Source organism: Nuphar pumila, chromosome 16 (genome assembly GCF_984573655.1).
Source record: "Nuphar pumila chromosome 16, dmNupPumi1.hap1.1, whole genome shotgun sequence".
In the NCBI taxonomy this organism is placed as follows: Eukaryota; Viridiplantae; Streptophyta; class Magnoliopsida; order Nymphaeales; family Nymphaeaceae; genus Nuphar; species Nuphar pumila.
This window is the reverse complement of record NC_143264.1, coordinates 72088691-72160779: the sequence shown is the minus strand read 5'-3', so window position 1 is coordinate 72160779 and position 72089 is coordinate 72088691. Positions and strand designations below refer to the sequence as shown.

Sequence of the window (72089 nt, the reverse complement as noted above, 5' to 3'; positions counted from 1 at the left end):
GTCAAGGCCGAAGCTAATGGGAAACTGTTCTTGGTGGGCAGAGGGGAATGCTTATAGAGTTTTACACCATAGACACTGAAACAAGGTTATGATCAACATGGCACCTCCTCGGCCATATGGATGTCCAAACCACAGCAGTGGTTTCTCTCTGTTTAAAAAAATAAAATAAGTTCATAAGCACAGCTTCTATATAGGCCTTGAGACTTACAGGTCTTGAGTTGAGTCTGGCTGCACATAGCTCATCTAATCTTAAAAAGGATCCCATCTTCTTAACATATGATACACAGAAGATGTTGATTTTAGTCATCCAACTGATGCATCTGAGCGGCTAGGATCAGTCAGAATCCAGATGAGAATGTGGACTAATCTGGGCTGTTGGTTGGAATGGCTAGGATTGAATGTAGGATGGATCCCATCATGTGATACGTACTCGCCTAATCTACGTAACCATGCATGGTGGCACAGGGTAACCACTATGAAGTTGCACATCATTTCAGTGGAGGAGAGATCAGGTCATATTGTATATAACCGACCCATGGTTACATTCAATCTCCACCACACATCTCACTTGGAAACTGCGAGAGCAGGGCTAGTGCACATCTCTATCAAATGAGATGTGCGATGAAGGTTGAATGCAATGGAAAAATTGGTTCTGATCTGCTCACGTACTCTTTCTTGAAAAGAGCTAGGTTCAAACTATGGATGGTATATATCGCATGCCTTCACAAAAGCGGCAATTCAAGCTAAGCATAGGCCCAGCATAGTCCCTGGGTCCTAGCCTCAGAGTTTCAGGCCACCGGGATGATGACTGTCCCTGCACCTGGGTGCGGTTTCTCCCCGTTATAAAAAAATGAAAAGCTAAGCATTGTACAAGTGCTTTTTCATCAAAGAACAGGTTTGCAAAAGTGTAGACTTACGTCCATGTCTAATTAGGTCCACTTCTAATTTGGTCTGCTCAAATTTTACACACATTCTCTCTCACATATGTGCAGGACCTATTTCCTGTTATGACTCTGATAAGTCCTTACAAAAGTCATAGTTGCATGTGTTTTTAGCTTAATCTGAATACATAGATGTGTTTATCATTGTTTACTCGGTAGAAAACATGTATTAGATTTGTGCATAGATGTAATGCTTTTTTTAAACTCTGTTAAAAAATTGGATAAAGATTTACGAAAGCAGCACCACAAGAAAAAAAAATTACTGACGCATCCTCATCGCTCGCAAGGAAAAGTGCATTTTCACTGGCGCTAGTTTAACTTAGCGGCAGTGTAAAGTATGAGAGAGAGAGAGAGAGAGAGAGAGACAATAAAAAATCAGTTCTTACAGGCGCATATAAAACGTGAGCCAGAAAAAAAATCTTGCGCAATACATAATTGGGATAGTGAAAAATAAGTTTTACTGGCGCACAAAAAAAGTGTGCCAGTAAAAACATACGGATTTAAAAAAAATAAACTTTTGAATTTTACGGGCTCCCTCTCTTTCTCTTTGTCTTTCTGTGTTTCCTCTCTATGTTCACCGGTCACCACCGCCAATGTCCACTCCCTCTTTGTTGTTCATTATGGACTGAAGGAGGGTGGAAGCTGAATTGTGCGATGCTCTGGACCGCTCTGAGGAAGAGCGGAAGTGGTAGGTCCTTCTCCTCCTTTTCTTCTTCTGCTTAGGAGAACTCCCCCGATTGGAAGGTGGACATACTGGGGGCGACAAGAGGCATTGGCCAGCCCCTCGCCCTGCTCATGAAGCTTAACCCCCTCGTCTCTAGCCTCACCCTCTACAATATCATTGGAACCCTTGATGTCGCCGTCGATGTCAGCCACATCAATTCTAGAGCTCAGGTGTCTTCCCCTACACTGCAAACCCTTTTCTTTTATTTGGGGTTTTCGTTTTTCCTGGTTTCTTACTTTTTTTTGTCCCAAAAAAAAATGGGTTTCAAGTTGCCGGGTACATGGGTGATTATCAACTAGGGGAGGCCTTGGAGGGATCTGATGTGGTTGTCATCCCCGTCGGCGTTCTTCACAAACCCAACATGACATACAACGACATTTTCAACATCAACACCAGCATCATCAAATCCTTTTGTGTAGCGATCGCTAAGTATTGCCCTAATGTAAGTTTCTCTATCTCTCAATGTTTCTAATCAATCTAATTTTTGTTTTTTTTTCTCTGCAAATTTTAATCCCCCAATTTCTGAATAACCGGTAATTCCAAGCACCAATCTTACCGTGATTGTGAATTTCTGGATAATCGATATTTTCATGCATGAATTTTGCTGTGATTGTGAGTTTGTTTGTGCATTTTACGATCTCTGTGTGAGTATGTTAATTTGGTAGATGTTGATATGAGTTCTTCCGAAATTCTCATAGGCGACTGTTAATATTATAAGCAACCCGGTGAATTCCACCGTGCCAATCTCTTCTGAGGTGTTCAAGAAGGCTAGAACTTATGAGAAGTATACTTTTTTTTTCTATCATCCACTTTTACTGGCGCTAAACTAACATTTACTGGTGCTAAAATAGAAAAGGTCTTTTTCTAGCTCTATAATAGCACAAAAAAGTTTTTCCTGATGCTATTTTAGCGTCAATTAAAAATCTATTCACTGGCGCTATGCATTAACGCTGGTAAATGTATTACGGGTAGCAGTTTTCCTGACGAAACTATTAGCACTAGGCAGTTAGCACCGGTAAAAGTCTGATTTCTTGTAGTGAAGGCAGCCTTAACCATGTGTGGTAAAAGGAATCCTGGATAAGTTGGATTCTAGGCATTAAGCATTTTTTAATATATAAGCAATGACAAACACATTTACGGGTTCATATTATGTGAAAAACAGCTGCAACTATGATAATTTGTAGAGTCCTAATAAAGGTCATCCTAACGAATACATTGCCCTCAATTTTCATGCTGCTGTAATCATGTTGGGTCTGACTAGGCTCTGACCTAGAAAGAGTGTAACCTGTCTTGCACATGATAAGTGGTGCACATTTGGGATGCCTATGATTTTGCTGATAACATGCACCACAGATGATGATGATTTTGCGGACACCAAGTAGTTGGGATAAGGCTTGATGGTGATATATTCATGATTGAGCAGTGTTGTTAAAAGCGTCCCTTGAGGTGAGGCTCTCTATTTCTCACGGCACCTGCCTAAGGCGTGCTTCATCAATAAAGTATTTTTTAATATTTATTTTAGATTTTCTATTTCTTATTGCTTGTTGCTTCATCAATAAAGCATTTTATTTATTTATTTATATTTTTGGATATTTTCTATAGTTTAATCCTTAGTTTTTTTTCTAAGTTATATAATCAGTTTCATGTTAATCTCTCATATTTTTTAGTATTTATTTTAGACTTTTTAGTATTTTATTTTAGATTTTCTATTTTTTATTGCTTGTTGTTTCATCAATAAAGTATTTTTTATTTATTTGTATTTTTAGATATTTTTTATAGTTTTTTTTTAGTTTTCAAATTTTTTTTTGAGGCTTACGCTTTACCATAAGTTTCTCAGTTACTTTTACATGTTAATCTCATATTGTTTTTTATTTATTTTAGATTTTTTATTTCTTGTTGCTTGTTGCTTCATCAATAAAGCATTTTTTTATTTGTAATTTTACATATTTTTTAATAGTTTTTTTAAGTTTTCAAAAAAAAATTGAGGCTTAGACTTTATGCTTCGCCACAGTTTTTTGTGTAGTGCCTCGCTACGCTTCAATGCTTTTCACAATATTGTGATTGAGGGAATGCTCAATTTGGTTTGGGTCTTGGTTGAGGTGTGGTTCAGTGATCTGACCGAGTACTTTAAAGCATGGGACCCCCCTTTTGAAGGCCTGGTGGGCATCGGGTGGAAGACAACACTCGATGTTTGGGACCGATGTGTACACATAGTTTTGGTGCAGACAGACACTGTCATGCATAGTAGTTGTTGTGAAGCAACATCGTGAGCACAACCAGCCATGCATGTGATATACACTCAATGTTTAGGTAGGCGACATGCACATTAATTAGATAGGAGATGTTGTGATGGTCAGAATATGGCAATGACAATGTTCAGGTAGGCGACATGCACCATTGAGTGTACTGGTTGAAGAAATCCATGTACGAGCTTAAGCAATTATTCAAACAATGGTACATGACTTTTTATAAGGCAATTACCAAATTGGGTTATATTGCAAATAAGCTAGACCATTGTGTATATGTCAGGAAAAGTGAAAGTAATTTTACCATTATGTCCTTATATATTGGTGATATACTCATAGCAGGGAATGATTATCGAAACCAAGACTTGGCTATCATCTCAAATTGAGATGAAAGACTTGGGTGAAGCATCATACGTGCTTGAGATCAAACTCACAAGAGACAGACGATCTAGATTGTTGCACTTAAGAACAATATCTTGACTATATTTTGAAGAAATTTAAAATGAACAATAGTAAAGACAAGTTAACCCATGTTGTGAAAAAAATAAAATTAAGCAAAAATAATTATCCAAATGATGAACAAGTGAAACTTAAAGTCCCTTACGCTAGGCAGTTGGCAGCCTAATGTATGTTATGTTGTGCACTAGATCAGACATTAGCTTTGTTGTGAGTTTAGTGAGTAAATACCAAAGTAATCCTAACATTTCTTATTAGGAAACAATGAAAAAAACCTTTAGGTATCTTAAGGAAACTAAGGGACTTAAGTTATGTCACCAAGCAGACAAGTTATTCAAGTGCTAACTTTGCAGGAAGCATTGATGATGGGAAATCCACTTTAGGATATGTCTTTACATTGGGAGGTGGAGTTGTTTCTTGGTCCTGCAAGAAACATGATTCTTTAACATTGCACACTCAAGAAGCTGAATATATAGCTTGTAATATGGTTGTGACCTTCAGGGTCTGGATTGGTTGCTTCTTGAGTGAGATGAGGCAGGATATCCTAAATGAATCAGTCCAAATATACTATGGCAATAAAGCTGCAATAAGCCTGATGAACCATGGAGCTTATAGCTATAAGAGTAAATATATTGAGGTAAAATATTAGTATGTTCATGACATGATAAAAAAATGAAATCCCAGTTAGTTATTTACCTTCGACAGATATGGTAGTCGATCCATTGACAAAGACAATTATTGAGGATGTCTTTTCAAGGCATGTGAGTCAAATGAGACTCATGTATGTATAAATTATCATGAGTGAATAGTTTACTTAGTGTGAAAGAAATCTTCATGATGCACATATTAAAATCTGCAACATGCATGAATAGAATATGAGATGGTGAGTGTACAAATGCAAAAACCATTAGAGTGAGAGTGGGCATTATGACACTAAAAACTTCTATATATCTTATGGCCAAGTGGGAGATGTTAGGATTTATGGCCATAAATGACCTGATCTTCTAATTAAGAAATATTAAATATTTTATAATAAGAGAATCCAAGACCGATGAGAAAGGGCCACCTTAACGACCTTGGTATCCTATGTGTGCATGAGAGGTCGACCCACCTCTTATGCACGTATTTAAAAAGTATTAATTGCTCTAGAATCATAACTATCACATACATGACAATTATGATTCTCGAGGATCAGGGAGAGCATTTTCACCAAGGATTAGAAACGAGTTCAGTCCCAAGGTTTACATAAGGAAGTCTCTCGTTCTATAGAAAGACATTAAAAAAAGAAAATCTAGAGAAGAAATCAGAGAGAAGAGTGAATACCTTACAGAGGATGTGAATACTCTAATTCTCGAAGATCGAAAGCGTAACATCGTACTCTTTCCAATCTGATCTTTTTTCTTTCGACAACTTCGAGTGAGCCATCAATAAAATGTGTATATTACTACTTAATGACCTCATACGAGTTGAGCCTATCTGATTTTATTGTTCATGTTTGGGTTTTTGAGTCTATTATAGGAGTTCATGGTTTCTTCACAACCCGAGCCACAAGCAACTTGGCTTGTTTCCCAACTTTACTAAAAGCAATTGACACAATATACAGTTCAATATGGAAGCGGATCAGGTCATGCAGAACATGAGCATTTTTGCTCATGCTGACATCGTGGCCATTCGATTTGCATTTTAAAAAGCTCAAAAGTCAACAAAACCACGTGGCATTCATCCAAAATGCAAACAGACGGCCATGATGTTCGCATGAGCAAAAACGCTCATGTTCAGCATGACCTGATCTGCGCCCTAGGATACACCCTACAAAGCATTCTTATATTAAGAAATTAATTGGAAACTTAAAGTTTAAGGTCACATTTGGAAGAATAAAAAAATCATAAGAAAAACTAATTTTGCCTATGAGAAGTTTTGATGTAAGAACTTTTTGAAATAAAAAATTTCCTTTTGTTTGTGTATAATAAGAAAATTAGGTTTGAAAACTCTCATTTTATTGAAAGAAGACAGGCGAAGGGGATAGATTAAACCCCCTTTAACACACAAAGACAAAGAGAGAGATGTTAAGATGGAGGTGAAGGAGGCAGCAGAGTGACAACTGATAAAATGAAATAAATTGAAGGTGAGAGTTGTTCTAATGCAAAAAAACTTTTGATATAGAAAATTCTTTTTTTTTGGATAATCCAAGAAAAACCCAATCACCGACCACACCTTGGTTGGCCTTCGGTTGGTAGAACCCTTAAGGCACCCCCTGCCCACAGGGGATTTCACTCAACTTTGACTTTGCGGCAAGGGACACCCTGCATCATTCCTCTTCCCTGTTGGGGACGGAGGGCCAGTGCCCTTCACCTCCTACCCTGCTCCTGCCCTCTCTCATCTCTCACTACTACTGGCAGGGAGGATGGCACCGCTCCACCGGCCCACCGTTGTGGCCACCCGCCGGACTACCCGATCACACCCCTCCCTTTTCGCACTCCCCCCTCAGCCGGAGGCAGTCCCAACAGGGCCACCTCCCTCCACTTTGTTTCCCCTCTTGCCCAGAAATCAAGCTTGGCTCGACTGTAGCCTGCCCAACTGTGGGCTGGCCATTGCCTACGATAGTGGCCCAGCCATACTGGGTATGACATACCGAGTTGGGCTCAGTCATTATCGAGCCCAGCTCGGTCCCCGCCTTCAGCTTGGTCACTTTGTGGGCTTATTCAGGCTTGATTTGGTCTCGCCCATTGGTCGAGCCTTGTTGGGTTACTATTTGGTTGGGTCAGGCTCGACTGTGTTGAGCCCATCTACTCTTTTTGGTCGCCAGCTTGGGTACGCTGGGTCAGGCTCGACTTAGTTGAGCCTGCTAGAGCCCGGGCACACCTAGGGTCTCAAGTTGGGCCTAGGCTCGGTCCGGTAAGTTCGAACTGGGTTCACGTTCGACCTCTGCAACACAATTGTTGCTTACTTTATTAAATAAAAATGGTTGCATCGTTTCTTTTATAGCATGATAAAATACCTTTTAGCGCACCACATCGGTGCAATGAACATGACACACGCACCAAGGCACAAGCCCTTAAAAACCTATACTCAAAATCATCAGCAAGTTCGACCATCTTCGAGGTAAGAAAAAGTTACATACGAGGATAAATGATAGAATACTTCTAACTTATACACACACACATTATATATATATATATATGTGCTTTTAAACTCAATAACGTAGTTCTTGTCCATTTAAAATTTATGTCATTTACTTTGCCACCACATTGTTACATGCACAAGATATTGCTTATACAATATATTTAGTTAAGGTACGGTTTCATACATCGTGCATCGCTTACGCAATTTATTTAATTCGATGTATAGGATACTACATATGCAATTTACTTAGCTGATGTACTATTTCGTACATCGTGCACTGCTTATACAATTTATTTAGCCGATGTACGGTATCGTATATCGTGCTTGGCTTATTCAGTTTATTTAGCTCGATGTGTAATTTTGCACACCGAGTTTGGCTTTATGTCATTTACATTGTCGCCACGGCAAAATATGCACAAACTTATGCTTTAAGATATATATGTATCATATATACATATATATGCCCTTATAAGGTATGCAGTTTTGTATACTTCTACCTACTTGACATTACGTTTGCATTTAAAGATATAAATGTGTGCATACTCAATAAATTTTTAAAGAAAAAGAAGATTTTATATGCAAAATTCCAAAGCTCATAATATTTATTATTTTGAAAAGCAAAAAATGAATATTTGGCGTTTGCATATTTGCAACCAAGTCTTTCCCTCAACCCTACGCAATGAAAAGGCTTCGACTGCGTAGCCCTAAGTAGCACGTACGGTCCTTTCTTTTGATATCCAAAATGACTCAAATATCTCCGGCCTAAAGCACATGGCTTTGAAATTTTTAAGGAAATATTGGGGTTTCTTTCTGAGAAACTGATACCCCTCTCATCGTAACGGTACTATCCAACATGCATGACATGTTAGTAATATGATGATTGGATGAGAGGTTTATAGTAACCTCATAGCAGGTAAATGCGCAATGATGAAAAGAATATCACATAAATGGTGATGATCGCCTTCATAGCCAAGATGCTCAAGTTGGTTTGAAAGACGAGAGCATGCAAAATGGGTATTCAGTTAAAATATAACCTAACATGCTCATTCGTCTCTTTGGTTCCGTCAAGAGAGATGATAAGATGGTATAAAAACTCTGATGGACAGGTTGTTAACAACTATGCTTCTCGAGTAGCAATTGAACTCAACATCTACGATGATCGGAGTTAGGGGACTAAGTTACCAAAAATTATCCTAGGTGGTAGGTTCCAATGACTTCTGCAGAAGTATGGATGCATCCCTTTGAACAAGTGGCTTCCGGAGAATTCTCTCTCGGTCATTGGCCGTCTTCTTAGGAGCAAACTCACCTAGTTGTCCGGGATATCAAAATACATAAAATAACAAACCGCTGAGCAATATGAGTTGTTTCTACATTTCTTTTGTGCATACCCTCGGGATAGTTAATATTAAAACAAGATTATCATGCTCATTTTGCTTATTCTGAACTGCGTATCACGAAAGGAACAACACATATGTTAGTTTTGTTTTGAATTTTTGATATCTATGCACCTACCAGATTTTTATAAGTCTGACCCGTTTCATGGGTACAGGTGATGATTAGATCGGTATGGCAAGCGATGACACAATGATGTGATGATATCATGATCCCACTCTTTCCCTGACGTTTCACTCATGAGAACATTTTTTTATTTTGGTATAAGGGTTTCTTTTTTGAAATTTCACTTTTCGTATAAACTTCAATTTATTTAAAACCTCATTTTGAATATATATGGTTTCAATGAATGAATGGAGATACAAAATCATTGTGTAAAGAAAAGTTTGCCTGTAGTGTGCCCAAGGTCCGTTGACTTGTTATTTCAAACACCATTTTTTGCTGAATTGCTAATTTAAACTCTAAAAAAGTATTGATTACAAAGCTTTCAAAATTTTCTTCAAAAGTTACAAGTCTGAGATTTGAGGGCGTTACAACTTGGTATCAGAGCGATAGGAAAAATAATGATTCTTGGTCATCCGACATTTGCATCGCACTGTAAGTATTATTGATTAAATTATTTTTGTATCTATTATGATTAAAAAAATATATTTCGGTTTAGATATCATACAATGAGATGATCAAGTCGATAGATGCATTGACCAGAGTAGTTGAACATCTCCAATCAATGGTCTAGAACCTGAATTATAGGGTGGGTAGGTTGGCTTATGAAAGTACTAACCTAGGACAACGCAATAACAAGATGAAATACCTTCAAGCTTACCTGAGTCAGATGTGCCCCTAAGATCCTAATGATTATGCCTTTTATGGTGAGGTGGGTCATTCTCTGAAAGAATGCCATCTTAAACAAGGTCACGATAAGAGACAACTGGTCGCGCAAGGCTTAGAGGATGAATCTTCCTCTTTAAGGGGTTCTCTTAATATACCTGGCACTTCGACCTTACCCCCTCTCCTCCATGCATGGTTAGGCACACAAGTATTGCGAGAAACAATGCTAAGTAGTACTCGGACCGTTCGTAGCGGGGAAAGTAGAGAATGCTAGGATCTTGATGCTTTTTGAAGAGTCGGCGAACTCTTATCCGCTAGGTTTTAACCTTCTTTAAAATCAACCAACAATGTTGAGTTTTTATAAAATGCTTTGTAGTATATATAAATGTTGTTTCACTTGTTTGCCATGATTATTTTAAAATCTCGTCTTGCACGTCCTTTGGTGAGAATAAAGGATGATACAAAGTACAAATGGTGAATCACCTGTCTACTTGGCATTACGCTTGCATTTAAAGACACAAATTTATGCATACTCGCCAATTCTTTAAAGAAAAAAGGGGATTTTATATGCGAAATTCCAAAGCTCATAATATTCATTGTTTCAAAAAGCAAAAATGAATATTTGGCGTTTGCATATTCGCAACCAAATCTTTCCCTCAACCCTGCGTAACGAAAGGGCTTCGAATGCATAGCCCTAAGTCATACATATTGTCCTTTGTTTTGATATCCAAAATTATTCGAATATCCCCGGCCTAAAGCACAAGACTTTGAGATTTTTAAAAAAATATTAAGGTTTCTTTCTGAGAAACCAATACCTCTCTCATCATAACGGTACTATCCAACATGCATGACACATTAGTACTATGATGATTGGATGAGAAGTTTATAGTAACCTCGTAGCGTGTAAATGCACAATGATGAAAAGAAAATCACATAAATGGTGATGATTGCCTTCATAGGCAAGATAATCGAGTTGGTTTGAAAGACTAGAGCATGCAGAATTGGTCATTAGTTAAAATAGAACCTGACATAACCATTCGTCTCTTTGGTTCCGTCAAGGGAGAGGATGTGATGGTACAAAAACTTTGATGGATAGGTTGTTAACAACTATGCTCCTCAAGTAGCAATTGAACTCAGTGTTCCCGGTCATCAGAGTTAGGAGACTGGACTACCAAAAATTATTCTAGGTGGTAGGTCCCAATGACTTCTGCAGAAGTATGGATGCATCCTCTTAAACAAGTGACCTATGGGGAATTCTCTCTCGATCATTGGTCATACCCTTAGGAGCAGACTCAGCTAGTTGTTCGAGGTATATAAATATATAGAATAACAAACTCCTGGGCAATCTTAGTTATTTTTACGTTTTTTTTGTGCGTACCTCATGACAGTTAATATCAAAACAAGATTATCATGCTCATTTTGCTTATTCTGAACTGCGCATCACAAAAGGAATAACGTATATGTTAGTTTTATTCTGAATTTTTGATATCTATGTACCTACCAGATTTTTATAAGTCTGACCCGTTTCATGGGTACAAGTGATGATTAGGTCGGTACAGGAAGGGATGACCCGATGACGTGATGATATCAAGATCTCACTCTTTCTCTAACGTTTTGCTCTTGAGGATATTTTTGTTTTTTGGTATAAGAATTTAATTTTTTTGAAATTTCATTTTTTGTGTAAACTTCAATTTATTTAAAACCTCATTTTGAATCTATATGGTTTCAATGGATGAATGAAGATACAAATCCGTTGTGTAAATGAAAGTTTGCCTGTAATACGCTCAAGGTTCGTTGACTTGTTATTTCAAACACCATTTTTTTGTTGAACTGTTAATTTAAAATCTAAAAAAAATTTAATTACAAAGCTTTCAAAATTTTCTTAAAAAATTACAAGTTCTGAATTTGAAGAGGACGCTACCTGTGGGTTTCAAACATCAACTTGGTAACATTCACAAGTCACTCCTACCATATGAAAAGAGCCCTTATGGTCATGATATAAAAATTTCTTCTACCACTATAAGTGACAAATTTTTTTATTAAAAATCTAAGTTCAATACAAAAAAAAAAATCTTTAATAAATTCTCTTGTTTGGGATGAATGAAAAAGTTGTCACTTCTCGACCGATGATGGCTCATCCTGTGCGTCTTACGGGACGAAAACGTTCAGAACATCTTTTTTAACAAACATTGGATGCGGCGGACGACATTCCGAAAGTCCGCCGCGTTCAATATACATTGTAATTTTTGATCCACCTCCCCCAGTTACGAAATGAACATGAACGGAGGGGATGAAAAAAAATTATACATCGAGAGGCGCGCCAAGAACAATACTCTCTCTCCTCCGATGCCCTGAAACTCGATGGGCTCCCTATTCACCCTCTGTGAGCCCCATTCTTCTCCTATGGAGTCCCACAGGAGGTCTCAGATCGGCTTTTGGTTCGGTGTTTGACGCCGATCGGAGGGTGCAGATCTCTTGGATCGACGGTTCGCTCTTTCCAAAAATCCTTCCTAGGTGCTGCATTTTTATGGATTTGCCTTTAGATGCCTGATTTTGTCAGGATTTTGACGAATTTTGGGTGAATCGTGGGCGGATTCTCGAGGTTTTGCATCTTTCGTTGCGTTTCATTTTCTGATTTTTGCATTTTTTTAGACCGGTCATTGTTTTCTTGCCTTAACTATATATATTTTTTGTGGATTTTTGTGTGATTTTGGCGAATTAAGTATCTGAGGAATTCTCAGAAGTGTCTTGGTTGAGGTTTTGAGAGACTCATGTAGATCTATTGTTTGTTTCACATTTCTGCTGACGAATGCGTTTTTTGTTTCTTTGCATTATTGGGCGATTCTTGGTGAATATTTAGGTTTTTCTGCTGGTGAAAGATGGGAGGATTTTTCTAAAGTGAGGAGGGTGATGAGGGAAGGCAGAGTAAAGAAACCATTAGGGCGTAGCCTGATTGCCAAAATCTTTTATGATCTTGTTATGTTATTTTGAAGCTTGTATTATGTTACAGAGTTTTAAGTTTTTCTCGTGGAGAGCTTCACATGATGCTTTAATTTACAGAAGCTTCAGATTAAGCCTTTATTACTTTGTGGAGTTAAATTATGATGATTGATTATTGCTTTCGGAGCAGACTCATGCATACGCAACACACACATTATTTTTACAGATGACTAGATGTGATGAAGAGCAAGAGAACAGGCAACAGAAGATGAAAACTTTATGAAACACTCATTGAAGTACTATTTTTTTATTTTTATTTTTTCCTGTTTTCCAACTTCCAAAAGGGAAAAAGTCCATCTGGTTTTCAGTAGATGTCCAAAAGCTAGCCTTCTACTCATAATATTAAAATTGTAGGATTAAAATGAATGCATATTTTCAAGGAACAAAAGAAATCCGATTTCAATGTTCAAAATGACAACAGGAGTCTCTTTTGACAGTGCAAGTGCAAATTTCTTTGGTTGTTGAATTACGGTTACCATGAATGTGGTGTAATTTTTTGACAAAATCTTGCACTTTTGGGCATGTTGTCTACAAGAAAAGATTGTGAACCTGTCCTCTTTTAGGCTCTTTTTGAGTCTTGCATTTTCAATAGAGACATTGTTTTCCCGTGTTCTCAAAATATGGTGTTGCCAAAATGTGGTGTTTGAAACTGTCAAAAACATGCTTTTGTTAATGGTGTTGGGATTGCCAACTCCAACCTAATGCAATGTTTTTTCGGGATCATTGCTCCCAAACAGCATAGGGTGCTAAGAAAACTGCAATGTACTATCTCCAGGTGTTGGGAAAACTGCAATGCATCTCTGATTCAAGGTAACCATACAGAGCCTTGATATCTTTTCCCACATGGATTTTATCTTTCACTACTTTTCATCGATGCCATAATTGGAAAAATCACCCAATATTGATTACTCCAATTTGTGTGCCACTGGTACTGTACTTCACAGATGCATTAGTTTTAAGTATCAGCAATCTATTGGCTCTTAGAATGTTCAAGTTGGGAAAATTGCAGGTATTGAAGAGCTGTTAGGTGCAGAGATTGTAGGCTTCAGCAACTTGGCTGGACAAACTAGAAGAATATATATATATATATATATATATATAATGCATACTATGTTTGTTCATGAGTGTGAATCTTGCAAAAGCCAGGTCAAATGCATTTACTTATGGATGTTCTATTTTCCCTGGTCTACGTGATTAATTTAATCGTTATATTAAAAATTTTCATTTGCTGCTTAAAAAGAAAAAACGTGCACTTTCAAGAGATTCAGTGACATTGCAAGTTGTAATTTTTATTGCATTTCGTGATTGATTGAAGGTTGCCACTTGCACAACACTTTTCATCTTGCTCAGTTTGAAAGCGATGGCAGGTTAGGTGATATTGTATATAACCAATCATCAGTTATAATTCAATCTCACTGCACAACTCATTTGGCAACTGTGAGGTTGGTGTCCCCACGCACCTCTATCTTCAAGTGAGATGTGCGGTTGGGATTGAATGTAATTGACAAATGGGTTATATACAATATCATCTGATCTGCTCTCCTTGGAAGCAAGTCACAACCATAGTATGTGCTTGTTGTGCGTTATTTAGTTTTTCAACATGATTTAATTGGCATCATATGGATGTATGGTGGATTATGGTACAATTGCATTGATTTCACTGACATTATCTCAAAGTACAAACTTTGTCAATCAATGCTTGTAACTCGCATTTGCTGAGTCTTATTTGCATTTTAATGATGAGTCCACAAATTATCAGAATGTCCATGAACTTGCTTCTTTGCTTCTGTTGCATTGTCGAACTTACTGCATGCACAGGCTGATTTATGCTGGCAAACAATTGGCTGATGACAAGACGGCTCGTGAATACAACATTGATGGTGGTTATGTTCTTCATCTTGTGCTTGCTCTTAGTGGTGGTCATCATGAGTAAAGATCATCACTGCTCTATTCATACATGACAGTTAAATATTGCAAACCCATATACTATCTATCTTTGCATGATTTTGGTGATTTGCGTTCTACATAGACGAGCATATGACTTATGTATAATCTTTGTGAGGGCCTAAAACTTTTTATAGGCAAATGGATCCGAGAGTGCTACCTGATGAAGGTTTCATACTGTTGTTACACAAAAACAGGCATTCATTATTTATTTTTATTTCTGTTCTCAAATTGAAGATGCCTTTGTAATTCTAATTTTTTGTATCTGATTTTGTTGTTGACATCTATTTTTGCTATAAAACATTTTTTAGTAAAACAAGTTATTATGATTATTCAAATGTGGCTTGGGTAAAAATATACATACTTAGATTCATATTCGGGGCAAAAATCCAATTTGAGATCCATATTCGAGGCAAAAATACATATTTAGGGCAAATATTCAATTCAAGATCCATATTCGAGGCAAAAATCTATATTGGGGCCAAAAATTCAATTCAAGATCCATATTTTGGGGCAAATATCCATATTTATGGTAAAAATCCCATTCTAAATCCATATTCATGGCAAAAATGCCATTCAAGGTTCATATTCGGGGTAAAAATCTAATTCAAAATCTATATTCATGATAAAAAAATCATGATTTTAGATATAATTTCATAATTGTATCCATATTCGGGCAAAAAATTATAATAAATCAGTTAAAACATGTAAAATGGTGAACGGATTGGGGATTGGGTCATACGATTCAAAACAAAGTAATTTGACCCATTATACAAAGGGCATTTGGAGCATAGCATTTGAGTACGATCCAAACAAATATTGGACTTGGACTTGGAAAAGTTATTACTGAACGAATAAAACCAATGTTATGTTTAGTTCTTTTTGTTCATTTTCTCACGCCCTCAGACAAGGGTTCAAACATACCCTAGAGAAAATCTATAGAAAAGTAAAAAAAAGAATTTGGACTCGTGAACCACACTGAATAGATCTCATACTCAAACCCGGATCACAAAGGAATGGCTGACCGACTAGATCCAACTATACTCAGACCCGGATCCTAGCCATACAATGAGGGACTCGGGAGTTTTGATTGAGAGAGAGAGAGAGAGAGAGATGAAGGAGGAGGAGCAGAGGAAGCGGCGAAGCAGCGGAGCGCATGTGCGATCGGATGTCCCTTCGCGAGGACCTCTACTTCCCCAACGCCATCCATCTCCAGGGCGACCACTTCGACCCGCCACTGCGGAAGGCCCTCCTCCTCGACCTCCTCTCCACCGACGCCGCCGTCTTCCTGGGTATGTAGTAGAGACGCTTCTATTCCCCAAATTGACACCACCAACATTGTCTTCTGGCCTTCTCTCTTCGACATCTCCATCACCCACTTGTTGTTTCATCCTCTTTTGCAATCGAAATCTTAGTTTGGTCGTTATGAGCTTCGGAATTATCCGATTAGGTGCGATATATTGACGAAATTCTCTTCTTTTATGGTCTTTGTGATAGAGTCATGAAGTATCTAAATAAAAAAAATGGTTTTGTTGAATGGTGGATTTCTTCTTTTTTTTGGCTGGAGGTGGGGTGAAGGTTGTTGGGAGGCACAATTTGAACTTGGTTTCAAATTCGAAAGAGTTAGTGACCTGAGCTTATCGATTATCTGGTGCGAGTTGCTAGATATGGTCATGAATTATAGGTTTTTGGTTATTGAATTCTATTTCTTGGAATAGGATAGGAAGTAATATTAAGGGCTATTTCTTGGTGCAATGAGAAAGCACTCACGTTCTCTGCCTGGAAATGCGGGTTTGAGTCATAAGAGTGGCCACTTCATGCAAAATGTAGAAGGCTAAGACCGTTTTTGGTTTGCCCCTCTTTATTTACCCCCGTATATGGGACCATACTGGTTATGGCCCTTTAGGATAGGAAGTATGATTATGGTATTGTGTTACCCACATGAATTCTACACAGTAATTTTGGTTTTGTTCTGTTTTTCGATTGTCGTGGGTTAATCTTTAGGTATATTAGTGAAGGGTACACAAAATTACTCTACTAAATGAAACCTTGCTATTTCTAAATATGTCAAGTTTTAGGGCAATTCGGTGTGCTTGCAAACACTCCAAATGCAGGATGAACTAACTGGATGATATCTTTCTTCTTATTTTTTTCCCAAACTATCTTGCATATGGTTTGTTAAGTATGTTGCCATGTACATGATTGCTTGTAGCGAGTGTTGTGAAAAGCGTTGAAGTGTAGCGAGACACTCCACCAAAAACCGGGGCGAGGCGTAAAGCGTAAGCCTCAAATATTTTTTTTTAAAACTTTAAAAAAATTATAAAAAAAATATCTAAAAATATAAATAAATAAAGAAATGCTTTATTGATGAAATAACAACCAATAAGAAATAGAAAATCTCAAATAAGTACTAAAAAATATGAGATTAACATATAAAAGTAACTAAAAACCTATGTCACACGGACTCGGCTAAGGAGGTGCCGCACCCGAGTCGACACGCCCCGACACGGGTGCGGACTCGGGTGCGGCTTCGGACTCGGTCAACGCCGAGTCGGACTCGGTCAACGAGTCCAGGCCGAGTCCGTCCACATTTTGGACTCGGTCAACTTTGACCGAGTCCAAAAATGTCCCTAAAAAACTAATTTTTTATATTTTTTATTTAAAAAAAATATATAAAAAAGGCACTGTGACTGTGCAGTCTTTGCAGTGTGCACAGTCTTTGCAGTGTGCACTGTGCACAGTCTGTGATAGTGCACAGTGCTGTGCCTGTGCACAGTCACAGTCTGTGACTGCACAGACACCTGTGGCATTTTAAAAATAAAATAAAATTATATATATATATATATATATATATATATATATATATATATATATATATATATATATATATATATATATATATATATATATATATATATATATTTGCCGAGTCCCCGTGTCCAAAAATTTTAAAATTGTGCCGCACCCGTGTCGCACCCGCACCCGCACCCGCACCCGCACCCATGTGACATAGCTAAAAACTGATTACATAACTGGAAAATATATGAGAATAACAAAAAAAGTTAAAATATACTAAGAAACTGATTACATAACTGAAATAACTGGAAAATATATGAGATTAACCTACAAAAGTTAAAATATATCAGATTATTCTAAAAATATGAGATTAACATATAAAAGTAACTAAAAAACTGATTACATAACTGGAAAATATATGAGATTAACCAACAAAAGATAAAATATACTAAGAAACTTATTACATAACTGAAATAACTGGAAAATATATGAGATTAACCTACAAAAGTTAAAATATATGAGATTATTCTAAAAAATATAAGATTAACATATAAAAGTAACTAAAAAACTGATTACATAACTGGAAAATATATGAGATTAACCAACAAAAGTTAAAATATATTAAGAAACTAATTACATAACTGAAATAACTGAAAAATATACGAGATTAACCAACAAAAGTTAAAATATAGTAATATACTAAGAAACTAATTACATAACTGAAATAACTGGAAAATATATGAGATTAACCTACAAAAATCTTGTTGATCATGTCTCAAAAATGTTGTAAAAAAAAAAATTTTTTTTGCGCCTTAGGCTTGCGCCTTGAGGCACAGAGGGCCATGCCTCAAGGCGAGGCACGCCTTTTGCGCCTCAAGGCGCATTTTTTATAACACTGCTTGTAGCCCATGTGCATCAGATTTATATTGTAGTAGTTGTTTCCTTTGCTCCTTATGTTTTGCTTGGTTGTCAGTAAGAAAAATGGAAAGTTGAAATGTATATATTTATTGAGGCTTCTTGTCATGAGCACAGAGAGATATGGATTACAGCTGACCAGTGAAGAACTCGGAGAGTTTGAATGCTTGAGAGATGATTATGAAATCAATTGGCATTTGAAGCAACTTAGAATTGAGATGAATCCTACCATAGAAGAAAAGCACTTGCGCTCTGTGATAGTAAAGAATCGAAGGAGAGCTTTCTTGAACAAGCTTATTCATGATGGTCAGTATTTTTCCGAGGATTCCATGAGAGAAAGGGAACTGTATCTTCACCACATGTATGTGGGGAAATTTCAGGATCCTATAGCCCTATAGGTAAGAATATCTCTCGGCCAGGGGAGCGTTGGTCAGAGACTTTGATGCGTCGATTTCAAGAAAACATGATTACTGCTCAGATAAGGAAAGAACAAGAAAGACTCGGTGTTCCTAAGAAGGATTGGGTTGGTCATAAGGAAGAAGAAGAAGAAGTTGATGAAGAAAAAGAAGAAGAAGAAGAAGAAGAAGAAGAAGAAGAAGAAGAAGAAGAAGAAGAAGAAGAAGAAGATAATGAAATGGATGAAGATGGAAGAAGGGATGTTTCTACTGGTGTAAAGGTAATTAAAGCATCTTCCTAGTTTTGTTAATAGCTTTTGCTTCATCTTTCATTTTCCCTTGGTAGTGTACAACAATGTTTTTTTCTGTTTTTCAAGATGAAAACCATTAGTGTCCTTTCATATGTCAGCTACTGGAAACAAAGTTAACCATGAAGAACACAAACTTCCTCATAACCAGAATTACAACCAAAATATCTCTTTTTCTCCAATATTATCACTTTCCAGGTTGACACATGCATGAATCTGAACCTGCATGATGCAATGCATATGCACAGACATACACATGTTTTATATAGCAATCAGCTTGAACATGAACTGAGGAACTTATTTGATGTTAGAAATTTTAGTGGAAATGTCAGCAATTTGATCACCACTACTGAATAAATGAACTGCAATCTCATTTCAAGCCGCTCATTTTTTGAACAAAAGTGATGGTCGACTTCTATGTGTTTGTCATTTTTTAATCTGTTGTAATATCATCAGTATTCTATTTTTACTCCTAAGTGGTCCTATTATACCATTTATCATTTATGCAATGGACATCTAGATGGGTAGAGAATTTTTTATGGTCCTTTTGTTGCAGCTGTAGACCACTATCATTGATTCTCCTTCCATACAATAATTTCACAAGCACCAGAGTGAGTATGGGTGTCAAACAATATCCATTGGTTAAATGGATAGGAAAGGTAGCAGATAAAGTTTCCGGTCATTGCTGTGAAAATGTAACATATATATATAATAATAATATAACAATATTAATAATATTATTATATATATATATTTCATATTTTTTAATGTAATTTATATTATCTAGTTCATATTGAACTAGATAATATAGTTTGGTTAAGCTCCAACCGGAACTTAACCAAACAATCTAGTCGTTGGAACTAGTCCAACGACTAGATTTCTAGCTGTTGGACTAGTCCAACGACTAGAAGGGAGAGCTCCTTATGAGCTCTCCCCTTTGCTCTTGTTTATATAGGGGTGCAGCCCCCTCTTGTAAACTTACTCCTTTGTAATGCTTTTTAAGCATTTTTCTACAAATTAAAATATTTATTTATGTGTGTTGTTCCTCTTTTACCCTTTTAAGGGCTTTGCTTAAAGTGTCTTTTAGACACTTCCCTTTGAGTGTTCCAAGGGCATTCGTGGAAGTCCACCATTTAATTTCATTTCATGGTATCAGAGCTACGAGATTATTAGAACTTGGAAAAAGGTTGCCTCGATTTCCGTACCTCTTGTGCAGAAGTGTTTCGTCACTTGGAGAGAAGTGTTTTATCACTTCATTGAAAGGGCTTTTACATCTTTGTATTGTATCTCTTTCTCTTTTCATATTCTTTTTCGTTTCTTTTCTTCTATCCTTTTTTTTCTTTTTTCTTTTCTTCCCTTGGAATCGATGGATGACAATGATAAAGTTACCATCATCCCTATGAAATTGAGCGACACAAATTATGTAACATGGGCTTCAATCATGAAGCACCATATATGGGGGAAAGGCTTATGAGGGATTGTGGATGGTTCCGATTCGGAACCTAAACTATCTCTTACTAAAAAAGAGGGAGATAAAGAGGTTTCATTATTAGAAGAGGAGAAAATCAATGCTCTAGTCTCTTATGAAAAAAGATGAAAAAACTAGAGAATGGGACATGCAAATATAATGTCATAGCTTATCAATAACGTTGACATTAAAAAATGTTTCAGTTTTGCCAAATTCGAACATGCCGATAAGGCATGGGAATACCTTAAAAATATGTATTCCCTAAAAGACATTGCACATGTGTGCAATCTTCAAGAGAATGTTTGAATAATGACCCAAGGAGATAAGTCAATTCGCGAATATTACAATGAGTTGTCTGAACTCTAGGAAGAGCTCTCCCTCTTGGAACCTAAATGGCACTGTGTCGAAGACATCGAGCTTCGCCAAAAGCAACTCGATGTTGAACACTTCTACCAGTTTATAACTGAGTTAAGGCCGGAATTTGAGTCCATCAAATCAGCCCTTCTTCATCGGGGAAAAATTCCTTCTATTGTTGAAACTATTGAAGAATTAACACCGGAGGAAAACCGTCTTCGAAAGAGTTCCTCTAAAGTTGATTATGATTCCGTCCTAGCAGTATCTAGGCTTGGGAATCACACTCGCACCTACAGGACACCTCATTTTGGGAGGCAGAATGGCGAGTTTGACAAAAGAAAAGTTATTTGTCATCACTGTCATGAACCGGGGCACTACAGGCCTCAATGTTCAAAATTAAAGAGAAGAGATGAAAAGAAGGTTGCATCAGTTGAAGCTGAGCCAAAAGATCAAGATGCACCAGTTTCTATGTCTCAACTTATGGAGATTCTTCAGCCTCTTCTTCAAGGGGTCTCCTTATCCGTTGAAGCCTCAACTGGAGCAGCAGTTGCATCTGTATCCGGTCCAGGTAACTTTCCTTGGCTTTTAGATTCTGGTGCCTCATTTTATATGACCCCAAATTATAAATGTTTATCTGAATGTCTTAAAAATAACTCAAATATTTCAATTTTTTTTACAGCAGATGAAACATCTCTTGAAATAAAAGGAATTGGGTGTTTTGAAAAATCCAAAACTTTTTGTATTCCAGAAATTAGATATATCCCAAAATTAAATTTAAAACTCTTGTTCGTTTATCAAATTTCTGATTATGGATGTAATATATCCTTCCCTTCTGATAGTTGCTGGATACAGGATCGCCAGTCAGAGAAGCTGATTGGGGAAGGCCATAGAGAAGGAGGGTTATATTACATGGACTTTTTGGAACTACCAAATAATGTATTTTGCTTAAATGTTCAGAAATTGGAAACAGACTTGTGGCACAAAAGACTTGGCCATCCTGATATGTCTAAAATCCATTTTTTTTCAAGTTTGGGAAAATTTTGTAAATCTGAAAATTTTGCTTGTAAAGACTGCATTCTTGGTAAAATGAAAAGATTACCGTTTTCTAGTAAAACTTTTGTCTCTACGAAACCTCTTGAGTTAATATATTCAGATGTTTGGGGACCCGCACCAGTTATTTCTAAAGGTGGTTTTGCATATTATGTCATCTTTGTTGATGATTTTTCTAGACATGCTTGGATCTATTTTCTTAAACATAAATCCGAAGTTTTTGCTCACTTTCAAATATTTCATAAAATGGTCACAAACAAATTTCAAAACAATATCTCCATTTTTCACACTGATTCAAGGGGAGAATTTGTCTGGAGACTTTAAAAATTATTTTAACTCATATGACATTATTCATCAACGATCTTGTCTAAATACCCTTCAACAGAATGGTCTTGCTGAACGCAAACATCGCCACGTTATGGAGACCACTCAAACTTTGCTAATAGCAAGTCAAGTGCCAAAAGGGTTTTGGGCTAAAGCAGCTTTAACTACCACTTATCTCATAAATAGAATGTCATCTTCTTCTTTAGAAAACATCTCTCCGATTGAAAAACTTTATGATTTAACTCCAGACTAAGAGTGTTTGGATGCAAATGTTTTGTATTTACAGACAAGAACGATAAATTCTCTCCTCGTGCAATCCCATGTGCCTTTTTAGGATATACTAAAAATAAAAAAGGGTACAGATGCTACGAGCTTCAAAATAGCAAATTGTATGTGTCAAGAAATGTGACCTTTTTTGAAAAAGAATTTTTTTTAAAGTAAAAAATCCAAGGATATTACTGAATATTCTTTTTTAATTGATTTAACTTCAAAATCTAATGAAGAGGATTTTGAATGTAACTTTGACAATGATCAAAACCCTACTATCTATGGAAATGATAGTGAAGACCAAACCAATAGGGATGTTAGCTTACAATATTCAAGACGAAGAATTGGAGAGCAACGACCCCCATGTGCGCTAGAACGATTTTCTGAAGTTCCTCCTCGTAGGACTTCTAGAATCTCTAGACTGAAATGAAATAGGGATATTCGAAACACGAGCTTAGATTCACAAGGGAAAGTGTCATGAATGACACTAAAACATAACCCTTAAAAAGGGTATAATTGGAAACAAAATAAAAATAAAAAGGTATTCTTTATTGATATGAAAAACCAATTGCTTAAGAAGCATTGAAATAGAATACAAGAGGGGCTGCACCCCTTTATATACACAGCTGAAAGAGGAGGACTCCAACGGCTCTAAATAGAGCTGTTGGACTGTGTCCAACAGCTCTATTGCTAGTCAGTCTAAACAGGACTTGACTAGCAACAGTCATTCTAGTTCAAACTGAACTAGATGACATAAAGACAAAAAAATAAAAATAAAGGGAAAAAGTTATAGAAAAGAAATGAAAAATATATTTATATATATAGATAATAATATAATAATATTATTATATATATATGTACAATTTTACATTTTAACACTCTCCCTCAAACTTACGGTCTATGTCACGCAGACTCGGCTAGGGAGGCGCCGCACCCGAGTCGACACTCCCCGACACGGGTGCGGACACAGGCATCGACACGGACATGGCTCAGACTCGGTCAACGAGGAGTCAGACTCGGTCAAGGAATCGAGGCCGAGTCCGTCCTCGTTTTGGACTCGGTCAATGTTGACCGAGTCTATATTCATCTATTTTAGAGTGAAAAAACTAAAAGAAACATTTTTTTTATATATATATATATAGACTGTTGTGCTGTGCACAATCATAGTGACTGTGCTGTGCACAGACTGTGCTGTATGCACAGTCATAATTTTTTTTAAATAAATAAATAAATGAATATATATATATATATATAGCCGAGTGCCCGTGTCCAAAATTTTTAAAATTGTGCCGCACCCACACCCATGTAACATAGCTTACGGTACAATGAGCGAAACTTTGTCTAAGAGAAAGTGAAATCGGGGAGCAGCGAGGTTTTGTAAAGAAGTCTGCTAACTGATATTCTGAAGTGACATATGGGAGATCAATTATCCCGTGTAGATATTCCTCTCTGGCGTAGTGACAATCCATTTCGATGTGTTTGGTGTGTTCGTGGAATGTTCTGTTACTGGCAATGTAGATCACACTTTTGTTGTCACAACACATTTGTGAAGCTTTTGTTGCTTCAGCTCCCATGTCAGCAAACAGTCGTCGGAGCCAAACTATTTTCATGATCATGGTTGCCATGGCTCTGTATTCAGCTTCGGTGGATGAGAGAGATACCTTATGTTGCTTTTTACACCTCCACGAGATCAATGATTCTCCTAAAAAAACACAAAAAGCAGTGGTTGAGTGTTTGTTATTGGGATCACCTCCCCAATCAACATCAGTATATGCAATTAAATCAAGAGAAGAGGAGGAAGATAAGAAAAGTCCTCTTGAAAGAGAGGACTGAATGTATCTGATAATACGCATGACTGCTCTCATATGAATAGAAGTAGGAGCATATTGAAATTGACTTGCTGTGTGAACAACATGTGCTATATCTGGTCTGGTAATGGATAGATAGGAAAGTGCCCCGACAAGCTGTCTATAAGGAGTAGGGTCTACAAGAAGTTCTCCATCATCAATCTTCATTTTAACATTAACAACTTCTGGAGTGCCGAATTTCTTATCATCAGTAATATCACATGATTGATTTGGATTATGTTTTTTATTGATGAAAAAACATTTTTTTTAGTTGATAAAAATCTATGCATTTGCCACCATCCATTTTTGCATCTCTGCAAGTACCTGTGTACATGTCAGATTGTGGCAATCCAAAAGTAAATTCTTACTAAAAAAACATGTGGATCACATTCATAAGGTTGTATATGTTTAACAAATTGATAAAATGGTTTTGCTAAGTCGGTTGAAAATACAATTTGTAAAACCCATGAATTTTTAGAAATATTATGAGGAATAAAGATGAATTTTATTTGAAATACTAGTTTAAATTTAGTTTATATTTAATCTCAATAATTGTTAAATTATTATTTAAAATTTAGTTAGAATGTAATTTAGTTTAGTGTTTCATTTTAACTTAAATTTTTATTCAAGTTGAATTTCAGTTTGGGTTTAATTTAAGATTTAATTTAGAGTGGATTTGGATGGTTATGATTTTAATACTTGAGCCTAATAAATGGATTCCAGATAATCTAATAAGTAAACTTTAATTTGAATTTGAATTTATTTTGAATTTGTATTTATTTTAAATTTAAATTGGTATATTGGACACATAGGATATGATGCCCCAAACAATGCCATTACTATTTCAACAAAAAATTTGGCCAATCGACAGTTCACCGATTAAATTGGAGTCAACCTTGATATTCTTCATCTTAAGGGCATCAAAACCAACCATCTATATGCCTGAATTGATGGTGATTTGAGAGTTCTAACATTGCCCAAAGTTCATGCCTAATTGTATAATCAAAATCAGTGTTATTTATGCATGTACGATTAAATTGAAGATTACCACAATGATCTACGTTTTAAGGGTTATTGAATCAACTATTTACTTTGCATGCATAAAAAAAAATAAATCCAAACCTTGCATCCAGCTAATTTCAAATAAGGGAGAAATATCGTCTGCAAGTTGGATCTAAGATTCTATTTGGAACAATAAACCTGTTTTAATAGACCTGTATTATAAGAATCATATCCCCATGATAGTGTGTTATTTTGATCTAATCTTTTTATGGATGATAGTTGACATGACTTAGACCCTGAGATAAAAACCTTGTATTTTAGTTCATTGTATTTTGTGAATTAAAAATCAGTTAAGTTAGCTCAGTGGATTATGTTTCGTCCAGGGACAAAAACTGCAAAATTTTTAGTTAACTATTGGTAACATATTTGGTTCTAATTTTTTTGTATTCTTATTGTGGACATATCAATATTTATTTAAAAAAACTATCTGATTTTATTTTAATGTTTAAGATGCCTTGATTGAGTGTTCAATAGATGAATAGGTTTGGACAAACCTATTCTGGACAAAAGTGTTTGAATTTTTATAAATTCAATTTTAATGATTTTGAAATTAGGTTTTCTTTGTATTATGTAAATCCAGACAAAGATTGATTTTTTTTTTGTGGCACCCAAGCTCATACAAGTAGTAAGTTAATGCAGAGACAATTGTTTTTTTTAATGCCCAAATAAAATTAGTGAAAGAACATGTGATATAGAGTAAATATCAGCAAATGAGAATCTCAAGGGGACGTCTCCATAAAAAACAAATTTAGTCTTAGATAATAAATATCCTCTAGGAGAATAAGCAACTTCAATGCCTAAAAAATATCTCAACAAGCCTAAATCAGTCATTTCAAAATGAGATTTAAGAAGTGTTTTGATCGTTTCAACTCCCTGTTTATCGATTTCGGTGATGATCATATCATCCACATAGGGAAGAAGCACAATGATCCCTGTATCAGAATTCTTAATAAACAAAGCAGTGTCAGCTAAACAGAATTGAAAACCAATATCAATCATAACACGACTAAACCTATTATACCAAGCTTTCGGTGCTTGTTTAAGTCCATAAAGAGCTTTTTCTAAGCGAAGGACTTTACCCTTAGGAATACTTATACTTCTTCAACTAGCTTTCCATTTAAAAAAGCATTTTTGACATCAATTTGAAAAATAGACCATTTTTTGATAGAAGCTAAGGCAATTAAGGTTCGGACAGTTGTCATACGAGCCACCGAAACAAAGGTTTCTTCATAATCAATCCCATATTATTGAGCATAACCTTTGACTACTAATTGGGCTTTATATCTTTCAAGAGTACTATCACTCTTGATTTTAATTTTATAAACCCATCGACATCCTATAGTTTTCTTTCTTGGAGGAAGATCTTGAATAGTTCATGTAGAAGCCTTTTCAAGTGCATCTAATTTAGCTTTCATGACTTCTATCCATTTGATATCATTTTTTGCTTGAAAATATGTGGATGGTTCTTTATATGAGTGAATTAATGCAATAACTGCCCTATATGTGGGTGAGAAGGACTAGTATGATACAAACTTTCCTAGAGGCCTCGAGACTCGGGATGATTGTCTAGTTGGAATGTTAGAATATTTTTCAAGTGCACATGGAGGATTAGACTCTTGTCGCCTGGAATATTGAATACTAGTATCCCTATGAGCTTCATTTTCAACATTATGATTAAGATCAATAATTCTTTGATCATCATCAAAGTTACAGCCAAGGTCATATTTATCAGATGTAGATGTTAGATCTAGCAAAAAGGAGTACTTAGTGACGTCTTTTAATTTTCTAAAATCAAAGAAGCTCTCATTTTCAAGAAAGGAAACATTTCTAGACACATATAGTATATTATTTTTGAAGTCAAAACATCTATAACTTCTCTGATTTTCAGCATATCCTAAAAAGACACAGGGAATCGCACGAGGGGAAAGTTTATCATTTTTGTCAGTAAATATGAAACATTTGCACCCAAATATTCTTAGTCTAGAGTAGTATGGAGAAATGTTCATAAGTTTTTTAATGGGAGTTGTTAAAATATGTAATATCATAGACAACTCATATCTCATATGTAATCTCATAGACAACTCATATAATCCCTTTTAATGTTTTTCTTTTTTTAGTTAGTTTAGTTCTAGTTTAAACTCAAATAGAACTCACTTAAAATCTATTTTTAGGACACCTTTAGGCTTCACCTTTTTGACTAGTCAAAAAGGCCTTTTTGACCAAGTCAAAAAGGTGAAGCTCCAAGGGAGTTGCTGGGCTCCCAACAGCTCTAATAGAGTCGTTGGGAGTCCAATGACTCCCTTGTGGCTCCTCTCCCCTTCTTCTATAAATATGGGGCTGTTTTCCCTTGTAAAGCATTCTTTGTTCTTTGTTCCTGTGAGAGTTCTCTTCCAAGTTTATAAAATCTTGTTCTTCATTTTATGTATACCCTTTTTTGGGTATTGTGTACGAGTGTGAGCTCTTTTGTGTGAATGCCTTTGTTTCGTAAATCCTCTTTGTGAGTGTTGAAGAAACAATCCTTGTTAGGGATTGCTACATTCTTTCATGGTATCAGAGCTTGGTTGATAGAAGCAGTCAGTCTGGAGTTCCCCCTGTGCATTGGGAAGCGTGCCATTCAAGTTTTCTTCAAAAGAAATAAGCCTCTTTGAAGGGGTAGTTGTGTGGAGCCTTGAAAGCTTGGAACATGGGCTTCTATCATAAAGCACCTTATTTAGGGAAATGGGCTATGGTGATTAGTGGATGGAACCAATGAGGAACCTAAACTAATGCTCACTAAAGAAGAAAAATGAAAAGAAATACCTCTTTCGAGATAGAAAAAGTTAAAGTCGTTTCCACTTATGAGAAAAAGTGGAAAGAATGGAGAATGGGTCACTCCAAGATTATGTCTTGGCTCATTTCTAGTGTGGATATAAAGAAGTGTTAAAGCCTTGCAAAGTTTGAATACGCTAATGATGCTTGGGACTATCTCAAGAGAATGTACTCTTAAAGATGTTGCTTATATATGTAATCTTCAGGAAAAGGTTCGCAATATGGTTCAAGGAGATAAAAGTATTAGAGAATACTTTAATAGCTTGTCCGAGTTATGGGAAGAATTGACTCTCCTTGAACCAAAGTGGCATTGTCCACAAGATATAGAGCTTCGCCAAGATCAAATGAATGCAGAGCATTTTTTTCAATTTATTAATGGTTTAAGACCGGAATTTGAGACAACCAAGTCCGCTCTTCTTCATCGAGGGAAGATTCCCTCTATTGAGGATACAATTGAAGAATTGAGTATGGAAAAAAACCGACCGAAAAGAATCTCAAAAAATGATGATGACTCTGTTTTAGCTGTTTTAAGACCCGGGAATCATGTTCGTGCATATAAACCTCCACATTTTGGAAGAACATATGATGAGAAATACAGAAGTAAGGTGGAAAGAAAAGAAGTAATTTGCTATTATTGTCGTGAACCTGGGCACGTCAAGACGCACCGCCCAAAGTTAAAGAAGACTTATGAAAAGAAGGTTGCTACTGTTGAAGCCCAACAAGAGACAAAAGAAATATCTATTGGAAGCATATCGTTATCTCAGCTAGTGGAGGCACTTCAACCACTTCTTAAAGGGGCTTCCCTATCTGCTGGAGCTGCGGTTTCTTCAGTAAGCATCTCCGATCCAGGTAAACCTCTTTGGCTTCTTGATTCTGGTGCATCTTTTCATATGACCCCTAACATAGAATTATTGTCTCAATATCATAACTCAAGTGGTTCAAACGTTTTGACTGCCGATGACACTCCTCTTGAGATTAAGGGAATAGGATGTTTTGAAAATTCTTCTCAAAACTCAAACAAATTTCGTATTCCAAAAATTAGATATATTCCCAAACTTAATTTAAACCTTTTATCCGTATCTCAGTTAACTGATCATGGGTGTAATGTTTTCTTCTTCTCTCATGATTGTCGAGTACAGGATCACCAGTCAGGGAAGCTGATTGGGGAAGGCCATAGAGAAGGAGGCTTATACTACATGGATTTTTTGGATTTTCCCAAGAGTACATTGTGTTGCAATGTTCAAAAATTGGATTTGGATCTTTTGCACAAAAGATTTGAACATCCTTGTATATCCAAGATTCAACACTTTCCGAACATGATTTTTTTTTGTAATTTTGAAACTTTTACATGTGAAAATTGCATTCTTGGAAAAATGAAAAGATTACATTTTCATGAAAGAACTTTTGTTTCTACAAGACCACTTGAGTTGATTCATTCTGATGTCTGGGGTCCTGCACCAATTATATCAAAAGGTGGGTTTGTTTATTATGTTATCTTTGTAGATGACTTTACATGACACACTTGGATTTATTTTCTTAAACATAAATCCGAAGTCTTCTCGCATTTTAAAATCTTTCATAATATGGTCAAAAATCAGTTTAAAGATGATATTTCAATATTTCGTACCGATTCAGGAGGACAATTCTTATCAAAGGAATTCAAAGATTATTTAAATCAATATGGAGTTATACATTAAAGGTCATGTCCCTACACTCCTCAACAAAATGGCCTAGCTGAAAGAAAGCATAGGCACATTATTAAGACAACAAGAACCCTCCTCATATCACATCAAGTACCAATTTTTTTTTGGGCTGAAGCAGCCTTAACTGTTGTTTATCTCATCAATAGGATGCCCTCTTCGTCGTTAAATAATATTTCTTCAATCGAAAAGCTTCTTAAACAAATTCCTGATTACTCCAGGTTAAGGGTATTCGGGTGCAAATGTTTTGTATTCTCAGATAAAAATGATAAGCTTTCCTCTCGAGCTATTCCTTGTGTCTTCTTAGGATATGCAAGTCATCAAAAGGGTTATAGATGTTTTGACTTTAGAAATAACATATTATATGTCTCAAGAAACGTATCCTTCTTAGAAAATGAAAGTCCATTTGAAACCAAAGCATCTGCAGAAACATATGAGTATTCCTTTCTATTTGATTTAGTCTCAAAGAATGAAGAATGTAATGTTAAGCAAGATGATCAAAGTGATATTTCTCCTCCTGAACCAATTAGTGATAACCAAGAGTTCATTCAATATTCTAGACGAGGAAATTCAGAAAGACCATGTGCCCTTGAGAGGTACTCTGTAGAATCAGAACCCGAGGTGTCAACAAGAAAATCTACTAGGATCTCAAAAATTCCTGAGAAATTTGTGTCATTTTCGCCAAAATTTCAAGCCTTTATAGCCTTAATTCACTCTTATGAAGAACCTCCCAGTTATGCTATAGCCAAAACCCAACCAGAATGGGTAAAAGCCATGCAAGTGGAATTAGAAGCCTTAGAAAAGGCAAACACTTGGACTATACAAGAACTTCCGCCTAACAAGAAACCTATTGGTTGTCGATGGGTTTACAAAGTAAAAACTAAAAGCGTTGGCAGTCTTGAGCGGTTTAAGGCTAGATTAGTTGCCAAAGGCTACGCTAAAAAATATGGAATAGATTATGAGGAAACCTTTGCTCTAGTAGCCAGAATGACCACAGTTAGAATTCTAATTGCCCTTGCCTCTATAAAGCAATGGTCCATATATCAAATGGATGTTAAGAATGTGTTCCTAAATGGTAGTTTAACTGAAGAAGTATACATGGATCCACCACCAGGAATTGATGTTCCTAAAAAAAAACTTTTCGTCTAAATAAAGCCTTGTATGGACTTAAACAAGCTCCGAATGTTTGGTATGATAAATTTAGCAGGGTGATGCTTGATTTTTGTTTTCAATCTTGTCTTACTGACACTGCTTTGTTTGTTAAGAATTCTAATACAGGTATCATTATCCTCCTTCTCTACGTCGACGATATGATCATCATTATCCTCCTTATTCTTCTAGAGGATATTTGCTAACACAATCTAAGTTTGCTTTGGATATTGTTGTCAGGTCAGTTATTTCAGATGAAAGACATGTGAACACTCCAGAAGTTGTAAATGTCAAGATGAAGAGTGATGATGGAGAACCTATTGAAAACCCAATTCCGTATAGACAACTCGTCGGGGCTTTGTCATACATTTCCATTACAAGACCTGACATTGCACATGCTGTCCATACAACCAGTCAATTTCAACATGCTCCAACCTCTATCCATATGTGAGCAGTTTTGCGAATTATTAGATACATTAAAAATTCTATATCTCGGGGTCTATTTTTGTTTGCTTCTAATCTCAAGCTTCTTGCTTATACTGATGCAGATTGGAGAGGTGATCCGAATGATCGTCATTCAACGACAAGTTTTTGTGTCTTCTTGGGGGAATTGTTGATCTCATGGAGATGTAAGAAGCAACAGAAAGTATCCCTTTCATCAACAGAGGCTGGATACAAAGCAATGACTACTACAACTATGGAAGTAGTATGGTTTCGACGACTGCTTTCCCACATGGGAGTTGAAAGTTCAGAAGCATCCGACATGTGTTGTGACAACAAGAACTCTATCTACATTGCAGGCAATCGGACGTTCCACGAACGCACCAAGCATATAGAAATGGATTGTCATTATGTTCGTGAGGAATTCTTGCGCGGCACCATCAATCTTCCCTATGTTGCTTCTGAATACCAGCTGACCGATTTCTTCACCAAGCCTCTTGCTGCTCCTAGATTTCACTTTCTCTTAGGCAAACTTTCGGTTATCCAACCGTAAGTTTGAGAGGGGTGTTAAAATATGTAATCTCATAGACAACTCATATCTCATATGTAATCTCATAGACAACTCATATAATCCCTTGTAATGTTTTTCTTTTTTTAGTTAGTTTAGTTCTAGTTTAAACTCAACTAGAACTCACTTAAAATCTATTTTTAGGACACCTTTTTGACTAGTCAAAAAGGCCTTTTTGACCAAGTCAAAAAGGTGAAGCTCCAAGGGAGCCGTTGGGCTCCCAACAGCTCTAATAGAGCCGTTGGGAGTCCAATGACTCCCTTGTGGCTCCTCTCCCCTTCTTCTATAAATATGGGGTTGTTTCCCCTTGTAAAGCATTCTTCGTTCTTTGTTCTTGTGGGAGTTCTCTCCCAAGTTTATGAAATCTTGTTCTTCATTTTATGTATACCCTTTTTTGGGTATTGTGTACGAGTGTGAGCTCTTTTGTGTGAATGCCTTTGTTTCATAAATCCTCTTTGTGAGTGTTAAAGAAACAATCCTTGTTAGGGATTGTTACATTATTTCGATATTTTGTAACGAAGAAGATGACATCCTATTAATGAGATAGGTGGCAGTTAAGGCGGCTTCTGCCCAAAAGTCTTTCGGGACTTGATTTGCTATTAATACAGTCCTAGTGGTTTCTATAATATGGCGATGTTTTTGTTCCGCCAGTCCATTTTGTTGAGTTGTATAAGGACAAGATCTTTGATGTGTGATGCCATGCAATTTAAGATAATTTTGAAAATCTGTGGATAAAAACTCTCCCCCTGAATCTGTGCGAAAAATAACAATATCATTTTGAAACTTGTTTTTAACCATATTATGAAAAGTTTGAAAGTATGAAAATACTTCAGACTTATATTTGAGAAAGTAAATCCACGTATGTTTGGAGAAATTATCGACAAAAATAACATAGTAAACAAATCCTCCTTTAGAAATTACTGACGCAGGACCCCAAACATCCGAGTGTATTAATTCAAGTGGTCTTGAAGAGAAAAATGTTCTGTTCTGAAATGGTAATCTTTTTATTTTGCTGAGAATACAATCTTTACAATCAAATGATTCAGAGTTATAAAATTTCCCTATATTTGGAAAATGTTGGATTTTAGCTACATGTGGGTGACCAAGTCTCTTATGCCATAGTTCCAACTCTATTTTTTGAATATTATAACAAAAAGTTTTCTTCGACATTTCAAAAAAATTCATGTAATAGAGTCCTTCTCTATGGCCTTCCCCAATCAGCTTGCCTGACTGGCGATCCTGTGCCCAACAACCATGAGAAGAAAAAGAAATATTACACCCATAATCAGAAATTTGAGATACAGATAAAAGATTTAAATTTAATTTGGGAACATGTCTAATTTCTGGAATAGAAAATTTCTTTGTTTTATAATTTTTTTCAAAATTTCCTATTCCTTCTATTTCAAGAGAAGTCCCATCAGCAGTAAAGACCTTTGACACACTTGTTTTATTTTTAACACATTTGGATAAACTTTGATTATTTGTGGTCATATGAAAAGATGCACCAAAGTCAAGGAGCCAAGAAATTTTACCTAGATCAGAAAAAGATGAGGCTGTTGCGCCGGTTGAAGCTTCAGATGAGGAAGAGGCACCTTTGATGAGAGGCTGAAGAATCTCCATTAGTTGGGCCAGGGAAACTGGTGCATCCTGATCTTTAGGTTCCGATCCAACAATTGCAACTCTTTTTTCTCTCAGCTCCTTAAGTTTGGGACATTGTGACCTGTAGTGTCCCGGTTCATGACAGTGATGACAAATAACTTTCATCATAGTCACAATTTTGTCGGTTAAAGTGAGGAGGCCTATATGATCGAACATGATTCCCTGGTCTAGACACGGCTAAAACGGAATCATCTTTAAATTTTGAAGAACCTTTCCGGAGACGATTTTCTTCCATTGTTAACTCTTCAATAGTTTCAACAATAGAAGAAAATTTTCCTCGGTGAAGGAGGGCCGATTTAGTGGTTTCAAATTCCGGCCTTAATCCAGTGATAAACTGGTAAAAATGTTCAGCATCGAGTTGTTTCTGACGAAGCTCGATGTCTTCGACACAATGCCATTTTGGTTTTAAAAGGAAAAGTTCTTCCCAAAGTTCGGACAACCCATTGTAATATTCACGAATAGTTTTGTCTTCTTGTGTCATCATTCAAACTTTTTTTTGGAGGTTGCACACGTGTGCAATATCTTTAAGGGAATACATATTCTTAAGGTATTCCCATGTCTTATCGGCATGATCAAATTTGGCAAGACTTGAGCATTTTTTAATGTCAACGCTATTGATAAGCCATGACATTATCTTCGCATGAAATATTCTTCATTCTTTCTATTTCTTCTCGTATGAGGCAAGAGCCTTGATTTTCTCTTCTTCCGATAGAGGGACCTCTTTGTCTCCCTCCTTTTTAGTAAGAGATAGCTTAGGTTCCGAATCGGAACCATCCACAATCCCCCATAGGCCTTTTCCCCATATATGGTGCTTCATGATTGAAGCCTATGTTACATTGTTCGTATCACTTAGTTTCATAGGCATGATGGTGACTTTATCATTGTCATCCATTGATTACAAGGAGAGAAGAAATAGGGATAAAAGAGAAACGAGAAGATAAATGAAAAAGAAAAAAGAAAATACAATACAACAAGATGTAAAATCTTCCCCAATGAAGTGATAAAACACTTTTCTTCAAGTGGTGAACACTTTTGCAAATGGGCACGAAAACCGAGGTAGCTTTTCCTCAAGATCTAGTACTTCAGCAGCTTTGATACCATGAAATAAAATAGGGATCTTCGAAACACGAGCTTAGATTCACAAGGGAAAGTCTCATGAATGACACTAAAGCATAACCCTTAAAAAGGGTATAACTGAAAACAAAATAAAAAAAAAGTATTCTTTATTGATATGAAAAACCAATTGCTTAAGAAGCATTGGAATAGAATACAAGAGGGGCTGCACCCCTTTATATACACAGCTGAAAGAGGAGGACTCCAATGGCTCTAAATAGAGCTGTTGGACTGTGTCCAACAACTCTATTGCTAGTCAAGTCTGGACAGGACTTGACTAGCAACAGTCATTCTAGTTTAAACTGAACTAGATGACATAAAGACAAAAAAATAAAAATAAAGGAAAAAAGTTATAGAAAAGAAATGAAAAATATATTTATATATATAATATATAATATTATTATTATATATATGTACAGTTTTACATTTTAACGTAGACTTCCCAGAAAATTTGTCTCTCTATGAATCTTTTTCACCCTCGTATAGGGCAACCCTTGCATTAATTCAATCATATGTTGAACCTTCCTCGTACTTTGAAGCCAAAAATCATGAAGAGTAGATTGAAGCTATGAAAATAGAGTTAGATGCATTAGAAAAGGCCAACACTTGGTCCATCCAAGACTTGCCTCTTGGAAAGAAACCTATAGGTTGTAGATGGGTCTATAAAGTCAAAACCAAAAGCGATGGGACCCTTGAAAGATATAAGGAACGACTCGTGGCCAAAGGCTATGCTCAAGAGTATGGCATTGACTACGATGAAACCTTTGTCCTTGTGGCCTGAATGACCACAGTGCGAACTTTAATTGCTTTAGCCTCTATTAAAAAATGACCTATATTTCAAATAGACGTCAAAAATGCTTTTTGAAATGAGAGTCTTGTTGAAGAAGTATACATGGAAGCTCCGCCTGGTATTAGTCTTTCTAAGAATAAAATTCTTCGTCTTGAGAAAGCTCTTTATGGTCTCAAACAGGCACCAAAAGCTTGGTATATCAAGTTTAGTCATGTTATGACTGATATTGGTTTTCATTCATGTTTGACCGACACTGCCTTATTTATTAAGCAATCTGATGCAGGTATCATCATTCTTCTTCTTTATGTGGATGATATGATCATCACTTGAGGTGACAAACAGGGAGTTGCCAATATCAAAACTCTTCTTAAAACTCATTTTGAAATATTTGATCTAGGACTATTACAATATTTCTTAGGAATAGAAGTTGCTTATTACCCTAAAGGGTATTTGATATCTCAATCTAAATTTGCTTCTGATATTGTTTGCAGGTTTGACATTACAGATGAAAAGAAAGTAGATACTCCAGAAGTAGTTAATGTTAAGATGAAAATTGATGATAGAGAACGACTAGAGAATCCTACTCCATTTAGACAACTTGTTGGAGCACTTTTCTATCTTTCCATCACTCGACCAGACATCACACATGCTGTACACATAGCTAGCCAATTTTAACATGCTCTCACCTTTGTTCACATAGAAGCAGTTTTACGCATTATTAGATATTTAAAGAGTTCTCTTTCACGTGGACTCTTCTTGTCAGCATCATCATCATCTTTAAATTTAATTGCTTATACTGATGCTGACTGGGGAGGTGATCCTAATAATAGGCACTCAACCACTGGTTTTTGTGTGCTTTTAAGTGAATCTCTCATACCGTGGAGGTGGAAGAAATGGCAGAAGGTTTCTCTTTCCTCCACTGAAGCTGAATATAGAGTCATGACGATCACCACAATAGAAGTTGTTTGGCTCAGGCGACTGCTAACTGATATGAGAGCTGAAGCAAGACAAGTCAAAAGTGCAATCTACATCGCAAGCAACCAGACTTTTCACGAACGCACCAAACACATAGAGATAGATTGTCACTATGTCAGAGAGGAGTACCTGCACGATACCATTGATCTGCCATATGTTACATCAGAATACCAATTAGCAGATTTCTTCACCAAACCTCTTGCAGCTCCTAGATTCCACTTCCTTTTAGACAAACTTTCGCTCATTGTACCGTAAGTTTGAGGGAGAGTGTTAAAATGTAGCACATATATATAATAATATTATAATAATAATAATACTATTATATATATATATAAATTTTTTCATATTTTTATATTATTTTTATTTTATTTTTTAATGTAATTTATATTATCTAGTTCATATTGAACTAGATAATATAGTTTAGTTAAGTTCCAACCGAAACTTAACCAAACAATTTAGTCGTTGGAACTAGTCCAACGGCTAGATTTCTAGCTGTTGGACTAGTCCAACGACTAGAAGGGAGGGCTCCTTATGAGCTCTCCCCTTTGCTCTTGTATATATAGGGGTGCAGCCCCCTCTTGTAAACTTACTCCTTTGTAATGCTTTTTAAGCATTTTTCTACATAAATAAAAATATTTATTTGTCTGTGTTGTTCCTCTTTTACCCTTTTAAGGGCTTTGCTTAAAGTGTCTTTTAGACACTTCCCTTTGAGTGTTCCAAAGGCATTCGTGGAAGACCACCATTTCATTTCAATTGCTTACTAGCAAACAGGAGGAGTGGCTAAGTCTGGTTCTAGAATGGAACTTCATGTATTTGGACCCTTTAAACTCCAGTTGAATAGCTTGAACAATGGGTGGGATGTGGCATGGTTGCCATAGTTTTCAGTTGGTATCCTTGGGCCAGGTTCTTGTTATTGGAAAGAGCGGAAAACTATGTTCTTGATACTTGAATAGAAATTATGGTCATACTTGGGGTTTGATCATACATCAGGCAAGAACAGCCAAATACTGTTCAATTCAAGCTTCCTCTTTGTTTGTAATTTATAGTGGTCGAACGTTAAGCAAGATGATTTCTGGATAGAAGGGCTAGTATGTATAAGCTTACATCATTGTGAGCATCTTTGCTATACCTTTTTTCTTGGAAGCAAGGTCACTCTTTACTTTCCCTTCACTACTCTCTCTCGATTTAAGACCTTGAAATATGAAGGAACTTGCTCTCTTAATCTGCCTGAAAAAACTGATTAAGAGGCCTCTCTCATTGAGTCTGTTACTTGTATTTAATTATCCTTGTATGTATCTTCTATATACCTAAATAACTCTCTGCCCCCAAATGGCCTTCCTCTTCACTTAGGTGTGGCAGCACCTTTGATCTTGTTTATGTTCTTTTTTTCATCTGTATAATTCTGATTGTATTGTTCAGTTCACGAATTACTTTTAACAGTGAATAACATTTCTTCTTTATGCTCCTTAAGTTGTGAGATCCCATGACATAAGACAGATTTAGAAACCAAAAAAAGGAAAAGGAAAATCGAAATGCATGTGAGAGAATTGTCCTGCACAAGTTGGATGTTGTGGTTGCCTCTGGTTCAACAAAGAGAATTGTCCTGGTTAGGAATCCTTTCTGCTCCAATTTCTGGAGCTGATTGGAGTAGCCTTACTGGTGGAATTTGTTAACTGAAGAATGTCACAACTCTGTATGCCTTGAGACAGAAATTTTCTTCTTTTTCCTCAGTAGGGGGTTGCCATTAGCTGTGCTCTAGCATAGCATTTTAGGATAAGATGAAACGGACCATGTGGCTGCAGAAGATAACGTTATAATGTATATGAATATGAGAATCAACAATTAAACTAAATGATAAAACTGAAGTAAGGATGCATCAAGAAAATAATAACATAGTAAATGGTAAAGTTTGAATTGAAAAGTGCATAGGTTGCATCAAAAGCTACATCAACAACTAATGAGTGAGCTCTATAAACTAGACTTGATTAACCTGAGTGTATTTATGTAGCACAAGCAGTGTAGGCATGCAGAAGTAACATGAAGCGTCACTGTAGTAAGGGAAAAGATGAGCATGAAAGAGTATGAAGACACACACACACACATGTAGTGACGAATGATGGGATAGGACCACAGTAGACAAGGCACAAACAGCCAATGTATGTATTGATCATAAGTTTAGTGTTCCAAGCCTGTGGGGCAATTGGAAGTTGTGGACTTTGTACCTGCTAGTAAGTTTTCTGTTTTTCATTTGTTCTTGAATGATGTATTAGATTTTTCTGTATTTCTGCTCTTCAATTATTTAAGATCATTGTAATTCTACACATGAAATCAGGTGTTCTTGAAAATATAAGGATGTAAACAGAGGTCTTCTCCTTTGGTCTATGAATAATGGGACGTAATCTACTTGCGTCTTGGGCCCAGACTTGGAATCAGCTTGGAGACTCCCAATTTATCCAATCTGATAAGGTTGGACCTGTTGCAGTTATCATATCTATTTGTGTTTGGATCTTTTTGGAGTCCAACTTTAGGTCGGGAAACCCCTAAATACCTCATTGATTCGATAATCGGATCGGAACTAATAGAGGATTACTCAGCCTGACTGAACGGATTCAAGTTGGCCAGATCCGAGCTAAACCAACCATAGTTAACTGTGTACCATGCGTATGATGAATCCTGCTTATGTTCAGAGAGTTACGTGATGGTATTGCATTAGCTGTGCTCTGACACTTGCGTCTTGTATGCAGGTACAAATTGGAGAGGAAGCATGTGGTGGTTCTGCATTGACAGGTGAAGAGTGCCATGAGGAAGCAATATCAGCGGTTAGAGATGCAAGATAGGATGGACCAATTTACGCATATTATGCAGAAGTTTCTGTCTGATGAAGATACACATTTAGACTACTATAATATCGATGATGATGAGACACTGGATGATCATTGGATGAAGGAAGTCACATATGATGCAGAAGAGAAGTACTTTACCGAAGATTGATCATGGGATGTCCAGGTGTTTCAATTCCGAATGCTTGGTATAGTTGTGTTGCACTCGTACCATCTTTTGTATATGTAACTGTTGCCTGCAAATTTTGATGCTTTTTCCAGCACAGGTGGTCTGTTTTCATAGAGCTCATTGTCAATCTGACACTTTTAAGCTCTGTTTAGAAACTGGGTAGCTGGGATGGGAGTTTATGCATTTGGGATGCGAGTTTATGCATTTGGGAAAACTTAGTGAAGCTACCTTCGTGGTGGATGTTTGGGAGAACGACGTTGAAGAGGTGGTTTATGCATTTGAGCAAGGAGGTGAGGCCATCTCCTCTTTGTATTTGCGCTAACAATGTAGAGGCGGTAACTGCAAATCTAGGAATTGGCAGCTGCCTTTTCCAAATGCATAAACTCCCACCAACTAGCATAAGTGAGTTTCATCCCTTGAGGATCAAAATGTTCACCATCTTAGCAGTTCAGTATGGCTTCTGAAGTTCTGTATGTGTAGGGTGCGTTTGGAGATTCTATAGGGGCCCGTTTGTTTGACCCATTTCTGCAGGAAAATTGGCCTTTTTCTCAAGGTGGGTGAAAGCACCTCTCCTGTGGGATTTGGTGGGGCCTGCGTTTTTGTATGAAAATACTTCCTTAAGCCCTGATCAAAGTGGTTTTTCTCACGGGACCCACCTAAGCTGCATCATTTTTCTGAACGAGTGTCCCTTTCATACTAAAAAATTGGTTGCAAACAAAGCATTTTACATGAGAAAAAAATACATAAACAGGTCGGATTTTACTCCCCTCAAGCATGTATCTGACAAAACATTGATCGTAATCCAATTTTGAATCATAACTCCAAATAGATGACCGAACCTGATCTTGATGTAGATCTTATTTGAGACTCACGCCCAATAAAAAAAACGTAGCGGATCCAGATTGGTGGTTGATTTGATCTGATCAAGTTTGTACTAATGTTGTTAAAATCGATCTGTATTGGCTTGAATCGGCGGATTAAGATCTAATCAACCCTTTGTCAAAACAATATATTCCAAAATTCTGCTGATTTTCTCTCAAATCGACACAATTGACTAGAATGGAGCTGATTATACCTGAATTGATTCGTTTTCTATGTTTTAAAAAATATAGTTATAGAAAATAAGGAATTTAAATAAAAATAATTTTTGAAATGACCCTATTGAAAAATGATCCAATTGAATTCAGATTTGACCGATTTTACCTTTCCCAGATGATCCAATTTAATTCATTGCCCAGATGACATGTAACTCAGTTTGGGTTATGTCCGGTCGAGAAAATCAAAATACAAACGTTGCCCCTACAATTCAAAGAGTTTAGAATATATGTCTTCACTTCTTCTCAAAAATCACATTTTTACATCAAAATCCTCAATCTAAAAGTGGAAGTGCTAACTAGTGGAATGTGCCAAATCCACATGCTTTATCATATAGAACTTGCACCTATGAGTTTATGCTAGAGTGTTACTAACATGACAAGTACCAGATCTAGCCAAACTTGGTATCCAATATCCAACATAGACCTGACCCATTGTCAGCCCTCTATCAAGTCAAACCTAGCCAAATAGATTCATTTCCAATAAGATATATGTACAATCGATAACTACGGGTAGACATCGGGTCAGGTACCCGACGTCCGGTACTCAGCCCATGATGGGTCAACTTGGTCTGCATTTTACGGCCTAGGTCGGATTCAAGATGAAGGTTTTGCAATTTTGGGCTGTTTTGAATCCGGTTTTGACCTGAATCTCCATGTATTTAACTGTTTCGGAACCATTTGCATCCCTAAGCCTAGGCTTGAATAAAGTTGGGTGGGGTCTGGCCCAATAAAGTAATTAGGACCGTCTCATTGTCGATGACAGGTCAGGCCAGGGCTGCAATTTGCAGCCTCGGCTCACTTAAATTCAAGATTGGTTCGGTCTGATAAAGTAATCGAGTCCAAAACGAGTCCGACCCGTTTTCAAAATAAATAGTGCCTGACTGGCCCGGTCCGTTAACTAGGTCAGGCTTAAAGGGCTCAGGTTGGGCCTGGAGACTAAGCCCAGTTATCATAACACAGATCGCACGTGTGCTTCCGCAGGCACGCAGGAAATAAAAATGAAGGGTGTTTGTTTGTTGGGGTTTGCTTTTCGCTCCTCGTCCTGGGAATAAATCCTCTTCCTCTTCCCCTCCTCCCACTCGTGGGAATCGAATGAAAAAGGTACGCTATCGTTCACCCGCTAATCTTCAGAACCAAACAGCTCAATCAATCTAAGGAAAACGCAGGAAAGGAGGAATCTCTTCTTTCCTTCTTATTCTCATCGTTTTTTCGGTGCTTTTGCGATACAAGCTGTCGTGGAATCATGAAATCTCTGATTTTATTGCGTTTTCTTGATGTGGGTGTCTCCTATTTTCGTGATTTCGTCGTCCTGCGTGTGATTCGGGTTTTTTGGTGTCTTATGTAGGTGGTTCGGATTGGTTCTCGTTTTGGGGAGGGGTTTCTTCTTGGTGGGGTGTTGATGGAGGTAGAGATTTTAGGGCTTGTGGATTAGAAGAGAGGGAGAGGAGATAGAGGAGGGGTCATGTACAAAGAGCGGAGTGTGGGATCGGAAGCGAGAACGGGGGCGTCGAGGTCCGACCTCACTCTGCGTGACCCTCTCGACCGGAAACGGATCAACGATGCGTTGGACAAACATCTCGAGAAGACGTCGCCGTCGACCTCCAAGGGGATGAACGGGAAGGATAAGTATCGGGTTTCGGTCCCCTCGACGTCCGGTGGAAAGATGAATGCTGGGAATGGGCGCGAACACAAGGACGGTAGGTCGGGCTCCCTCTCGAAGAGCAAACTGTCTGATGGTTTGTTCTTCTCCTTTTCTTCTTGTGTTTCCTTTCCCATTGTGTAAAATTGTATTTGTTTTCTTGTTGTCTCTGATTTTGATTCAGCCAAGTTATCGTTTTAGTGTGCTGATTGCAGCCTTTTGTTCCATTGAATCTTTTTTTTTCATTTTTTAATTTGTTGTGAAGCAACAACAGCCACAAGAACAACAAATACAGTTGTGGATTTGGCATTTATGGGTGTTTTTTGTTATATGACTTACCTTGAAGCAAAGTTAAACCTAAAAGAATAAGATGAATTGTCTATAATTTTTTATGTAGTTAAATCATTCAATTGTTGCAAAATTGTTCTTAGATTCTAGAGAGTACAGGTTTTACACGTGGATTCTTTCTTGGTGGTGGTGGTGGTTATGATAGAATTTCAGTGTGTTTCTGATTCTTGTCACAAAATGAACACGATGATTATGTGGTTTTCATAGTATAACCAGATGCATATAGGACTAAAGTTAATGAATAAAAAGGATGAATTACGAAAGATATTATTGTGGGTGATTGAGGTCGGTTGCATATTTGAGGGGACTGTTTCCCTATATGCACATATGCTCTTGGCATTGATGAACCATTTCAATGCAAGATGACATAAGTGCTGGCAACTCCATGTAATTCAGCGTTTTTTGTATCATCAGCATCTTCCTTCTTTATGGAACCTGTATGTTTGCTATTTTTCTGTGAATCTATATGTATTCGTATGCTTTCTGTTATATCCTTGGAGCTTGTTTGACATTGTACTCATATTTTTATCATAATTGTGGGTCAAAACTCTGCTAGTTGAGAGATTTATTACTCTCCCACATGATATTTGACAATTTGGTTATCTGTTGTTGGGATATTCTCTTTCAGCAATCCAGTCCTTGATATTATTGATCTGCTTCATATAATGTGCTTATTTTAACTTATTTATTTGTTTTTATTGTTTGTTAACAATAACTGAAGTTAATATGCTTGCAAGTTATAAGTAATTGATCTTGTTTAAAGGAACAAGTGCTGCTTGCGTGTCATCCATAAATCAGTATCTTGAATTGATCATGTAAGTTGCTCCATGTGGTCTTGATGAGAGTGGGTGTTTAATATTGAAGATATACATGGTTCTAGTTTAGCTGGACATTTTAGGATAAATATTTTATGCAAGGTAATACTTTAGATGTCAATAATACGTGACTCCAGATGGTGATGTCCTTTGTAATGGTTTGGATCTTGTGAGGTGGTAAGTTATTCCAGGTAGTGATGCTGCCTTTGTAATGTGATGTGGTAAATGATCTAGTTTTCTTATCATGAACGTGACTTTTTAACATGAATAAATCATTAGATGGATATTCAACTAGTTGAAGTGACTTCATGTGGCTTTCATAGTGGATGTGTATGGGAATATGCACCATGGTACATTCTTGCTTGTTCTTTTTCCATTTCATTTTTTGCTTTACATTGCTGCCTATATAAATGGGTCAAAACCCACTCTTGTTGGTTAATGCTTTCCTAAGCATTCTATCTCAATGAATTTTATTATTTTTTATGTTTTTTGTGTTCTTTTGTGTATGCTCTTTGGTACCTCTTATGGTCTCATGTATTTGCCATTGATTGACTTGTGTATTGTCCCTTTGTGGACTTGTGCTTGTGCACATTTAGGCTCTTTGTAGCCATTGTATACACTTAGGTGTTTTTGTATTGCCTTTGGCATTTGTATTGTTCCTTGTAGGACTTGTTCTTGTGCTTATGCACATTATGATTTTGTTTCCGCTTGATTTCATTACATATTCATGGTAAGTGCATGACAATAAATCTGAGTGCCTTCTCATGCATACATGGAGATTGGATTGGTGAGAGATGACACACAAGCATGGAAGGAAGATGCTTATTGCTTAGTCTTTTTTTCACTTTGGTTTCATTGCTGGCTTCACAGTTTTATTTTAGTTTTTAATTTTTAGCTGATCATGAAAGCTATCATAGTATAATGTTCTGTGTTTGGACTTGACACTGAGATGTCTGGTTTCTTTATTGTAATTTGCTCTCTCTCTCTCTCACACACACACACACTATAAAAACATATTATGTCAACTTCATTATGAAAGAAATAGTTGTTACTTGTTAGGAAATTGTTGGGATTCATGTTATAATAGTCTTCTTTCTTTACATGGTAGTTGAATAAGGAGTACACAGAAGCTTTAAAATCATCAGACACTAACCACCCAGGCTGCACTCCAACCACAATGGTTGAAACTTAGTTTTATCTCAACAAAATGTGTTTCAGCTAGGAGCCATTTTCTGGGAAGGCTTTTACTTATATGGGAACCAGTAAATGCATAGCTAGGACTTATGAGCCACAGGGCGACACTTAAACCTCAAGGCATATACTGAATTATGTGAACATTGATTTGACAGAATTTAGTTTCATCAACTTTGTGAAGGGTTATGGAGTGCACAGCAGAAATTAGAACTTTGAATGGAAGCTGCTGGGCAGGTGGTTTTCTCATTATAAGTTTTGTAAAGTGCTACATGTTATGATAAATTAATAAGTGATGGTGAATCTGAGCTTCATGGACATTGATGGAATTCTGTTATTTTAAGAATAAAGACTTATGCAGATACTACAGCAGTTGAGGGAAACCAAAGTGGAAGCTTGATTAGATGCTCTTCAAGCACCAAGCCTTGATCAAGCATTTTTTACCTTATATTCTCTGTTACATGAGTTGAATCTGTATAGGAGCATAACTCGTTCTACTTTTAGATTTAAGAAATTTGTTTCATGGAATTAAGAATATTTTGATTCCATTCCTGGTTGCATCTGACCATAGATTGCTTTTCTACAAATATTGATTGGTATCTTGGTGATTATACTGCAAAGGAACATCTCCAGTGCTATGCATAAGCATCCCAAGATTTGAGAAAGAATTTGTTGTTGATAACAGGGTATTTGAACAAATTGAAGACCATTACAAACTAGTTGGCTATGGTATCTGAAAGAGTATCAAACAGGGATAAGTTTCATAAAAAATTATATGGATTGAACTTGAATATCATGCTTTTACCGCTAAGCTGCTCTAATATGAGACCACCTCGAACAACTTATGAAGAGAAACAAGATTTTAGGAGATTCCCATGACATTTTAATTGCTGGTACCAGGTCTTTATTTCTCAAGAGGACATGGTCATTTCCAAGGAGAAAGAGGTGTTAACGCCAAGACAATATTTTATCTTTCCCTATGACCTTGCACATTGTAAATGATAATACTGGTTGAAACGTTCCATTTTATCATATTTGTAAAAAGGGGAGACACATGAAGCCCAGTTGTTGGTACAAGGATCTTAGTTGTCAAAGGTGCTAGTCAAAGCTTAGGTGTATGACTCTTAAAAGGACTAGTCGGAGCCTGGGGGGACTAAAAAAATAAAACATCAAGAAAAACAGAGATATTACAATAAATAGTTAAATTTAGTAACAAACAAATGATTGTAACTATGAAGTGTGTAATTCAGTGTAACATATTACAAAATTAACAACATTGCATAACATTGAACATAAAACTGTGTGTGTGTCTGTGTGTGCATGCACACATATAGAAGAGAGTGGAGCGTCGAGAAGATGAATAAGAAGAAAAAAGAAAAAATAAGAAGGGAAAAAGAAAAAGGAAAAAGAAGGAACACATTTAAAAAAAATGAAAAGGGAAAAAGGAAGAAAAAGAAGTGGAAGAAAAAGAGAAAAGGTGGAGGGGTGAAAGGAGGGGGGGAAGAAAATGAGAAAAAAATAAGGTAAAAAAGAAAGTTAAAAGAAGAAGAAGAAAAGGAGAGAAGAAAAAAGAAAGCGTTTGGGGCGGGAGGAACAACAAAAATAAGAAGACAAAAAAAGAAAAAGATGACAACCATGCCCTACGATAAGCAGAAAACAGGGCCATACCGCCTAGACCCATAAGCCTAGGCGGTGGCTCTACACCTAGCCTGCCTAGGCAGCTTAGGCACCGCCTTTTACAACTAAGACAAGGATGATCTTTATAATCCGGTAGGTAATTTTGTGGGACGATGAATGCACCGACAAGGTTCAAGAACATAACATTTATTTGTCAAATCCGAAGGAGCATTTATTGGCAGACTTGGCTGGTTTGTATCAAGTAGGATGATTGAAAAATATGGTATATTGATTTGGGTGAATCTTGTTTTAATTCTATACAAGGGTAAAAATAAATATAGTTACTGGAGATTTGATACTTCACCCTATTAGTCACATCAGAAATGCTTTCATTTTGAGCCATGTAACATGGATATGCTTGTGTACCCTAGGTACCCGAGTCAACACTAGTATGAGTATTGGGTACATGTTGAGTCGGGTTGGCTAGAACCTGACTCAGACCTGATACTGGAAACTCCTCCTTTTTCTTTTTTCAAGTTTTGGCTTGGTTAAAGTGGTGGAACTAAAGCACAATCCGGCGATGGCAACTTCTCTCCCTCATCCTGCCCCCGCTTGGCAGGAGAGAGAGAGAGAGAGAGAGAGAGAGAGAGAGAGAGAGAGAGAGAGAGAGAGAGAGGATTTGTTCACCCCACCCCCCATTTAGTAAATGAATACCCCACACTATCCTCTTTTAATAGAAAGAGAAACTGTTTAAATTACAAAAGTACCCCAACTTTTACTCAAAGTTATTAATAAAATCGACAAAAAATGTTTAAATTGTAGGGAATATACATAGTCACCTAACTTATGGCAAAATTATGTTTAACTGCCTACTTTTTAGAATTTTTGAGATAGGCGCCTATCTTTTCAACAAATTGCTCATGTGGCGGCCTTGTGTTACTTTTTGTAGTTATAGTATAGTTAAGGCCAAATAAGTAACTTTAGCAAGAAAAAGGTGACATAAACGGTCATTTAAGCAATTTCTTGAAAAGATAGCCACCTATCTTAAAAGTTTTAAAACGTATTCGAACCTGCACCCGTGCCCTTACCTATGTAACAGATTCTGAGTCTATTCTTTTGTCTAATATCTTTTATGCTATGTCACAGGAACACTTAGTTTGTGTATCTCGTATCACACGACACACACACTTCCTGGACAGAGTTAAACCAGAAAATACAGGTGCCTACTGACCAGAGTTACAAGTCGGGGAAGCGGGAGCGGGAAGTGATACGGGAAGCGGGAGCGGGAAGCGAGGCACTTTCAAAAATTTAGGAAGCGGGAAGCGTGGGATGACTTAGAAGAAAATTACGAATCATCTCGGAAGCGACCTAGGAAGCGAACCGGAAGCGAGGGGGAAGCGAAAAAAAAATAAAAAAAAATGAAAAAATGGGGAAGCGTGGGGGGAAGCGCGCTTCCCATAAATGAGAAGTGTGCTTCCCATAAAAGGGAAACACACTTCCCATTTTTGGGAAGCACGCTTCCCAAAAAAACACGCTTCCCTGCACGTTTCAGAAGTGTGACGTTTTGCGCTTCCGAAATGCGCTTCGGGGAAGCGTGCTTCCCCATGCGCCTAGGCGCTTCGGGGAAGCACGCTTCCCCATGCACCTAGGCGCTTCCGGTAACTCTGCTACTGACATCATCTGGCCAAGCAAATAGAAGTGAACTTCAAAAGGAACCAGAAAATTATGAGTTTAAGTCTTGTGTTTATCCTGACCTTATGAATGTGCACGTCCGTTCACATGCTCACATAATGCCCTATCTTATTCCGCTGCACTATGTAAATGGCTTGGGTATGGAGATCAATTTTTGAACTTCAAAGACTCTGGCCATGAAATTGAGCTCGTCTTGTGTTCATCCACCTTATGGACGTGCACGTGCATGCACACACACACATAACGCCCTATCTTATGCAGCTGCACTATGTAAATGGCTTGGATATGGAGATCAGTATTTAAACTTCAAAGATCTGGCCATGAATTTGAGCTCATTGTTTGCAAAATCTTGTCATTGAGATGTTTTTTGTGGAATAGATATTAAATGATGGAAGTCTCTTGGTTGCCTAGGTAAAGGCAAAAGAACTTGAACAAGTGCAATTCTAAATTGTGATGATTTTATACCTTATGAAGTGCTTTATATTACACCATCAATGATTTTGTTCATTGTCAAATGCTTTGTGTTGCACTATCACAGAGGACCATCTAGATGGGTGGCATATTGGTCTGCGACTGCTGGTCTTCAATCCTTTCTATTTTCAGTTAAATTGCATCCCATCCCTCCTAGAAAGTGGATAATGATGTCTCGCTATATAATGTCATTTGGTTTCTGAAGATCATCCTTCAAACAGATGAGGTTGCACGTTTGGCATGCTTTTTCTTCATCAGTCTATCGACCAGCTTGTCAACCCAATGGAAAAATAATATGTCAGACACACGTCCTCATAGATGATCTTGAGAGCCCTCAGCCCACATGATATGAGTGTGTGGGTCATCATGATGTTCCTTATGATGGCCTGTGAAAAAGCATCCATTTTGATAAGCTCGGATTTCCTATAGATTACGGTTCTCGAATTTTTAGGCTTAACAGTTTAGCCTGTCATCTTTTTGGGTATTCTAATAAGCTAGCCATTAACCAGAACTTATCCCAGGATAAATGTAATTGGTAGATAAATGGACATTAAATATTATATGTTTGCTTCCTGTGGTGCTACTGCTTGGTTTAAATAATTGATGCTAATTAACAAGTTTTCTTATACTGTAATGGTTGAATTCCATTCGTCTTCTACATATTTTCCTCCGTTTTTTGGCATTTTTTTGGTTTACCACTCTTGGATATATGGTTCTGATATCTTGTCTCTTGTTCTCAGAGGAGTCAGACACAGACAGTGAAGAATCTGATGTCAGTGGCTCAGATGTAGATGATACCTCTTGGATCTCATGGTTTTGTAGCCTTCGGGGCAATGAGTTCTTTTGTGAAGTTGATGATGAATATATCCAAGATGATTTCAACCTTTGTGGGTTAAGCAGCCAAGTTCCTTATTATGATTATGCTCTTGATCTGATTTTGGATGTGGAGTCATCTCATGGTAAGCTTTTTTGTTGCTATAAGGCAGTTTATTCTTTTTTATTCTTATGTCGCTTTCATAGAGTTCACTTTTTGTCTGTTTTTATTTCATGACCTCATTTGATTCCTTTTCTGTCAATCAAATGGTACTTTATGGTTTAACTTGATTATACAAATCATTCTCTTTAGATGTGTGGTATCTTTTATTGTTCTTTTGATTTTTTTCTCTTTAGCTATGTTTCATTTTACTTTACTTTGTTTCTAAAACCGTGAAATTGATCAGTATGATCCAGGGAAAATTCCAAGCCCTCTGGCCCATTTTAATGGTCCAACTTTTCTATCCAGCTTGGCATCAGCCTCCTACTAAGTAGCATGTCATTATTCAACACGCAAATAGAATAATGGGATGTGATTTTCAGCCATTTTTTGTGCACTTCCTTAAAATATCACATGTTTTCTTTGCTCGGCACTTCTTTTGTGGTTACGTTCCCCAACACATGTGCATTCACAACATGATTAGAATTTGTAACGAGACCTGCATGTGTCATGGGAAACAGGATGCAATCATGCAACTCACTGTTTACAGGAAAGAGGCAAGCTACAGTAGCCTTTGGTCTATCAGGATTTATTGTTCTGTAAGAATGTGTCACATAGGTGCAGGTGCAATTGTGGCACTTAAAAAAAATGGGTGTGGGAAGGGAATCAGACTTGGACCTAGATCCAGGTCTGATTTTTAATCAAATTAGACCTGAACTCATACCCAAGTTTGATTGAGACTGAATCAGGATTGAGCCCAGAGCCAAGTTTAATTTCAGACTGAATGAGATCTGGGTCCAAACCGGGGTCTCATTCAGACTGAATGAGATCTGGATCAACACCCAGGTCTGGTTTCATCTGAGACGCTGAATCAGACCGGATCCAATTCACGTCAAACCAACACAACACCTGTCCCTGCAGGGCCAGGCATTAAAGTCATAAAACATGAGAGAGAGAGAGAGAGAGAGAGAGAGAGAGAGAGAGAGAGAGAGAGAGAGAGAGAGAGCTCGTCACCGCCAGTGAGCGAAAGAGGGGGAGCGCAATAGGGGGTGGGGTTGAAATGTGCCTCAAACCAACCCCCCCTCCCCTTAACTTATTTGTTTTTTCAAAAAGCACAAAAATGAACTCTGTCAACAATGACCGAGTCCATTTCAGGTCCTTTGTTACCTCAGGTGCGGGTTGACCGCACCTGAGAAATGTTAACCGCACCCACAGCCATGTCGAGTTGTGTCGGTGCGGGTGTGGCAAGGATTAAGGAGAGTCCATGTTACATAGTTAAGAATTCACCAAAAGTTTAATTCTCTCAAGCAGCAAAATGTTTGAACTCAGTTGTGAAAAGCAGTTGAATAACAGCTGCAAGTTTTACTAGGAGTTTGATTGTTTAATGACATCCCTGTATCTCATGCTAGATTAATTGGCCTTACCGCAACAATTCATCTGCCAATAAACTAAAAGCATGCTGTCTTAGTTTGAGGACTCAACCTACTATCGTAGTTGAGTATTTTTCTTCCTGCTAGCTCTGTGTCAGGCCACAGGTGGGACTTTTTTTGAAGGAATTTGTATTTTCTGTTTTCTTGACATATCTGTGAGGTTGTGCTATTATGATCAAATTAGATGTAGCTTATGTTCCATACTTCCATAGGCTGAGGAGAGTCATGCCCTCAAAACGTGTCTGAATGCTCTGATCTGTTGCCTATATGGAAAAGAAAGGAGCATGCCCTCAAGGGATGTAAACATGTTCAATTTGGGTTGCATGTAGACATTACCAAATCCGAAAAATATGATGTCTTTATTGGATTCGGAGACGGACAAGAAAATAATCCGAATCCGACTAAAAACTAAGTGACCGAATCTGTCCCAAAATCTTCTTAAAATGATGCTTTGGTTTGGATTCGTTGTTAGTGGTTATAAGATATGACGCTCCGCAAATGACCATAAGCACAGAAGTGCATGGGTGGTTAGGGGTTAGCATTAAAGGTTGTTCATGTGCATGAGGTCTGCTGCTCAAGTTTCATGGGTAACTCTTTTTTCTGGAAATGTACACACCATATGGTACCCGTAAGAATCCGATTGGATCTTGGTAAAAAACTGACTTTGAATCCGATTGTACAAAACCGAATCCAACATGGTGTTATAATCGGATTTTGTTTTTTTTTTGTACCAAACCTGATTAATCGGATTTTGGTTGGTCAGATATCCAACCCAAACCCGAACTGTTGACATTCCTAGCTCCACTCATCTAGTAGGAGCGACTTGTGAACATCACCAAGTTGATGGGACACCATGAGTTCAAAATCCACAGGGGCATTCCTTGCTTCCCTGGTGGGCAGCTGGAGGCCTGCCAATGTGTGGTTGGTGATTTTATTTTTTTGGGTGGGGTGGGGTTGGTGTTCCCATGGTCTAGCCAAAAAGAAAAAAAGAAAAGAAAAGGAAGAGAAAAGAAAAGAAAACGAGAAAAGGAGCATTAGAACCTTGGAGTTCTCATTTCTCTTGTATTTTAAGCTCTATGTTGGGCTTGTTTCTTGAGGTGCAAATTATGCACAGTTCAGGAGCTGTAAAGGTAACTTGAAAAGCATGGTGAAAGAAAAGAAGCAAGATAGCTAGATGACCCCAATAATGGACCCCTAAGAAGCTTTGAGAGTGAGCTCTCTGAGGTAATACTATATATGTTGAGTTTATTGTCTTTTGATATGCATCATCTCTCAAGTCCACTGCTCAAGTTCTACTTGATATGGATCTCGCAGACAAACATTTGTTCTACCTTGTGTGAGGCGGTGGTGTGAGAAACATAGAACAATTAAATGAGAGCCTAATCTTTCTTCCAAAACTCGAATCATTGGCAAGAGATCCAAAAAGAACCAGTCTTCACATAGACATGTTCAACATGTACCCAATCCAGTTCTCAGTAAATGTCATTCTGTTGTTTTTAGATAAAGTGCTAAAGTATTTATGTACCATATGTAAGAATCATATTCTAAAGTATTTAGGTACCATATGTAAGACATCCATTTGAGTATATTATATTTCAAAAAGTAATAAATGATTAATATAATTCAATTACACAGCCATAAAAGGTTTACCCTTTTTTTTTGGTTTTTGAAAAGAGGTTCTCGATTTTCAACTAAGTAGTCTTTCTGACAGTGATGCAAACATGCTAAATGGGATTTTTGGCTTTTCCAGTGCATTTTTCGTTATTCTGACCCCATAGATGTGTTTGGCATGGTCTATTTACTAGGAATCGACACCTGGATCATGTGTTTTCGATGAAAAAGAAAACGATATTTGGAGCCTCGAAATTTACTAAAATTTTGGACCGTTGATTTTTCACACCTTATAAAAACCTACCCATGTGTCAGAATAGAACATTGCAAGAACTGATCCCTGTAAAATCAAGTACTTAGGTCACATCTCTGTGGCCAGAATTTAAAAATAAAACTATATATATATATATATATATATATATATAGAGAGAGAGAGAGAGAGAGAGAGAGCATTACACATTGGCCACGGACAAAATAAAGAAAAATGGATTTACAAAGTAGTTGAGGAAGGAACCAGATGGGCTGGAGAAACTTCTCTATAAAGCAAATGCGTCCTGGTTGTTGGATACAGATGCTATTTGTTTCTACATTTTGTATCAGGATTTTAGTGTAGCAGTTCCAGTTACTGTGCAGATCAAGTAGATGCTTGATGCACAATAGTTTTGATAGGTATTGTTTCTCTGTTTGTGTATGTACACTATATATGTTTGTAAAAAGCAATGGGGCAATGATAACATTCTTCGGTTCATGCTAAGCAGGTGATATTTTTACTGAGGAGCAAAATGAGTTGGTGGAATCAGCAGCCGAGATGCTTTATGGTCTGATTCATGTCCGATATATTTTAACTAGCAAAGGAATGTCTGCCATGGTAAGGTTTCTTTCTTTTTTATTTTGATGAAATAGCTGAAATCTCATTTTTTATATCTTTTTAATATTGTGAAATGGTCACTCTCAACAGATGGACAAATACAAAAACTATGATTTTGGAAGATGCCCGAGAGTTTACTGTTGTGGCCAATCCTGTCTTCCTGTTGGCCAATCAGACATTCCTCGTTCAGGCACGGTGAAGATCTACTGCCCAAAATGCGAGGATATATATTACCCCAGGTCCAAGTACCAGGGAAGTATCCTTCTGTTCATCTGTCTCCCTGAGTCTAGTATGCAACCCTTGCATTTATGTGCTTGCTTCACATTTATGATACAGCTTCATAATGCACAAATGTCGCACTTTAATATGCACATCAATAGAAAATGCATAATGCACAAAAGATCGTACTTTATATACATATTTACCCATGCCATCTTATGAATCCAACCTATCTCGCGTCTGTGTGTGTGTGTGTGTGTGTGCATTCAAAATTCTTAAAGCAATAAAGTGTGAATATCATCTTAAGTGCAAATTCTTGAACGGTTCTCAATCGTTATTGAGTATGAACATTAATAGGATATCTTAGTTAAAAATTTGCATGTGGCTTAATCAATGATTTTTAAGTAGAAAAATCAAGTAGATACAAAATAAACAACTGAGATCGTAGAATAATCAATGATTTTCATTTGTGAATGCTTTCAGATCAACATCCTCTCTCTCTTGGTTCTGCTGATCAAAGCACACTTGGCTTTGATAAGGGGGAGATACATCTGCTCATTCTCAAATCCATGTTTGTCTTATCTGCTAATCCTAGGCACCATCTTTTTTATAATGGAAATTTGCTTAACCAACTCTAGACATTGATGGAGCTTATTTTGGAACCACCTTCCCACATCTCTTTCTGATGACACATGGAAACCTCAAGCCTCAAAAGGCATCACAGAGCTACGTTCCAAGAGTATTTGGTTTCAAGATCCACAAGCCATGATGGTGGTGTATTGCCTCCTCCTGCCAAGTTGTGTGGTCATGGTGAGTTTTTCATGGAGAAACAATGAGAAGGTAGCTTCCCTTGGTAGAAAGGTTCTGCCAGATTACTTTGCCGATCCTTCTCTATAAATATTCATCAAAATGTTTAAAAGCAATTGACTTGTCAGGCTTTTGTTTATTTTTAATGTATCCAGAGATCCTATTTAAGTTGTAAGCTTTTCAAAGTTTGATGAAAAATCCCTGCTAGTTTGCTGATGATATGACCAGTTTGCCCCTCTTTTCTTTGGCTTTTTGGTAGCCTTTTGTAGTTTTAGTGTCTGGGACTGTCTTTAGTACTGTTGGTCCTTTTATATGATGAGGAACAGGCTTTTCATTTGTGGGAACAGCATCTGATGGGTGATTCCTCTGGTGAATTTCATGTCACCTTTATTTATATTGGGAACAGACTATTGAGTTGGAGATGGGTTTGGTGTCTGATGCCTCATGGGCCACACGCTATTTGTTTATCCATTTAGGCGAAGGCTAAATCAAGCTGTTTATGTGCTAATCTTTTTTATTTTCCTTGAAATATATGGTTTTGTGGAAATACAAGAGGCAGAAGTCACATAACGAGCTGTCATATAATGATCTCATTATTGTTTTTATTTTTCCAGATTTTTCTTATTCATGGAAACCAAATAAATTAAGGAAAAACTAATCAATTAGGAGGCTCTTACTTGAAGTATGAAATAGCAGCATGTTCACAAAGGTTACTCTTTGTTTCCTTTATAGGCCCTTATATGGGATCCGCTTATAACTGCATGCACAACTTATGTCTGGTGATGTAACCAGGTTGGATTTGGTTCAGACCTAGTTATTGCTGAATCCATCCTAATCAGAAATAGCTTAATCAGATTTTCATTCAGAATAGATTCGAAGTTGGATGGGGGAAAGAATATCAAACCTGGATCTGATTATCTTATTAATCCAAATCTGAATTTGATTTTTAAATTGGATTCTTCTTGCTCTACTGAACCCAACTAATCTGATTTGGATTTGGACAAACTGGACCCATTGACATTCCTAAGGATGTCTACTTGTGTCGGGGGTGCATGAACTGGCCCAGATATAACAAACAATTTGTTTTTTGGATAAGCAATTACACAATTTGTGGTCAGTTGTTGGGCCACTATTTTCATAGGGCTCATGGTTGGGTTATTTTCTTATCCGTATGGCCATCTTTTTAGAGGACTTGTTTTCTATAAACTTCTTCAGGCAACTTAAAGCTAAATAAAAATGATAAATAAAGAAAAAGAGGTAACAAACAGATCTTGATCCAGCTAATCCAGACTTAGGGTCTAACATGAATTCAAGATCCAATGTGAAGAGGTCCCAGTGAAGTGTGAAGACTCCTAATGTGAAGATGCCTTTCCCTTTTAGGTCTCATCCCAACATCAATTGGTCATCTATTGCAAGGACGATAAATATGATGCATTTTTTGAAATGCCCTATGATTTTTGCTATTCTTCTCATGTTTAAAACCACAAATATCTAGTTTCAAAAAGACTTTTTTACCTTTCATACATGCGATTTTCTAAACGGAAAATGACTATTGTATGGGTAATTTGATGTGATTTTTTAAAAACCTTACAATTTCTTATATTTTTTTGATGTTCAAAATCACAAATATCCAACATCATTAGGACACTTTTACCTTTTGCAATTGTGAATTTTAGGCATTTTGGCAATAAAATTATACCGCCCGTTAAATATGTCCAACATCCACTTAAATCCAAAATCACAGGTTTTTTATGTGAATTTAGACCTGACAAACTCACATAAATTTATTTGTGAAATCTCTGTGAAATTGAAATCACCAAAATTGCAAATATCATATTCTTTCACATATATTTCATGAAATCGCAAAAATATATGTGCGAAGCTCTATTTACTACTAAATTTACAAATATCATACTTTTCGCATATACTTCCTGAAATCGCATAAATTTGTGTGAAACTGTACTTACTACCAAATTTGCAAATATGTTACTTATTTGCATATTGGACACGATATTGCATAAATTTATAACACTGTTTCATTTTATGAAACCTCACTAAATTGGCAAATATTTTACTTATTCATATATACTGCATGTTCTCACAACATAATTTATGAATCGCCTTATATCACAAAATTGCGAAAGCATGACACATATGCGATATTGCTTATTTATTGCAAAGTATTTTCTCGAATCATATATAAATCTGTTGTTGTCCCCAACCTGATTATTTTCGCATAATCTAGGTTTTTTTTATCTTTTGTCTCCAACCAGTGGTCCCCAACTTGCTTTCCTTCCAGCAACTATTTTCGTCAAATATTTTCTACAATTATTTTTGGCAACTATTCATTGAAGGCATTTTATCGTTGTTGAACCATCAACGGTGTGTTTTTCGGTAAGCACAGTGTACCCTTTTGTTTAATGGTTGAATCAAATAGTGTTTCATTTTGTTTAGCGGCTGAATCAAGCAATATTTTCATTTTGTTTAACGAATGACTCAAACAATGTTTCCATTTTGTTTAATGGTTGTGTTTTATTTTGTTTAATGGCTGAATAAATGAAACCTTTTTTTTTTGAAATGCTTTTTGAAACACAAATATGTTGTTTGTTTTTTGCAATGCTTGTTAATTTATATTGTTATTGTACGGAAATTTAAATATGTTTATTAATACAATATGGCCAATAAGAAGAAGACCGTGTCGAAGGGGACCACACCCATGTCATCTGAAATTTCTCAAGCACAACAACAAAAGTCAATAAAGATGTATAAACTGGGTCATTCTGATAATTTAAAATCACGACTTAGTGTGTATAAGTGGGTAGAGAGGGAGCCACATCCATTGTAAAAAATATGAGTGTCTGACATTTTTCATAAAAAATACACAATTAATAATCACATACAGTTGTATCTAAGGCAGAATATGTAAAAAAAAGTTAAGCAGTTTATTGGCACAATCTTGTCTCCCATCCCAAAAGCATCTAAGGAGGGGGAGGGTGACTCATTAGCTAGCTATGAGGTTGTTGCTAACCTCAATGCCTAGACAAATGAAGCTAGAGATGCAGCCACATGTAGTGGCAATGTTGAGAGGTCAGATGAAATACCTGACCAAGTGGCTGAGGTTAATATCAACCCTCCTCAGGAAGTACATGTAAGCGAGGGTCATGTGGCCGGGTTGGATGCACACACTGCTTAAGAGTTTGTTGTTGCTCTCCATGTGCAGCAAAAAGTGTATGCTTCAATGAAGAGGTTGCCGTGGGGAAAAAAGTACGATGCTCATGGACAAGTAAAAATTTGTCACAATTGACTAATTTTATTGATTAAATTGATATATATATATATATATAGCTATTATATCTTAATGCAATTGATTAGTTTGTTATATATATGTGAAAAATATAAAACTTCATTACAATTGACTCATTTCATTGCTTATATATATATATATATATATATTGCTACTATACATGAATGCAATTGATTAGTTGTCATGTATGTATTCAAAATCTAAAAATTCATTGCAATTATCTGATTTCATTGATTAAATTGATATATATTGCTATTATATATCAATGAAATTGATTAGTTTGTTATGTATGTGTACAAAATATAAAAATTCATTATAATTGATTGATTTCATTGATTAAATTAATATATATATATATATATTGTTATTACTACTATACATGAATGCAATTGATTAGTTTCTCATGTATATATGCAAAATATAAAAAATCTTTGCAATTGCTGAATTACATTGATTATATATATATATATATATATATATATATATATATATTGCTATTGTTATTGCTACTATACATGAATTCATTGAAATTAACTGATTTGAGTAAAATTAATTTGGATTGCAGGATTCTCAATGAATTGGTTCAGAAGAACCAAGATCCTGCACGCATCAGTTCTATTGAAACCAACCACACCAAAGGTTTTTAACACTAATGGAGGAAGCAAAGTAGTTGTTTGATGAATGCATTTTCGCAAATTTTTTAAAATCACACCATAGAAAATGAATCACCCCCTCTTAGAGGTTGTTGTGCAATTTTGGAATCTAGAAACTAACACATTCAGTTTGAAGATCTTAAGATGACCATCACGTTAGAGGATGTGACACGAATAATCAGACTGAAATGCCATGGAGAGCTAGTTAGGGAACAACGGTAGAAAAATTTTAAGCAATTGTGTGATATTTATTTGTAAGGATATGATAATGTGTTCAAAACTAATAAGATCAAGTTTTCATGGCTTAGGAGTAATTATGACCCTAGTAAGGCGAGAAAGATGAAGGTAAAACTACCGTGTATTGGAGAGAAGGGCAATACTAGGATGGACAAGACGGTAAGAGCATTCTTGCTATACTTCTTTGGCTCATGCTTATTCATCGACACTGGTGGAAATTTGGTCTATGCATCTTACATCAAATTGTTGGAAGACCTGGATTGCGTTGAATACACATAGGGAGCAACCACAGTTGCACACCTGTATGAAAATTTGAGTAGCACGAGGAGCAGAAGAAAAAACCTTGCTGAGATGTTGGTGTTGTTGGAGGTATTTATTCCTTCATTGTATCTAAACTTTTTTATTTATAGTTATTCTTATACTTTCATATTGTGTTTTCATACATACTATGTATTAATAATTGTTATGAAGGTTTGGATATGGGAGCACATATCCATTAAAAGGCCCTATACGTGTGACGCTGCCCATGAATTTTTATGTGCAACAATGTGGAGTCGGTCATGTAGCAAAGAGAGACGTGATCAAAGATTGGTGGGTCATCACATATCACATGTTGACTACATTGCATCGCTTCATAGGCTGACTAGGGCAAACATAAGTATTGTTATTGATATTTCATATGTATTTTAAATAAATGAATGTATGCATGCCTAACCATAGAAGAAATATAGGTAAACACATGCTCCTATGAAGGTGTGTTGGAGAAGGAGGAGAATGCCGCTGTGGTTGTGGGGGCTAAAGACATCGCTATGAAGGACATTTGGATGCACAACATGAATGAAGTTGAGCACCAAATGGCCAACTGAGTCATTTGATAGTTTGGGTTTGTTCAGTAATCAACCAGTCGCCCTCGCATAGTTAGCAAATTTCTATCGCATGTCACGAAGGATAAGACAAAAGATTACCCCACGATATTCTTCTTCGAACTTGAAGACTGACGTGAGGGTGGTGAAGACATCAACTTATCATTCATGAAACATGCCACTAATAACAATTTTATAGTTGCCCAGTAGGTTGCATGTTCTTCAATGTCAAAGAGGGTCTTTCAAGGGGAGAAGAAAGTTGAAGAAAAGCACAAAAATAACGTAAGTGGATCAGAGAAAGAGTTGTCTCTTGCACTTGAAGAAATCTACATGCTAAAGAATATGGTACGTACTCAAGAGGATATGATATATACTCAAGCTGGCCTTCTAGAGAACGCAAATAAGGTCATCGAGGAGCTATGATTGCAGCAATCATAGTATACTCAATCATAGAAATTCATTTGATTGTTTTTTGTATTTTTGTATATATTCAAAGATCAATATTGTAACTCATCGACTTACTAATTGATTTGTATATAATGTCATTTGAATGTTTCTATGAATAAATTTTTATATAGAGTTGTTTGTTTATCATTCATTTGTATATAATGTCATTGATTAAATGTTTAAATGATTTGAATGTAAAACTTAAACAATTGTTGAATGTTTAAACTGAAACCACTGCTCTTGCATTTTAAATGATTTGAATGTTCAAACTGATTGCAATGTTAAATGATTTGTATATAATTTCATTGTTTATATATTTATATGTTTTCAAAACATTTGAATGTTTTAATGATTTGAATGTCTACTTGCTTACATTCACTGTTATTTGCAATGTTATATGCGAAAATCCACAATGGGTTTATATATGATTTGAGAAATTCACAAAACATAAGAAATTTTACATGTTTGTTATAATTTTGCAAATAATTAAGTACGATATTTGCGATATCTAGTAATTCACAAATAACTTCATTTGAGAGTGTTCAATATATGCGAAAAGTAAGATACTTGTGAAAATAATGGTAAGTCATAAATATATTTTTGCAAAATATTAATATATATACGAAAGAGTATGATATTTACGATATTGGTGATTTCAGTTTCACCGAGATTTCATAAATAAATTTATGTAAGTTCATGAGGTCTAAATTCGTATAAAAAACCTGTGATTCTGGATTTAAGTGGGTGTTGAACATATTCGATAGGCGGTACAATTTTATCGCAAAACTGCCTAAATTTGCAGTTACGAGGGGTAAAAGTATTGGTGTAAGTTTTATGAAATAGATTTGTAAAATAATATTTTTGATAAAAACAACGATGAAAGCCAGACACCAAATAATAATAACCAGCTCATACAAGTAGTGGAGTTTGGGTCAAACTCAGGGAACGAGATAAGTACTTTTGTACCCCACACAGAACTACTTTTGTTTCCTTAAAAACAAAGATTAATGAATTAAGTAAATAAAAGAATGAGTGTTGCCCTCTGCAGAGGACTTACAAAGAATAATTAATGGTTTTATTACAAACCTAATAAATAAAATAAAATAAAATAAAATTAATCTTAATCTAAAAATAAAAGAGAAGGATCTTCAATGCGTGAGCTTCTAGTCCCTTCTTTGCATTTGGTTGTGCTCTTTTCCTTGTTTCTTCATCATTGGTTTTTAGTCTTGAAGGGCCTAAAGGGCCGTTTGAGGGGACCTCATAGGGCTCTTCGAGGGCTTACTGTACAATCAACTACTTCCCTGCAAAACAAAAACACAAAACAAAACAAAGCAAACTAGATGAAGATTAAGAGTTAGTGAACTAAAAATTTAGCAAAGAGAATCTAACTAAAAAACAAACTAACTATAAGACAAAATAGTGAAACTAACTAACAAACTGTGTAATAAAGAAAGTTGGTTCCAACAAGAAAAATGTGAACTATGCTGGCTAAATCATAACTAGAAGGAAACTAATTGACCATTAACGATGTGAACTTATAATAATCAAATGTAATCTAATTAAGCATGCATTATACTAAACATGTGAATCAAAATTAGCTAAACACTGCATGAAATAGAATTCTAATCTAATCTAATTGAAACTCAAGAAGACAGCTTGAAGCAATAAACTAATACTGGTCTAAGTTAACTAATTAGTTAATGAATAAAAACCAAAACTCGTATACAGCTCTACTAGTTAATCTTATTGTTAACTACTATGTAAATTAAAGGAATTAATTGGTACTACCAACTAACCTATTCGGAACAATTGAATCAGCTACTGAACTGGAATCAAATTATCTAATTAACACTAAACATAAAAAAAAAAATCTGATTGCAAAAAATTATTATACTTAGCTAAAGGATAAATTAATCAAGAACAAGAACAAAAACTACACTAAAACTATAACCTATGTTAATGCAATCACTCCTAAAAATAATATCAAGAAACAGGCTCAAAGAAAGTGAACCATGTCAAACACGCACAATGGTTTCACTGGCTTAATATCACACACTGTCAATCATGCGTAATGTGTGATTGACGATTTTAATAGTTCACAATCCCAGATCTGCAACTCATAAAGAAGTGCAGTGCTAATCCTGCGATCCAATACACTTGGGTGTGGATCTAAGATCGTCTGCAGGCCTGATTCAGCTAGACTCTAAAGAGAAATCGACTGAATCAACATGCTTATGCTATGGTGTCAATACTAAAACAACGGACAAAAACTAATATCCAAATGTGCCTTGTTTTCAAAGTGATATTACAGATCACGTCAGAAATATGTGATCTGCAATCAGCTTATCAGGAGGATGACACTCAGCAGAGCGCACGTACTATGATCCCAAGCACACGCTGGACCAAAATCGTCCAACCTGCCCGTCGATCAATCTGATAGTGTGTCTGTTCTGCTCTTACGTTCGAGGGGTTGCAACAACCTATACTAAAGAAAAGAAAACTACACGTACCCTATTCTATGCAGAAGACAGAGTATGGCTATCACTATATTTTATGGTTTTCTTTTATGATGCTGACGAAAATATTACTCTAGGCTATATAAACAAGCAAGTAAAAATTTTGAATAGCACTAAACAAATTAAATCTAGCTTATATGATGCATGTATATTATTCTAATATGAAAAAAACACTTGAATAAAAATTAGATGATGCAATATGCCATGAAAATGCAAAAAATTAACTGTAATGCATGCAATGATCCTAAAAGCTATGAAGATGAGGGAGAAGAAGCAAACTGTAGGATCCGCTTTCGATGAAGAGGTTGAGAAGAAGAAGCGGTCATTCTACCTGTTGCAAACACCTCCTCGATGAATAAAGAACGAAAATACCGATGATGAAAGGGTTTAGAAGAAGAGAAGAGAAGGAAGAAGAAAGGAAGAACATGGAAGGAACCGATAGGAAGAGAGGGAAGAGAGAGAGGCAGAGGAAGGGGGGCATGAACTCCAGAGGAAAAAATGTCCCCCTCTTCTAAAGAATCCTATTTATAATTAGAAGTTAGGGTTAATTAGGTTTTGTTAGAAAATTTTCATAAAAAATTCAAAGATTTTGCAAATATTTTAAAAGACTTCATTTTCAAAAAACCTATTCAATTCTATAAAAAGGCTAAAAGAGGACTCAAATTTGCTTAAATTATAATTTGATAAAACTCAATAAAACCCTTAGCAAACAAGCATTTTTAAACATTTATCGCACGTAATCATGCATATAAACATATAACAACCATGCATAAAATTATGCATGATCAAGTATTCTAACAATGTCAAATATTTATGATTTTAGACATTGAGAGAATATCATAAATTATAGGGTTTTAAGGAAATCATATCAAATTACTCCTATAGTACAATCATTTTTTGTTCCCTAAATATAAGTGAATTTTCTTTAAAATATGTGACTGTTTTTTTGTAAAATAATCTTTGTTCTCAAATTTGTATCTCTCTGATTCGACATAAAAATCTTACATTTTATAGTTGTTGGAAAGTCGAGACATAAACCTGTAACTTTCATGTTTTGAGTTAATACCGAAAACCCTTTTAGGGTTGTCGTTTCTGCATTTTAAAACCAGAATATAAGCATGTTGTACAAACTGAAACAGGTGCGTCTATGCATTTTTTATCTGTTCTATACTATTTTCCAATCACATGTGCTGATAATTGAGAAAAATAAAAAAAAGGATAAAGATAAATCAAGTTGTTAGCTTTCAAACACCACCAAGATCACCTTTATCTGATGAGCGGTTGGGGAGAAACGTTATCTAGAAGATAGATTGTTCTGTTGTTCCAATATGCAGAATGTGTTTCTATTTCAGTTTTGGAGATAAAAAGAGAGAGCTCTAGAAGGGTTTTCAGCTCTTACTCAATATAAAAAAGTTATAGGCCTATGTCTCAACTTTCTAAGGACTATAAAAACACGAGCTTTTGATGGAGTGGAGAGATACAGATTTGAGAACAAAGACTACTCTGCAAAAAATATATATGCATTTTTTGCATATATTTTTTATGATTTTCTCTTAAATATATGCATAGTTCTTCCTATATATGTGATTTATTGCTAAATATATGTGATTTTCCTCCTAAATATATGTGATTTTCTCCTAAACATGTGATTTTCTCATAAATATATGTAATTTTTCTCATATATATGCAATTTTTTTCTTAAATATATGTGATTTTTCTCCTATGATTTTCTCTAAAGTATATGATTTTTATTTTAAATATATATGATTTTTATGAACAAAAATCATATATATAGGAAGAAAATTATATATATTTAGGAGAAAATAACATGTTTAAGAGGGCATCACATATATAAGAGGAAATCATATATATTTAGGAGGAAAATCACATATATAGAACGAAAATTACATATATAGGAGGAAATCACATATATTTAGGAGGAAAATGCATATATAGGATGAACTCCACATATATTAAGAGGAAATCACATAAAATATATGCAAAAATCGTATATATATATATATATATATATATATATATATATATATATATATTTTTTTTTTTGTAGAACAGTCTTTGTTCTCAGGTCTGTATCTCTCTACTCCGATGTCGAAAACCTATATTTTTATAATAGTTGAAAAGTGAGACATAAGTCTATAACTTTCATGTTTTGAGTTAGAGTAAAAAACCCTTCTAGGGTTCCCATTTTTTTAACTCCAAAACTGAAATATAATCATGTTCTACGGACTGGACTGAAACAACCAAATAGTTTATTTTTCAGAGAATATTTATCCCCAACCACTCATCAGATCAAGATGATCTTGGTGGTGTTGGAAAGCTAACGTTGTGATTTTGGTGGCGTTGGAAAGCTAACATCGTGATCTTTGTGGTGTTGGAAAGCTAACGTCTTGATCTATCGCTGTCATTTTTTGTTCTCGATTTACAATATATGTGGCTGAAAAATAACATAAAACGGACAAAAAAGGTATCATCGCGCCTGTTTGAGTCTGCACAGCATGCTTCTATTCCAATTTTGGAATACATAAATGAGAACCCTAGAGGGGTTTTCAGTTCTAACTCCAAACAAAAAAGTTAAAGGCTTATGTCTTATCTTTTCAATTTCTGTAAAAACGTAAGTTTTCAACGTCAGATCAGAGAGATACAAATCTGACAACATAGATTATTCTGTAAAAAACAAATTGTATGTACAAAGGATAAAACGGTCTTTTTAAAACTAGATATTTATGATTTTGGACATATAGTGCATTTTAAAAAATGCATGATCATTTTCTGATTGAAAATTGGAGTCTTTTCTAAATTTGAATGTACTCGTAAGAGGTCAATTGGATTCAGAATCTCTCTCATGTAAATGTCTTTTTTTAAGGCAAGCTGGAGTTAGGCAGACCCCCACCAGTTATTATTCAATGTACCATTGGGGTTTGAGCATGCAATATTCCACCACAAGGAGACGTACACTGACAGCTCCTCTCATGTAAATGTCTATTTAAATGAATTGAGACTCTCTCCTCTGCGTGAAATAGAGAGAGAGAGTGTGTGTGTTCATCATGGATGTAGGTTACGCCCGATCGAATCATGTTACATTGCATGTTCTTGTGAGTGTGTGATCTCCTTTCAAGTGTGTGTTTTTCTTTTTATGGTATTAGAGCCTAACAACCCATATTGTTTCTCTGTGATTGAATCTCTCCTTTGCTTAGTCGTGGTCCTCATGGCAGCTTCGTCTACATCATGTCTCACATCATGTCTCTCTTCATTCATGCCTAGTCTGGCTATCCAATGGAATGCATTGTCTTCATTGGTGTCAATCAAGTTCATAAGCACAACTACCTCTTATGTAAATCTCAGATAGAGTGCATCATGTTTTTTCAAGATCTCTTCAAGTATGTCAATGGATCTTTCCATGCTTCAAGCCAGTATATCAAAGAAGGAGAAGCGACAAAACAAAATCTAGAATACATGGTGTGAAAATAGGCTAATCAATTAACCCTAAGATGGATTCATGCTATTATTACAAAGCTTGTTCTGAGGCAAATTATTTGTATTTTTTTTGCTCATGAAACATGGATTACGTTATAATGATTCTACTTCTCCTAATCCAGTATATGAATCTTGGAGTTAAAGAAAGACCTTTAGGATGTCCAAGATGAGGTGAAAAGTATGGTAGAGTATCTAAACCACAAAATTTATTGTGGATTCTTTATGTATTGTTAGTTAACTTGTTTCTGATAACAAATTGTTCACTATACGTTGAATGGTCTCTCAAGAGGCTACGAGAGTTTTGTTACTTTTATTTTCACTTGTGAGTCTTTACCCACCATTGTGAAGATTTATGAAATGTTGTTGAACCAAGAGAAAAAATTGCAAATGATTAATAAGCAACCCTCTCAAAAAGAAATGTCCATCATTGTCTTCTTTTCACAAAGAAGACATATGAGAGGAGATAGGCTAGGTAGAGGTAGATGTCTCTCCAGAAGAACTGAACATTTTTTTGGAAACTTCTAAAATTTCTATGTTATCCTTATTTGGTTCTCTATGTCAAGTTCAAGCTTGGTATAAGATTTAAGCCCTGAATTTTTATAGGATACCAAAGGATACATATGTTATAATCCAATTACCAATAAAACCTTTATCTCAAAACATCATTTTTTATAAAGGACAAATCTTTTACGCCGGAAAGAAAGAGCCCGTCACATTACAATAAGTGTCAAATTTGATCCAAAGTCCGAAACCCAATTCACTCAAGGGTCCAACCTTATCTGAAACTACTGAAAAGTGTCATTCCATAAACTCAATGTTCTTACCTAATCTTGTGATTTATCATGAAATCCTGTCACCTATTCTACCTATTGAACCGACCTATGATTCCCTTCCTGAAACGTCAGAACATGAACCTAAAAACGAACCCAAAATCCCAACTCCTATCCAACCTAGTCAACCAAGTGAGACTAATGAACTTGACGTGTTGTCTAGATCTCCATCCTCATGTTTGAATTTAATTGTTGATCTCTCTAATCAAACACCTACCCAGAGATTTTGCTTCACTACCAAAGCCAGCCGACCCCATATGGACTGAACTCCGTTCTTTGCTGGGTCACATATGAGCAAGTCTAGTCAACCAACCCAATCTAGCCAGGTGAGGCTTGGTAGAAATTCAGCTAATTCTTGAATGTCACTGACTCGTTTAGTTGAACCACTTGATTTGTTGCTATTGGAGGCACAAAACTATTGACAATAAACCACCTTTTCATATTTTTTAGATTTTTCCTGTAAACAAGACCTAGTTCAGTAAAAAAAAAAAGAATTTTAAATCATGTGATTGTAAAATGTAAGGTTTTTAAGGGCGTCAAAAATCAACGGCCCACAATGCACTAAAGTTCCGCGTCTCAAAAACCCATGCTTTTGAATCAAAATAACATAATCCAAGGATTGATATCCTTAGCAAACAAATATACTGAACACATCTATACGGTCAGATTGAGTGGAGAAAGCTTGATCCTGTGATTTCCAGCTCAATAGTTATTGTTGAGGGCTTGTGCTCGGCTCATAAAGAGCTCATTAGAAATCTTAAAGTAAGCTTGGTGAATTGCACACAAACAACAAGTGTTTGGCTAGGCTTCGTTTGTATAGGCTCGTTAAGTTATAAGAATAGAGAATAAATAGAAGTGTTTGGGATGTACGCAATAGGTTTAGAGTTCCAATCAGTCAGCTTGAGCTCCGGTTAATAGTCTAAAAGTACCTTCGGCTGCTCATTTTAAAAAACATGATTCAGAATCATTTTATAATTTGCTTGAGATACAAAATCACATGACACCAAGGTGTCATGTGATTTTGAATCTCAAGAAAGTGACTCATTTGCAAAGGCAAATGAGATTCACTTTCTCACGGCTTAACTTTTTATGTTCGGCTGCTTATACAAATCAGATTCATTTTCTCATTTAAATGAGAGTAAATCAGAATGATTCAACCCAACGTGCCCTTATTCTCTATGGTTTTTTGATGAATTTTGAGTAGGAAACAAAAGGGAGAAGGATTTGGATGTGTGCAGTATAGGTTAAACTTGTAGTTTATGCCATTTTGGGCATAATTTGGGTAACTAAGGGCCTAATAGTGATGAGAAAAGTGGAAGAACGTGGGAGAGGGTGGAGAGTAGATAGAGTGAAGTTTATTCTCCTATGAATGAAAGCATCCACTCACAAGAGCCAATGATTTTTTCTAATTGGTTGTAGGGATCCACTTAAAGAGAAATCTTTAAAGTAGAGAAGCTCTCACAAAGAGTTGTTATTCAAAAATTGACCTAAAATACAAGAAAGACCCTTATTTATAGCCTTGGATGACACTTCCCATATAAGCCACCCATCTCATAGTGAATGCAAGATCCACCACAACAAAGCAGTGGATTAGCGACAACCACATTTTGTCGCTAATCCATCGCTAACCAGCTTAGCGACGGATTAACGACGACGAGGCAACGGTATGCTTACAACGCGAATTTTTCGACGCTAACTGGCGACGGAATAAATTCGTCGCCAGGTCCGTCGCTAATTGCGATGGAATAACGAGCGATGTATTCCGTCGCCAATCCGCCGGTACTAAACGGCGACCTCGGCTTGGCGACGGATTTACGTCCGTCGCTAAGCCGTCGCTAGATTTATATGCATAGCGACGAATGTTTCCGTCGCTATTCCGTCGCAAACACGAAAAAAAATAAAAAAAATTATTTGAAAATTAAATACCGAGAACGCTACAATTTATATTTTTTGTACAATATATATTTCATATAAATAAAAAACAAACTACAGAAAAAATTCCATATAAAAGGAATCTACAACAATTAATCGTTTCACATAAAAATTAACAAGTTTAATTATTTACAATTCAACAATTACAATTAGGAAACAGAAAAAAATAGAACTTCTTTAACACGGTTCTCTAATCATCGCCAAGATTTTGTGTGTCTTCTTGTTCATTGCCTTTATCTGTCCCTTCAGCTCCGCTACGCTGATTATCGCTAGCAGCTTACACAAGAAAAGAACAGTCAGTATTGATAAACAAAATATAATGAAATAAATTACACACTATATGTGATTCTATAGTGTGCTCATATGTGTTCTAAGGCAATAAAAAAACTTTATATATGATTCTATCATGCTCATATGTGCTCTAAGGCAGACAAAAAACTCTATATGTGATTCTATCATGAATTATATGTGCTTTAAGGCATTAAAATTTTTTTATATGCGATTATATCATGCTCAGATGAGTTCTAAGGCAGCTAAAAAAACTCTATATGTGATTCTACCATGCTCATATGTGCTTTAAGGCAAACAAAAAGCTATATATGTGATTCGATCATGCTCGTATGTATGCTAAGGCAGTCAAAAAATTGAATATGTGATTATAGCATGCTCATATGTGTCCTAAGGCAGACAGAAAAACTCTATATGTGATTCTATCATGCTCATATGTGCTCTAAGGCAGGCAAAGCAAAAAACTTTATATGTGATTCTATCATGAATGATATATGTTCTAAGACAGTAAAAAAACTCTATATGTGATTTTGGCATGCTCATATATGTTTTAAGGTAGTCAAAAAACTAAATACGTGATTATAACATGCTCATATGTGTTCTCAGGCAGTCAAAAAACTGAATATGTGATTATAGCATGCTCATATGTGTTCTAAGGCAGTCAAAAAAACTTTATATGTGATTCTATCATGTTCATATGTGCTCTAAGGCAGGCAAAAAACTTTATATGTGATTATAGCATGCTCATATGTGCTCTAAGGCAGGCAAAAACTTCTATATGTGATTCTATCATGCTCATATGTGTTCTAAGGCAGGCAAAAAGTTATATATGTGATTAGATTATGCTCATATGTGTTCTAAGGCAGACAAAAAACTGAATATGTGATTATACCTGAGAGGGACCTGCAATCAAAGATCCCCTGTTCAACACAAGATTGTTGATCTCATCTCGAAGAAAGGGGGTGACAGTGTCATGGAAGTAGTAATTCATTGTGTCCTTAATGATCTGGCGTACATCATCACCGGAAAGAATAGGCTGCTGCTTGGAGCTTATGTCGACAAAAGAAGTCTGTGAGCCGTAACTGGAAGAAGCAATAACTGGTGAAGTGTTCATATTACTCCCAAACCCGAACACGCGACCTTTTTTGAGTTCACCTGCTGCAGTCACCCATGCTGTAGGATCAAATGATGGATGCTGAGTAGCGTCATCGCCATATCGCTCTACCATCTGTTGCTCATATGCCTCCTACAAAATAATGTTTAAAGTATGTATTAATAATTAATGATAATATTATGATAACTTGCATATTGCAATGATTATTAATAGAAAAAATATATATCGTTGTCGTTCTCGCCTTCTCTGATACGAAGACTCCCGTGGTCTTCCGTTTATGTGTTTCAACAAACACATCCTTATATGGTACAATGTCTCCTTTTTCTGCTTTCTGCGAAGTTAAAGGACAAAAGATTTGGTTCACAAGTTTGCAACAATACTTATAAAATTAATATTATATATTGATGAGTTACCATTTTCTTCAGGTGGCTCCCAAATGTCTTAGATCCATCTGTGTGTAGATGGACTTCAGGCATTTTCGCTCGATTTTGTGCAGCCTTCGCAGAGCTATTTCGAAATGCATCTCCCGCCCATTTATCGCACATTTCATCCCAATAATCTCTCCTGATAGTAATAGGGCCATGACCTTTCCACTGTAGTGGATCATCTATTACGTCAGATGTTTTTTTTGCTGCAGTCTTCATATTGTGCAGCATGTCTGCAAATCGATTGATAGCCACCTTCTGCCACACCTTCCTTGCATTATTTTCTTTCATCGTAGTTGCGAAGCGATTCGAGGCCTATAAATATTTTCAGAAAGTTAGTAGACATTACTTAAAAAAATTAAATATGAAACACATTAACTATGAGGAACAACTGTATACCATGAATGAGGACCACAATCTGTCTAACACCTCCTTTGGGTACTCTTTCCATTGAGCAACCGGTCCTGGTAGATGTTGAAGAAGTGAATTCCTGATCTCCCGTACTACTTCTTGTGGCTTAAACTTTGTGTTGCACATGAATTGGTACACAGTAAATATCAATATAAAATATTTATAAGATATGCAATAATTGAAAACGAAATACTTACGGTCGATTATCGATATACACTATTCGAATGAGTCTTCTTGTGCCAAACTGAGAAGACCCTGCTTCCTGTGTTGGCTCATGACTTGTGTGATCAACTGGTGTAGGTAGGTCGTGTACAGGCGAAACATCATATGTAAAAAAATACGTTAAAAATTCTCAAAATGCGCATTTAAACTAATCAAGCATCCAATTAGTTAAATGATATACCTATCATAGGAGCCCGTGAAGATGAAGGTTGGGTCTGACTACTACTGGATGAGCGACCACTGTAACCTCCACAAACCATATTCTAACAAATAACATATGTCAAACAATACATTCAAATAATTCACATCAAGTATTACAATACATTCAAGTCATTCGCATCAAGTATTACAATAATTCAAATCATTCGCATCAAGTATTGCAATACATTCAAATGATTCGCAACAAGTATTACAATACATTCAAATCATTCATATCAGGTACTGCAATGCATTCAAGTCATTCACATCAAGCATTGCAATGCATTCAAATCATTCGCATCAAGTATTACAATGCATTCAAATCATTCACATCAAGTATTGCAATAATTCAAATCATTCGTTGCATAAATTACAATACATTTAAATAATTCAAATCATTCTCATCAAGTATTGCAATGCATTCGAATCATTCGTATCAAGTATTACAATACATTCAAATAATTTAAATCATTCACATCAAGTATTACAATGCATTCAAATAATTTGTATCAAGTATTACAATACATTCAGATAAAATTTTTAATCATTCACATCAAGTATTGCAATACAACTCATTCATTCACATCAAGTATTACAATACATTCAAATAATTCAAATCATTCACATCAAGTATTGCAATGCATTTAAATAGAGGTTTGTATTACAAGATTTTGCTCACTAGCTTGAGAATTTTTCCTCGTCATTTGTTTGACTTTCATCTTCT

The 72089-nt window shown here is 36.1% G+C and overlaps 2 protein-coding genes across 3 annotated transcripts; both read left to right on the top strand.

Moving 5' to 3' along the window:
- The first annotated feature begins 18668 nt into the window (after positions 1–18668).
- Positions 18669–39779, top strand: LOC149813530 (uncharacterized). The gene is made up of 2 exons (XM_089992049.1): positions 18669–19041; positions 39388–39779. The coding sequence occupies exons 1-2, from the start codon at positions 18808–18810 to the stop codon at positions 39478–39480; spliced, it is 327 nt and encodes a 108-aa protein (XP_089848175.1). The 5' UTR covers positions 18669–18807; the 3' UTR covers positions 39481–39779.
- Positions 39780–41774: 1995 nt separating this feature from the next.
- Positions 41775–54649, top strand: LOC149813529 (putative casein kinase II subunit beta-4). 2 transcript variants are annotated; one of them, XM_089990699.1, is made up of 6 exons: positions 41775–41850; positions 42095–42446; positions 49263–49481; positions 53295–53404; positions 53495–53660; positions 54262–54649. In XM_089990699.1, exons 2-6 carry the CDS (start codon positions 42212–42214, stop codon positions 54390–54392), a joined length of 861 nt encoding a protein of 286 aa, XP_089846825.1. In that variant the 5' UTR covers positions 41775–41850; positions 42095–42211; the 3' UTR covers positions 54393–54649. The 2 variants fall into 2 exon arrangements, with proteins under 2 accessions (XP_089846825.1, XP_089846824.1); XM_089990698.1 differs by having other exon boundaries at positions 42095–42485.
- The last annotated feature ends 17440 nt before the right edge of the window (positions 54650–72089 follow it).

Excerpts from the sequence above, each read along its gene's own strand:
- LOC149813530 (XM_089992049.1), top strand. The coding sequence starts at position 18,808 with ATGCGTCGATTTCAAGAAAACATGATTACTGCTCAGATAAGGAAAGAA. Across the intron at positions 19,042-39,387 it reads ATGTTTCTACTGGTGTAAAG|GTACAAATTGGAGAGGAAGC; the intron begins GTAATTAAAGCA and ends TCTTGTATGCAG.
- LOC149813529 (XM_089990698.1), top strand. The coding sequence starts at position 42,212 with ATGTACAAAGAGCGGAGTGTGGGATCGGAAGCGAGAACGGGGGCGTCG. Across the intron at positions 42,486-49,262 it reads GAAGAGCAAACTGTCTGATG|AGGAGTCAGACACAGACAGT; the intron begins GTTTGTTCTTCT and ends TCTTGTTCTCAG. Across the intron at positions 53,405-53,494 it reads GCAAAGGAATGTCTGCCATG|ATGGACAAATACAAAAACTA; the intron begins GTAAGGTTTCTT and ends CACTCTCAACAG.